Source organism: Trifolium pratense, linkage group LG7, assembly GCF_020283565.1.
Source record: "Trifolium pratense cultivar HEN17-A07 linkage group LG7, ARS_RC_1.1, whole genome shotgun sequence".
In the NCBI taxonomy this organism is placed as follows: Eukaryota; Viridiplantae; Streptophyta; class Magnoliopsida; order Fabales; family Fabaceae; genus Trifolium; species Trifolium pratense.
The window spans coordinates 9,808,764-9,880,852 of record NC_060065.1 but is presented as its reverse complement, the minus strand read 5'-3'; the positions used below and the strand labels follow the sequence as shown (position 1 = coordinate 9,880,852).

General features: G+C 34.5%; 4 protein-coding genes and 2 long non-coding RNA genes across 8 annotated transcripts in view; 4 read left to right on the top strand and 2 right to left on the bottom strand.

Moving 5' to 3' along the window:
- LOC123894864 overlaps positions 1-1,180 on the top strand; it is a 2,168-nt gene extending 988 nt beyond the window's left edge. Inside the window, exons 2-4 of the long non-coding RNA XR_006803930.1 lie at positions 212-264; positions 529-636; positions 872-1,180. This is a non-coding gene — a long non-coding RNA (uncharacterized LOC123894864). The remainder of the gene's footprint in view (positions 1-211; positions 265-528; positions 637-871) is intronic.
- A 336-nt stretch (positions 1,181-1,516) lies between these two features.
- LOC123894865 lies at positions 1,517-2,238 on the top strand. 3 transcript variants are annotated; one of them, XR_006803932.1, is made up of 3 exons: positions 1,517-1,603; positions 1,761-1,819; positions 2,013-2,238. It is a non-coding gene; the product is annotated as an uncharacterized LOC123894865 (long non-coding RNA). The 3 variants fall into 3 exon arrangements; XR_006803933.1 differs by having other exon boundaries at positions 1,517-1,614; XR_006803931.1 differs by having other exon boundaries at positions 1,523-1,614; positions 1,770-1,819.
- Positions 2,239-13,886: 11,648 nt separating this feature from the next.
- LOC123895810 (mechanosensitive ion channel protein 8-like) lies at positions 13,887-19,709 on the bottom strand. The gene is made up of 6 exons (XM_045946295.1): positions 19,392-19,709; positions 18,566-18,798; positions 14,643-15,517; positions 14,422-14,536; positions 14,234-14,320; positions 13,887-13,937 (listed from the first exon to the last, which is right to left on the bottom strand). The coding sequence occupies exons 2-6, from the start codon at positions 18,773-18,775 to the stop codon at positions 13,887-13,889; spliced, it is 1,338 nt and encodes a 445-aa protein (XP_045802251.1). The 5' UTR covers positions 18,776-18,798; positions 19,392-19,709.
- Positions 19,710-24,712: 5,003 nt separating this feature from the next.
- Positions 24,713-25,732, bottom strand: LOC123894863. The gene has a single exon (XM_045944944.1). It carries the CDS (start codon positions 25,429-25,431, stop codon positions 24,883-24,885), a length of 549 nt encoding a protein of 182 aa, XP_045800900.1. The 5' UTR covers positions 25,432-25,732; the 3' UTR covers positions 24,713-24,882.
- A 20,627-nt stretch (positions 25,733-46,359) lies between these two features.
- LOC123894862 (WEB family protein At2g40480) lies at positions 46,360-50,002 on the top strand. The gene is made up of 2 exons (XM_045944943.1): positions 46,360-47,104; positions 48,176-50,002. Exons 1-2 carry the CDS (start codon positions 46,898-46,900, stop codon positions 49,655-49,657), a joined length of 1,689 nt encoding a protein of 562 aa, XP_045800899.1. The 5' UTR covers positions 46,360-46,897; the 3' UTR covers positions 49,658-50,002.
- Positions 50,003-51,445: 1,443 nt separating this feature from the next.
- Positions 51,446-55,613, top strand: LOC123894861. The gene is made up of 11 exons (XM_045944942.1): positions 51,446-51,744; positions 51,828-51,962; positions 52,140-52,208; positions 52,401-52,505; positions 53,322-53,376; positions 53,606-53,679; positions 53,834-53,917; positions 54,009-54,149; positions 54,553-54,618; positions 54,904-55,013; positions 55,209-55,613. The coding sequence occupies exons 1-11, from the start codon at positions 51,643-51,645 to the stop codon at positions 55,375-55,377; spliced, it is 1,110 nt and encodes a 369-aa protein (XP_045800898.1). The 5' UTR covers positions 51,446-51,642; the 3' UTR covers positions 55,378-55,613.
- The last annotated feature ends 16,476 nt before the right edge of the window (positions 55,614-72,089 follow it).

Genomic DNA, 72,089 nt, shown 5'->3' with positions numbered 1-72,089 from the left:
TTCTGGATTTTGATTTTGGGTTTTCTAGATTTTGGTAGATATGAAATATAGTGATTACTAATTACTAGTATGTAGATGTGAAAAATTAGGGATTATTTGTTTCTAGGTTCTCTAAGCCAATGGTTTTTGGATCCAAAATCTTTGTCCATGTTGGGTTAGAAATTCATAAGTATGATCCCTTGGCCTTATTCTCGCTCTTGCATTGTGTCAGATCTTTTTCACAGGTTCAGATTTTTGGAGCTGGTGTTCGTTTCTTCTCTGCTGGTATGACACATCTACTCTGCGTATCTGTTCCTGCATTGTGTGTTGCAGGTCGATTATTACTGTTAGAAATCAGCAAGCTTTATCGATTTTGTTTTGTGAGCCATTGGCGTATCTTTCGGCTCTATTTAGTTTGTTCTTCTATTACATACATGAATCATGGGTGGATTTCTTTATCTAGTTTATGAATTGATTTGGTTTTCTTGTTTGGAAATGAGCTCTTTGTATTAAATAATTATACAAAAATGATATATAAGTTTTGTGCAGGCTTATTAATGTCAATTGACATTGGAGAACTTGGCATTTCCTATTAGCAAGAAAGGGGCATAGTCGCCAAAATCAAGTTAGCATTCATTAATTCTCAACTCCAAGCAGGTAAATGTACACAAATTTGTTTCGATAAATAATTATGTGCTTATATTTAAAAGCATTTGTTGTAATATGTAGACAAATTGGATCCTTACCAAGCAATTGAAAATTGTGGTGCAGGAAGTAATCTACTCTTAACAAAGTGATTCTCATTAGTGGAGCACATACCATTAGTTCTACATAATTCTTATTATATTCTGGTTGATATACTTTGTAACTTGTATTCTTTTATTTTCAATAGGTTCCAAATGCTTCCAGTATCTCTGATATAACGAATTCTGCAAGTATCCAAACACTAATGAACACTACAAGAAAATTGCCCTATACCCATAGCAATTTGGATGTAATCGGTCCAAATGCTTATGTTCCAGCTACATCCTTAGTTTAGGCCATTTGGAGGAACTGCAAACTTGGCATCAGTTCATTTATCTTATCAATCAATTATGTTATAATTTTTGTCAATGCACCGATCTAGAATATGAAATGGTTTTACTAGTCTTTTAGAGTTATTGATCTTCTCATCAATCTCACAAATTTATATAATTGGTTGTATTGTATATGTTTTAATTTTACAGGAGGCTTACTCTCCCATCCAAATCAGCTCATGGTAATGCTAAGATGAAAAGCACTGATGGATTCTTTTGAAGACATAAAATAACCATGTTCAAGTGTAGATTCAAGTCATCATTCAACAAGGTTGAAAAACTCAAAAGTGAATTCAAAAGAGGCAAGTCTTACTGTAGAACTATGGGTTCTGTTAATAAATTCATTTTATATAAAAGAGACTTGCTAACTTTACTTAAAACGTCTAAGTTAGTATTATTGCCACTTAAACTTGTTTACTCTTTAAGTCTCATTTAATTTAACTTCCTCTTTATCCATTGATTGCAGGATGTCCATGACTGAATCACACATGGAAGCTACTGGTGCTGTAATGAACATTACTTATTGTCACTTCCTTCTTGCAATACATGTATGTTCAAGGTGATAAGTTGAATATTTTACCAATGACATAACTCTTTTGTTTACAGTACCTAATTCTATATGCTATATAATATTTCAGTTCATTTGTTTGTAACATATTATACCTAAGACATCTAGTCACTCATTCTTGCTTTTTAATTTACAAGAACATGCAGGGTATTAGTCTCAGAGTAAACACTGCAAATAACAAGCATAAAATTGTTAGGTATAATTCTACTTACATGTCATTGAGGATTCTGTGATGTCTTTGAAAAATAGAATTGTATCCTTTTATTGTCAATAGGTTCCATCTATTAGGATATATTATATTTTACCCTTTGAGTTCATATTCAATATTATGGAAATATTTATCAAGTTCAGTTTGTAACTTGTATTCTTTTTTTTAAAATATGTTTCAGGGGGTTCTAGTTCCTCTAACCAAACAAATTCTCAAAGTATAGACAACACTAAAGAAGATGGAAGAGTGGAAGATTAAAGCTAATTTGATTTTGACATAGTAATTTGAAAATTTAATTGACATGATATCTTGTAACTTTTGTTTTGAGATTGTTCTGACTTTGTTGTATATTTTTAAATACATTATGATCCTCTTTAGGTTGACATTTTGACCTATTTTGCTTGTAAGATTTGTTTTTTCAATATAATTGAAATTTGTTATTTGTTTTGTTTCATAATTATAGTGGTGTATACAAAAAATATAGTCAGTCGTGTATATTTAATACTATTAAGAAAAATAGGGCAAAAATATATTTGTTGAGTAAAAATATGAAGAAAAAAAATAAAAAATAAAAATCCAAAACTTTATCAACGGACAACACCGTGGGTATAGCAAATTCAATAGGTGTCATTGGCCGTGGGTATAGGTCCATGATTTTTTCCAACCACTGAAACTGCCGTAGCTATAGGCTATTGCAACGGAAATTTCCGTGGGTACAGCGAAGTAAAGTCCACGGAACAAAACGCCCGTTGGTGTAGGTTTTTGGCCTATACCAACGGTTTTGTGATCTTTAGCTACGGGCATTTGCCGTCACTAAATGTCAAATTTCTTGTAGTGCCAGAATGTAGTTATTCCATGATTGTCTTGTCTTCCTATAATAAACTTAAACTCTCTAGTTGTTATGTGATCTTTACTACTAGTATTGGCTTTGTAATATAATTGTGTAATGTCAATTTCTTTTCACTAGTTATTCCATGATTGTCTTGTCTTCCTATAATAAATTTAAACTCTCTAGTTGTTATACTAGTTGGCTTTGTAATATAATTCTGTAAGTTTTTATTTTTATTGTTTAAAAGAAAAAGTTTTATGGTCGATTTTTGAAAATATATTTTCTTTTGCAAATTTCCTATTGAGTAATTCTTGTAGACTTTAATTTAAAAGAAATGATGTTATGTTGAATCGCTCGTTAGAAATTATTTGGCTGAGTGGAATAATTGACGACTAATTTGGTGGTACTTACTTTGAAAAAAAAAATTTATGATGATTTTTTATTAAGTAAATTCTTAGAGAATACGCATATTTCTATAAAAATAATTCTAAAATATGTTTTGACTTATGGAGATTTTTGTTTTGAAAATAAATAAAATATTTGGTCAACAAAGTGGCGGTGTTCAAAAGTTATTTTATTCATGATTTATATATACGTCATTTTGAATTTTAAACTCATGTTTTTGTTTTTTCGGTAATGGCATTTGGAATTTAGTAGGTAGAAAAGGGACAACTTTTATAGTGTATTAGGTGATATGAAATTCTGATTTAATTTGCTTTTGGAGTGAGTATCCATTTTATGATTGAACACGATGATAAATATGATTAATAAGTTTCATAAGAAGATGACTCCCTCCGTATCACAATATATGTCACATTTTCACTTTTATGCATATTAAGAAATTTGTAACTTAAACCCACTTGGGTTGGTGCATTTGTATTGGCTTGGGACCTGAGAGTGTGCTCCTCTTGAGGTCTGAGGTTCGATTCTCTCTGGCGCCAATTTGGGTGAGCTAATTTAGCTTCTTCAAAAAAAAAAAGAAATTTGTAACGTATATAAATCTTGTCAAAATTTAGCTTCGATTATCACAAGTTCACAAGTAATCCTGTGTCTCTCTCTGTTTGTTGGTTGACGTGTGAGAACTGAGAAGTTGTAAAGCTTCGGCAACAACAAAATCCCTCCAATTGTTACCCCAAATATTTCAAGCTTCCTTCCAAAGATTTTTCTGAAAATTTTGGTGAATCTTTGGAATTTTTCATTTTTCTACTCTAATTGCAAAGATGGAGTTTTCTATTAAAGGATGAGTCTTTGTGGTTAATTTCATGGTTACTGTTTGGATTTTATAAAGAAAAAATATGGTTGGTAGTTTTTTTTTGAAGAAGCTAAATTAGCCCACCCAAATTGGCGCCAGAGAGAATTGAACCTCAGATCTCAATAATAATTGTACATTGATATTGTAAAACGATATATATTGTGTTACAATTTTTTTTTCCCAAAACGACATATATTGTGGTACGGAGGGAGTAATCATCAAGAATGTTATGATGTATAAAATTTTCTATAAAAATGTTACGAATTTTGTGGTTATTTTTAGATCATATGAATTAATAAGTGTTTTCTTTATAAAATAAAAGCAATTTGATTATATAAAGAAACTATTTTTACAAGCTAGGTACATGACTAATTTTTCCAAGGAAATAATTTGATTATATAAAATAAAATGTGGTAATCATAATTGATGAAGTAGAGATTACATGGATGACAATTAACGACCATATATCTGAATTTTGTAGGATTAGTATTTTATTTAATTTTTTGGTATGATGTTGTTTCCACTATTATAAATCGTGTTGTTGTTGTTATCTATCACACTTATTTTATATATTTTTTTATAAGGGCAAACTTAGTGCATTTCATTAATGATAGTAGCTTTAATATAAGGTGGACAATAATCAAATACATAGTGACTAGCATTAAAACGAGCCACCAGAACTAAATCATGGGCTACTCGATTAACTTGTCTCCTTACATAACTGATCTTATAGTATTCAAAAGATAAAAGTAAACTACGACATGTCTCAATGTATAAATAATAGTAACAAATTCAGTACTATCATGACACTTATTGTTAAGGTAATTCACTACTTGCATACAGTCACTTCAAAACTTCCAACAAGCCAATAGCTTCAGCTTCAGAGATGTTTTGTTGTCCTTCAAATCTTTTTGCAAATGCTTTCATGAAATTTCCTTGTTCATCCCGTAGACATGCTCCAATGCAAAAAATATTCTGCTCATTGTATAGTGCTGCATCTATGTTGCATTTAAGGGATCCCACCGGTGGTTTTCTCCACGACAGTAAATCTGAATCTGTATTTGTGCGTGCAGCAGCTGTAACACAGCGATGTGCCTGCTTCCAGTCGTATAAATTCTCGCGAGTTCTACGTATAGTTGCATGCACTGTTGGGAAAGTTGTCATTCCAACATTTCTGGTTTCTTCTCCACCACAAGGACCACATTATCATAGCCACTACTGTCATGTTCTTGTTATCAACCTCCTCTAACATATTCAAGAACATGCTCACAAAACTCATAGCATTACTAGTGCTGTATTTTTCCACTGCCTGCCAACATTCAGTTCCCATCCACACTTGTGCTTGCATGCATTCTACAAAGCAATAACTGAAAGATGCTTTATAAAAATAAAGGATTATCCCAATGGTTCAAGCGTTAAATAGAAATTAATGTGTTATAAATAAGGGATCCTCTATTCTGTGGCACCGGAGATTAAGACATTTCTCCATTCAGAAAATCAAAAGACTAGTGAATGATGAAGTACTTGATACTTTGAATTTCACTAATTTTGAGACTTGTGTAAATTGCATTCAGGAAAAGCAAATAAACACACATAAGAAGGGTGCTAAGAGGAAATCTGAAATATTAGAAATCATACATTCAGATATATGTTATATGTTCAGACATGGACATATAAGGTCCGAAATACTTCATCTCCTTCATTGATGATTAATCACGATATATGTATGTCTACTTGCTTCATAATAATTACGAAGCGTTGGAAGCCTTAAAGTTTTAAGGCTGAAGTAGAAAATAATGTGAAAAGCAAATTAAGATCGTGAGAAATTATAGAGGTGAAAATTATTATTATATATATACTGAGAATGGACATAGTTAGGAGTATGCGTAGCAACTTCGGACTTTCAAAGTCATTGTGGAGCGAAACTCTTAAAACGGTAGTGTATATATTGAACCGTGTTCCAACTAAGGTTGTCCCAAAGACACCTTTTGAGTTATTTAAAGGTTGGAAACCGAGTTTGTGTCATATACGCATTTGGGGATGCCCATCTGAAGTAAGAGTTTACAACTCACAAGAAAAGAAACTAGACCTTATGATTATAAGTGAGTATTTCATTGGATATGCCGAAAAAATCTAAAGGGTATTAAGTTATATTGTCCATCTCATAGAACTAGAATTGTGGAATCGAGAAATGCAAAGTTTCTTGAAAATGATTTGATTAGTGGGAGCAATCAATTCCAAGACATTAGTTCTGATAAAACTAATATTGATGTTGAACCCTCAACTTCAAGTGATCAGTTGATTGTCATTCGTAGTACCCTTCAAGTTCAAACGGGTATTAGACAATCAATTATTGAAGTTCCACAAGCGGCGGATAATAATCTAGTAAATGAAGATGTTCAAGAATTTCATGAAATTATTGAACAAAACATTGAACCAACATTATGAAAGATTACTAGAAAAAGAGAGCCAACTATAGCTAGTGATCTTGAGGTATATTTACAAGAGTCGGACTATAATATGTGTGCTGAAAATGATTCTGAAACGTTCTCACTTGGATGTGAAAACTGCATTCTGAATGGAAATCTAGAAGAAAAGGTTTACATGAAATAAACCGAAGGAATTTCTTCTAGTGGTGATAAGCTTTTGGTATGCAAGCTTAAGAAATCCGTATATGGACTCAAACAAGCTTCCCTTTAGTGGTATTTAAACTTTTCATGATGTCATCTCTTCATTTGGATTTGTAGAGAACATTATGGATTAATGTATATACCAGAAGATCAGTGGGAGTAGAATTTGTTTCCTTATTTTGTTTATGGATGATGTTTTACTTGCTACCGATGATAAAGATTTGCTATATGAGGTGAAATAATTTCTCTCTAAGAGTTTTGATATGTAGGATATGGGTGACGCTTCTTATGTCATTGACATTAAGATTCAAAGAGTCTGAATTCGTAGAATTTCAGGTTTGTCACAAGAGGCTTACATCAATAAGGTCTTAGAGAGGTTTCAGAGGAAAGATTGTTCACCAAATATAGCACCCATCGTGGTTCTATTTGGACCAATGCTCGAAGAATGATTTTGAAAGGGAACAAATGCTTAATATGAAGGGATTTAAGAGGGGTTTTTCAAAATAATTAATCCTCTTAGCGGAACAATCCCGATGAACGGATCTTGATTAAACCATTAATCACAAATCAAAGAACACAAAACCACAAGTTTATGTGTTTACCTCTTGAAGTGCAGAACCTTTGAGATAGATACTGTTTCTGATCACGAGCAAAGCAAAGTAGCGATGCATCTACTCAGTCCACACGAACAGAACTTCTCCGATGACCGGTGCTAGCCAATTCCACCAGAGATTCAGAGAGAATAGGGTTTAGAGAGCGGCGGCTAGGTTTCACTTTGTGAATTAGGTTAAAACTTTTTTAAAACTTCATCACAAGGGTTCTATTTATAGAACCACTTGTGTGGTCATCAAGCCAAGCACTGCACCGTACCTTACGGTGGACCGCATTTCTCTATTTTTCATAAATTAAATAATAAGTCATACTTAATTATTTAATTACTAATAAGTCCTGCTTATTATTTTATAAATAAGTCTTACTTATTTATTTCTCTCATCTATCTGTCCTTTGTGTGTGACCCTATAGGTTCTCGTAACGTTGGCAATAATATTAAATCACATATTTAATATTATAAACAGTGAGCGGTATCTAGCAACACATCATTGCTACCCAAGTGACGAGAATGTCGTGTGATCTGACGAAACCTTTATGTGATAACGATCGTGTGTATAATTACCCCTTTGCCCTTATATCTATATTGAACATAAGGCATAGATCGTGTCACCCTTGTATGGTTCAATATCTTATTTCTTGATCCCAGAATATACTGAGCAACGAATAAGCTCAATATCTCATATTGACTTAGTTCGGCGTGGCCACGCATTTTATCAGTCATATTCCATCAAGAGGCCTACAGATATTGCTCCTTTTATGTAGGAGGGGCAAATTCCATCTAGGTCACTCATGTCCCTCAGCATGATTTATAGAGTACCCATCAACCGACTTTATAGTCATCCTGTTACGGACAATGTTTGAACGACAACTAAGTACTCTACTCCACATCTAGGGTCCATAGTGGTTTCAGGTCGAAGGGTGGTATACACCATTATCACTATGAGAATAACTTATGACACTTTTCATAACATACTATGTAGCATTCTCATGGCGGGTCAATCCAATATAAATATTACTCCTAATATTTATATCTATGTGAAGACTTTATATCTCATATCCATGACTCGTGAGATGAAGTCATCAATCTACTCACATAATAGTCTCTATGTTTTATTGTTATCCCACATCACAATAAAACTTGACTATGGATACTTTAAGAATAGTGTCCTTATGTTTAATGGAGTCTCACTATTAAGTCTCTTTTAAGAGCAGTTGTATTCATTCAACAACTTTATTATCTCTGTTTTTGAGAAGTCTTAAGCTTGTGTGCTTAAGTGAGAAGTCTTAAGCTTGTGTGCTTGAGCATAGTTGTGAAGTCTCTTGCTTGTGTGCTTGAGCATTTGTAATCTTGTGTGATTATAGTGAAATCCCTTGGAAGTGCAAGGGGACTGGACTACTCTCGTTTTGTGAGAGGAACCAGTATAAATTGCTTGTGTGATTTCTCTCTCCCTTATCTTGTTATATTGTGTTATCTATCCGCTGCTGTTATAGTTGAGTTAAGAACTTTGAAAAAAAGAGAGTGGCATTTATGAAGTTTAAACGGCAAGTAGAAACCCGCTATTATTACACACAGAAACCTTTCTTTTGTTTCCATGAAGTTCATATGCATTCCTCACTGAAACCTTTCATGAAGTTCAAAAGGATTCCCTCACTCAAACCTAAAATGCTACTCTCTCACTGAACCCACCGAACCATTTCTCTCACTTTCCATTCTCCTACTCACCCCTTTCCCTGTTCTGTTCCTACGCATTTCTAGCATTCCTTTTCTCTTCCATTTCTTCTATCAAATCAAACACTATCTAACGTCTCTCATATACTTTCACATATGCTCTTGGGTAAGATTTTGGAGTTAGGGTTATTGTTCTAAGAAAGGAGAAGAATACTCATCTCTTGAAAGTTGCTCATTCATACTCTTTCAGAGGTAAAACTTTATGATTCATGAAATTTACAGATGGTATCTATCTTAGATTAGTAGTCAAACTAGTATAGATAGTAAAATCTTAGATTTTCTTGAGTCCCTTTCAAACTCTAACTCTAACAAATTGGGGGTTTTGTCTAATTCTGTTTCTTGAGTTCCTTATTCTGTTTCTGCAATGCTGTTTCTATTGTTGTTTGTTGTTAAATTTCATATTTTTGTTCACCTAATAGAAGCATAAGGAACGGTGGGGTTTCTTAGTTAGTGGAAAGGATTCTGCCGTTATAGGATTTTATAACAACTCCAATTTTAAATAAATCAATTAACACTTCACTGATATATCTTTTTGCTGCTGTTTTGATGTCTGTTTCTGTTGGGGAATGTTTTCTGATATGCCTGTTTTTTATGGTGTTTTGATGTCTGTTTTTTATGCCTTGTGAAGTCTTGATCTAGTGGGTTGGGGTTACTGCATAATGCTAGCTTTTAATTTTGTTGATAATCAAATACCGTATGTGTTTATTATGACTTAATTTTTAGGTATACAATATGATTCGCATATTTGATTTATATATAATTTTTTTTTTTGCTCTTGCTCCAGCTGACACTTGCCACTTCGCCCTAATGGCTCAAGACCACATTGTCATCAAGATTCCTGACGACACAGCGCCTTCCACCAGCAAGATTGATGAAAATGACAGCGCAAAGACTTCTTCCACCACCAAGAATGACGAAATAGAGGAGATCTCGGACGAAGACAACAATGAAAACCAAACGGTGGTAGAAGAGTCTCCTAAGGTGGAAGAGCCTCCGAAGGTCGAAGAGTCTCCAAAGGTGATGCTTGCTAATAATACTGCTTTTTCCTTTTAAGTTGCTTATAAAATGAAAGTATTCAATAAGCATCTAAGTTATAATGGCCTGATTGATTATAAAATGATGGCTTCGAGATGTTGGTTTCATACTTGCTTACCAAACACTGTCTTATATCCTCCACATTCATAAAAGTATTTTCTCTTCATGGTAGAAAGTTGAAGCATGAACAAAATTAGTAGTGGTGGAGAATTCTCTCTCAATCTCTCTTTACATTATAGTCAATTTATATTTTTCTTTTCGAAGCCTCTACCAGTACTTAGTTAATAGATATAAATATTAGCCAAACATGATGATTGTTAATAGAAGCTTGAATCTTACCAACTGCAACAATATCATAAAACTAAGCAAAGATTAACCTTAATTCTCAAAGCACACAAAGAACAAAGCTGACGCACATTCGGAACTTACAATGGAAATTGAATGAGATGGCAAATTTATATTTCAATGATTTATCAAAGTATTAAAATGCTAACAGTCATAAGAAGAGTTTACTATATCAACGTCACAGAATGAGGAATGTAAAATATATTACTCACAATAATACATGTGCTCAAAGGAAACATGCTAATTTTGCTCCATCATCTTCTTAGTTGTCATCCTTTGGCAAAAAATAGCACTTACTATTGTAAGTTTGTAACACAGTAAGGTAAAGCCTGAAACATATGGCAATGTTGTGTTGCTAACAAAGCAACTGGTCACTAGCTATAATAAGAACTGAATGTCAACAGAAAGACAAAATTCTCTTTAAGTATTGATAATCAATTTATCAACCTCTGTACCTTGATCTCTTATTGCATTGCTTATTGCTTTATCGCATCAGAGCTTTGCCTGTTTATTTGTGGGTTTTATTCGAGGGTTAAGCCTAACTTGTATATATATGTTTTTGTGCTATTATCGTTGTATTTTTGTATATTATAATTACATGCTTGTATATATTATATTTGCATGTTTTATTTGCTTATTTACTTGGGCTTGATGACTTTTTGTGTGTGAGGTAAGTCCCCTACCCGGACTCGAGTGCACAATAAGGATGGGTGGTATAGTCATGTTGACTTTGATGGAGTCAGTCCTGAAAGAGTTGGCATGAGATTCCCCGCTCAGTGGAGGCCTCCTTGAGGGTAGTATTTGTTGAACGAGTGAGTCGTGAAAACATTATTACCTTCAACATGAGAGCCCGAGAAGCTGAGGACCATAGAACCCTTTAACCCATCTTGGCCTTTTAGGATGTAGTGCGGTGGCTAAATCAAGAGTAGTCTTGAAATAGTTGTTACGCGATGCTACACTCAGACGAGTTTCTCTTGAGAATATTATTGGACCACGAGTGAGTCGTGTAACCCGATAAAATCCGAAAGGTGGAATGTCGACTCTGGGAACTCTTAGAACCTTGTTCTACCGGTACAAATGAACCCTTAGTGCACACCATGTGGTTGGTTTCTACCATGACTTCATGCTCGTGACGTCGAACCCTTGAACCCTGTTTGTGATTATTGCATAACCATGCATCCATGCTTTCATGAAAATTCTTTACTTTGGTATTATGATTGCACATTTTAGTTGACTATATCAAGCTATAATACTACGATCATAATAAACTAAAATGTGCAATCATAATACACAAAAATGCAGAAAAAAACAATAATACCTAAAAAGGTCCATGTCAGTACTCATGCTCATGAGAGCAAAATTTATAAAAAAAACATAGATTCTTTTAGATTCATGAGACTTGAAATAATCTCCCCCAAGTGCTTCCATATTCCAGGTTTATGAGATCATGCGTTACATATACGAAAGAGACACACACATAAACTATTGAAGACATGAAAATGACCTAAAATTGAGTTATTAAGCATGATATATCTAATGTTCTGACTATTGACTCTCAAGAAACATTATTTTGGGACTAATTTGACATAGTTACCTGTAATACCAAACTTTTCTTTTAGATTGGATCTTTGGAAGGGTTGGTTTGAACTTTGAAAATATATAGTAGTATAGCATAGCATAATATACATTTCAAAACTATTGGAAACTCTATATAAATGCTATAGGAAACTCTTAATAAAAATGCACAAAGTTTGTAAGAGACATTATTCTTAATATTAGTTGAATTATGAATTTGTGCAGATATCCAAAGCCTACACAAATTCATATGATTTGCTTATTTGTTCATAATTCAACTAATATTTTATATCTTTTTGAGTAAAAAAAACTATTAGTTTGGAAAAAGGTGTATCATGTATGGTACTAATTTCTCATCATATTAATGTCAATATAGTGTTATACCTTATTTGGCTACGTTGTGTACCAAATAATATACCTTATGTTGCTATATTCATGAAGCCATCTTGTTGCTTTTTCGACGAAGCTATCTTTAGAATGAATGATTCAATAGCTCCATCAATTGCGAACTTGTGAATGGCAACAAAATGTCAAATACAAAAAGAGCAATTACACGAAGCCTACAAATAAAGATAACATTATAGCCTACAAATAAAGATAACATTATAGCAACATCCAGAGAAAAATATATACATATAGTTTGGTTATACTAAAAATGAACAGTACAAAGAAGAACATGCAAAAAAAATAAATAATTAAATGAATCAGTCTCAAAAATCAAAGCAAACCCTACATTTTCTGATAAGATTGAGATCGAAAAGAAAATCAAAACGAAAACATTACTACTCAAATCCCAAGCATCAGATATATATATTACTCAAATACTAACAAAAAAGTGAAAAATTGAAGTCAAACCAACTCAAAAGGGGTAAAATTTTAAAATTCAAATAACAAATATACTTGCAAAGAAATTTTTACCTCTCAGATCAACTTCTTTCCATTTTTTCCTATAGTGAAAGAAGAAAAAAAAAAAAGAGACAGAGAAATATAAATGACAGGAAAAAAACAAAATTTACGAGAGAATATAAAAGCAGAAAAGTGAAAAACATTTTCTATCTCTCACGTGACCAAAACTTTATGTTGGAAATTAATATGTATTAGCTTAATAACATGATCAAATTGGTGGCCTTCGTAGAAGAATTGGTCAGATTGTAAAATCAGGAAGGCTTTCATCTCGGAAAGATGACGACGGAGAGGATGACCGACTTATGGAAGAGGGTTATCAAGATGAGGATAAGAAGAAACCATATTTTGGCGTTTGGATTCATGAGCTTATCTTTTTTGTGATTATCGGTTTATTTGCAACAACACTGAAGGTTCCTTTTCTTAAGGGTGTAAAATTTTGGGAAGTCAATCTATGGAAATGGGTGTTGTTGATTCTATTTCTCATATGTGGTGGATTGATTTCGAGATGGATTGTCAGAGTCGCTGTTTGCATTGTTGAATATAAAGCTCCTTCAATGAAAAAGGTTCTTCACGTGTATATCATGAGCAAAATAGTGGAATACTTTTTTTGGATGGTACTTTTCTTTACAACGTGGCGATGTCTGTTCCACGAGAGAGCTAAAAGAGAGAAATGGACGGCATATATCACCAAGATTCTAATTGATTTTTTGGCGGGTGTTTTTGTGTGGTTGTTAAAAACTCTAGTGGTTAAAGTTTTAACTTCTAATGTTTATTCGACCACATATTTAGAAAGGATCAAAGAGTCGTTGTTTGATCAATTTGTGATCGAAACACTCTCAGGGCCACCTTCAGCGAAAATCCCAAAGACTGGTGGAAGGTTGAGTAATGGAATTGGAATGGACCAATTGAAAAAGATGGATTCAAATAATGTATCTGCTTGGAAGATGAAGAAGTTAATTAATTTGGTTTGTGAGGAAAAACTTACTATGATGGGTGAGCATGCTAGACACATCGAAAGTGAAGATGGTGCTAAAACAGTTGCTCAGAAAATCTATGAGAATCTTGATAGGCGCGACGACAGGTTATTATTCATTAATGTAGTGTTACTTAGAAATTAAAATGATTTATGATTCCATTGTTTATTAATCACTCTCTTTGTCATTTTTCTTCCTTTTTCCGCACTTTAGCTTTATCTACCATGAAGATGTGTTGAAACAATACAAAGTTTTAAACAGAAAAAATCTCTTTGAAGGAGCCATTGATTCTGGAAAAATCAGCAAATCTGCCTTGGAGAAATGGGTGGTAAGAATTAACAAATATATGATGCATAATTTGAAGTTGGTTGTACGATCTAAAACGTGTTAGTAAGAATTAACAACAATATTGTGCATTTTATTGTCCAGATGAATGCCTTTAGGGAGAGGAGAACACTTGCTTCAGCATTGGGTAACACCAAAACGGTAGTGAAAAAAGTGAATCGAATGCTGACATTCAGCATTCGATTCACTTTTTTCACTACCGTTTTGGTGTTACCCAATGCTGAAGCAAGTGTTCTCCTCTCCCTAAAGGCATTCATCTGGACAATAAAATGCACAATATTGTTGTTAATTCTTACTAACACGTTTTAGATCGTACAACCAACTTCAAATTATGCATCATATATTTGTTAATTCTTACCACCCATTTCTCCAAGGCAGATTTGCTGATTTTTCCAGAATCAATGGCTCCTTCAAAGAGATTTTTTCTGTTTAAAACTTTGTATTGTTTCAACACATCTTCATGGTAGATAAAGCTAAAGTGCGGAAAAAGGAAGAAAAATGACAAAGAGAGTGATTAATAAACAATGGAATCATAAATCATTTTAATTTCTAAGTAACACTACATTAATGAATAATAACCTGTCGTCGCGCCTATCAAGATTCTCATAGATTTTCTGAGCAACTGTGTTAGCACCATCTTCACTTTCGATGTGTCTAGCATGCTCACCCATCATAGTAAGTTTTTCCTCACAAACCAAATTAATTAACTTCTTCATCTTCCAAGCAGATACATTATTTGAATCCATCTTTTTCAATTGGTCCATTCCAATTCCATTACTCAACCTTCCACCAGTCTTTGGGATTTCCGCTGAAGGTGGCCCTGAGAGTGTTTCGATCACAAATTGATCAAACAACGACTCTTTGATCCTTTCTAAATATGTGGTCGAATAAACATTAGAAGTTAAAACTTTAACCACTAGAGTTTTTAACAACCACACAAAAACACCCGCCAAAAAATCAATTAGAATCTTGGTGATATATGCCGTCCATTTCTCTCTTTTAGCTCTCTCGTGGAACAGACATCGCCACGTTGTAAAGAAAAGTACCATCCAAAAAAAGTATTCCACTATTTTGCTCATGATATACACATGAAGAACCTTTTTCATTGAAGGAGCTTTATATTCAACAATGCAAACAGCGACTCTGACAATCCATCTCGAAATCAATCCACCACATATGAGAAATAGAATCAACAACACCCATTTCCATAGATTGACTTCCCAAAATTTTACACCCTTAAGAAAAGGAACCTTCAGTGTTGTTGCAAATAAACCGATAATCACAAAAAAGATAAGCTCATGAATCCAAACGCCAAAATATGGTTTCTTCTTATCCTCATCTTGATAACCCTCTTCCATAAGTCGGTCATCCTCTCCGTCGTCATCTTTCCGAGATGAAAGCCTTCCTGATTTTACAATCTGACCAATTCTTCTACGAAGGCCACCAATTTGATCCTGTTATTAAGCTAATACATATTAATTTCCAACATAAAGTTTTGGTCACGTGAGAGATAGAAAATGTTTTTCACTTTTCTGCTTTTATATTCTCTCGTAAATTTTGTTTTTTTCCTGTCATTTATATTTCTCTGTCTCTTTTTTTTTTCTTCTTTCACTATAGGAAAAAATGGAAAGAAGTTGATCTGAGAGGTAAAAATTTCTTTGCAAGTATATTTGTTATTTGAATTTTAAAATTTTACCCCTTTTGAGTTGGTTTGACTTCAATTTTTCACTTTTTTGTTAGTATTTGAGTAATATATATATCTGATGCTTGGGATTTGAGTAGTAATGTTTTCGTTTTGATTTTCTTTTCGATCTCAATCTTATCAGAAAATGTAGGGTTTGCTTTGATTTTTGAGACTGATTCATTTAATTATTTATTTTTTTTGCATGTTCTTCTTTGTACTGTTCATTTTTAGTATAACCAAACTATATGTATATATTTTTCTCTGGATGTTGCTATAATGTTATCTTTATTTGTAGGCTATAATGTTATCTTTATTTGTAGGCTTCGTGTAATTGCTCTTTTTGTATTTGACATTTTGTTGCCATTCACAAGTTCGCAATTGATGGAGCTATTGAATCATTCATTCTAAAGATAGCTTCGTCGAAAAAGCAACAAGATGGCTTCATGAATATAGCAACATAAGGTATATTATTTGGTACACAACGTAGCCAAATAAGGTATAACACTATATTGACATTAATATGATGAGAAATTAGTACCATACATGATACACCTTTTTCCAAACTAATAGTTTTTTTTACTCAAAAAGATATAAAATATTAGTTGAATTATGAACAAATAAGCAAATCATATGAATTTGTGTAGGCTTTGGATATCTGCACAAATTCATAATTCAACTAATATTAAGAATAATGTCTCTTACAAACTTTGTGCATTTTTATTAAGAGTTTCCTATAGCATTTATATAGAGTTTCCAATAGTTTTGAAATGTATATTATGCTATGCTATACTACTATATATTTTCAAAGTTCAAACCAACCCTTCCAAAGATCCAATCTAAAAGAAAAGTTTGGTATTACAGGTAACTATGTCAAATTAGTCCCAAAATAATGTTTCTTGAGAGTCAATAGTCAGAACATTAGATATATCATGCTTAATAACTCAATTTTAGGTCATTTTCATGTCTTCAATAGTTTATGTGTGTGTCTCTTTCGTATATGTAACGCATGATCTCATAAACCTGGAATATGGAAGCACTTGGGGGAGATTATTTCAAGTCTCATGAATCTAAAAGAATCTGTGTTTTTTTTATAAATTTTGCTCTCATGAGCATGAGTACTGACATGGACCTTTTTAGGTATTATTGTTTTTTTCTGCATTTTTGTGTATTATGATTGCACATTTTAGTTTATTATGATCGTAGTATTATAGCTTGATATAGTCAACTAAAATGTGCAATCATAATACCAAAGTAAAGAATTTTCATGAAAGCATGGATGCATGGTTATGCAATAATCACAAACAGGGTTCAAGGGTTTGACGTCACGAGCATGAAGTCATGGTAGAAACCAACCACATGGTGTGCACTAAGGGTTCATTTGTACCGGTAGAACAAGGTTCTAAGAGTTCCCAGAGTCGACATTCCACCTTTCGGATTTTATCGGGTTACACGACTCACTCGTGGTCCAATAATATTCTCAAGAGAAACTCGTCTGAGTGTAGCATCGCGTAACAACTATTTCAAGACTACTCTTGATTTAGCCACCGCACTACATCCTAAAAGGCCAAGATGGGTTAAAGGGTTCTATGGTCCTCAGCTTCTCGGGCTCTCATGTTGAAGGTAATAATGTTTTCACGACTCACTCGTTCAACAAATACTACCCTCAAGGAGGCCTCCACTGAGCGGGGAATCTCATGCCAACTCTTTCAGGACTGACTCCATCAAAGTCAACATGACTATACCACCCATCCTTATTGTGCACTCGAGTCCGGGTAGGGGACTTACCTCACACACAAAAAGTCATCAAGCCCAAGTAAATAAGCAAATAAAACATGCAAATATAATATATACAAGCATGTAATTATAATATACAAAAATACAACGATAATAGCACAAAAACATATATATACAAGTTAGGCTTAACCCTCGAATAAAACCCACAAATAAACAGGCAAAGCTCTGATGCGATAAAGCAATAAGCAATGCAATAAGAGATCAAGGTACGGAGGTTGATAAATTGATTATCAATACTTAAAGAGAATTTTGTCTTTCTGTTGACATTCAGTTCTTATTATAGCTAGTGACCAGTTGCTTTGTTAGCAACACAACATTGCCATATGTTTCAGGCTTTACCTTACTGTGTTACAAACTTACAATAGTAAGTGCTATTTTTTGCCAAAGGATGACAACTAAGAAGATGATGGAGCAAAATTAGCATGTTTCCTTTGAGCACATGTATTATTGTGAGTAATATATTTTACATTCCTCATTCTGTGACGTTGATATAGTAAACTCTTCTTATGACTGTTAGCATTTTAATACTTTGATAAATCATTGAAATATAAATTTGCCATCTCATTCAATTTCCATTGTAAGTTTCGAATGTGCGTCAGCTTTGTTCTTTGTGTGCTTTGAGAATTAAGGTTAATCTTTGCTTAGTTTTATGATATTGTTGCAGTTGGTAAGATTCAAGCTTCTATTAACAATCATCATGTTTGGCTAATATTTATATCTATTAACTAAGTACTGGTAGAGGCTTCGAAAAGAAAAATATAAATTGACTATAATGTAAAGAGAGATTGAGAGAGAATTCTCCACCACTACTAATTTTGTTCATGCTTCAACTTTCTACCATGAAGAGAAAATACTTTTATGAATGTGGAGGATATAAGACAGTGTTTGGTAAGCAAGTATGAAACCAACATCTCGAAGCCATCATTTTATAATCAATCAGGCCATTATAACTTAGATGCTTATTGAATACTTTCATTTTATAAGCAACTTAAAAGGAAAAAGCAGTATTATTAGCAAGCATCACCTTTGGAGACTCTTCGACCTTCGGAGGCTCTTCCACCTTAGGAGACTCTTCTACCACCGTTTGGTTTTCATTGTTGTCTTCGTCCGAGATCTCCTCTATTTCGTCATTCTTGGTGGTGGAAGAAGTCTTTGCGCTGTCATTTTCATCAATCTTGCTGGTGGAAGGCGCTGTGTCGTCAGGAATCTTGATGACAATGTGGTCTTGAGCCATTAGGGCGAAGTGGCAAGTGTCAGCTGGAGCAAGAGCAAAAAAAAAAAATTATATATAAATCAAATATGCGAATCATATTGTATACCTAAAAATTAAGTCATAATAAACACATACGGTATTTGATTATCAACAAAATTAAAAGCTAGCATTATGCAGTAACCCCAACCCACTAGATCAAGACTTCACAAGGCATAAAAAACAGACATCAAAACACCATAAAAAACAGGCATATCAGAAAACATTCCCCAACAGAAACAGACATCAAAACAGCAGCAAAAAGATATATCAGTGAAGTGTTAATTGATTTATTTAAAATTGGAGTTGTTATAAAATCCTATAACGGCAGAATCCTTTCCACTAACTAAGAAACCCCACCGTTCCTTATGCTTCTATTAGGTGAACAAAAATATGAAATTTAACAACAAACAACAATAGAAACAGCATTGCAGAAACAGAATAAGGAACTCAAGAAACAGAATTAGACAAAACCCCCAATTTGTTAGAGTTAGAATTTGAAAGGGACTCAAGAAAATCTAAGATTTTACTATCTATACTAGTTTGACTACTAATCTAAGATAGATACCATCTGTAAATTTCATGAATCATAAAGTTTTACCTCTGAAAGAGTATGAATGAGCAACTTTCAAGAGATGAGTATTCTTCTCCTTTCTTAGAACAATAACCCTAACTCCAAAATCTTACCCAAGAGCATATGTGAAAGTATATGAGAGACGTTAGATAGTGTTTGATTTGATAGAAGAAATGGAAGAGAAAAGGAATGCTAGAAATGCGTAGGAACAGAACAGGGAAAGGGGTGAGTAGGAGAATGGAAAGTGAGAGAAATGGTTCGGTGGGTTCAGTGAGAGAGTAGCATTTTAGGTTTGAGTGAGGGAATCCTTTTGAACTTCATGAAAGGTTTCAGTGAGGAATGCATATGAACTTCATGGAAACAAAAGAAAGGTTTCTGTGTGTAATAATAGCGGGTTTCTACTTGCCGTTTAAACTTCATAAATGCCACTCTTTTTTTTTTCTTTTTTTAGCAATAATGATTAATGAGTGTTTACTCTAGGCTACCTAACAAAAGAGTGTTACTACTCTTAAAAATTATTGTTGTTTGAGAAATTTTTTAAATATTTATTAATTTTATTTATTTACTTAGTTTTTGATTGAAAATTCATTTAACCATTATTATATATATAAAAAAATACTTATTTAATCCGAAATTCCAAAGATTTATAAAAATATTTTATCAAATAACTTTTAATTTAAAAATAGCTTTAAAATAAAAAATTATCAAACAACTTTAACTTTATTTCTAAAATTCTTACTTTTAACTTAGCTTCTAAAGTACTCCCTCCGGTCCTTTTTATAAGAAACACTTTACGGAAAATATTTGGTCATTTTTATAAGAAACACTACAAGAAAAAACACGATTTGCTACCATAATTGTGCTACGAAACGTGTTCCCGGTTAATTTCAAGTATATTAACAACCACTCTATTAGGATGGTTACTGAGACGTTTAAAAACGCTCTTGACCAAGTAGAGCTTCTTTGTGATGTAGAATTACCCCGGGACCAACTTCATCATGATTATCATGTTAAAGATGGAAAATTAATTCCCATTTTTTTGATGAATGATTATGGCCCATCTTCATTTTTACTATTATACTCTTTTTTTTTTTTAAGCATTTACTATTATGGCCCGTTTGGTGCGCATAGCATAGTGACATGATATGATATAAAACAGGATAAGGATAGGATAAGATAACTGCAGGATAACAGTTATACTCAGTTATCATATCTTGTGTTTGGTGCACACAGGATAACAAACATGATCACTATTATATTTTGTTTTTAATACATACTTGCTCATAATAATATGATAAGATATATAACATATTTAATTGACAAAATTATTCTTGTAAAACAATTGTTATTTTTTTAAAATTATTTTGTAATACTTTGAATTTTATAAATAAAAAATATAAATAAGTAATCAAATAACTTTATATAATTTAAAATAAAAATCATGAGAAAATAATCAAGTTTAATTTTTTATATGAATCATGATCAAATAAATAACTCCATAATATATACATGTTAGATAAGCCAAATAAATATATGATATATCTGATACGTAAATAATAAAACTACTATTGCAAAAGAATTATATTTAATTTTTTATAAAATTTAAATTAATATCCCTATTTGTCAATTTTTTAATAATCATTTTACTTTAAAATATTGTAATTTTAGTAAAATTTTGATTTTTTAGAATATATAAATTACAAAGTTATCCCTGTAAGAAAATCACATATATATTTAAAAATTAATTATTTTATTATTTATATTTTATTAATTTCATTTTATGTATTTTAAAATATATTTTATAAAATAAATCAGTAATTTTTTTTCTTCTTATCATATCCTGCTGGTAACCCAGCTCAAATTCAGGATAAGAATTATCAAGGTTGTCAGAACCGGACCGGTCATCGAACCGGTGAGCTTAGCGGTTCAAGATTCAATTGGTTGGACCGGGGTTCAACCGGGTCGGACCGTTTTTAATTAAATATTATATTATTATAATTATATTAAAAAATAATATACAATACATAATATAATATTCATATTTCACTCAATAATTTTTCATAATTATATTTAAAAATAATATACAATATATATATTTGGGTTAGTACTTAGTAATTTTTTTTTTTTACAGATTAGTAGTTAGTAATATAGAAATATCTAGGTTAGTTTTTTACGGGATTATTTTAGTTTCTTAAAATATCTAGATTAGTACTTAGTATATATATATTTGGGGGGTTTAGTAATATAGAAAAGTAATTTTAATTGGTCCAAGTCCACTATCAATTTAACTCTAATTTTGCTAAGTGAAACTGGAACTAGAATATAAGCAGCCGCTGCATATTCTAAAAAATGAAAAGGCAGCAGCTTACTTCAGTATCATTCAGTTATCTTCAACATTTGTTCTTTTCTCTTTGAAGGAAGCATGAACTTGAAGAACATTAACTATTGTGATCTCTACTTCCCTTCTTCTCTGTCTTTTTCTTTCTTCTATAAACGAAATCAATCAAACTCGAAATTATATTGATCTGTTTAAGAAAGAAGTGGTAAACGAAATAAAAGGTTTGTGAATCTATCTATAAACGAAATCAATCAAACATAGAAGATATTTTTTTCTCATTTCCTTCTCTTTCTTTTGAGATTCATGACACTATTATTTTGATCAGTTTTCTTTTACTAGAATGGATCTGTTTTCTTCTTTTGAAACAAAAAATAGTGATCGCGTGTTTTGTTCCTGTTTCTTAAAAAAAATAAAAAATCAGACAAGCGAGCCGACCAGACCGTCCGGGTTACCGGTTTTTACCGGTTCAGATCCGGTTTAAATGTTTTTCTCCCGGTTCGTTTGCTGAGCGGTTTTATGAACTAACCGGACCGGATGCAGTCCGGTTCCCGGTTAGACCGGTTCGACCGGCCGGTCCGGTCCGTTTTTGACAACCTTGAGAATTATAACTAGAGAGACAGGATAGGATAAACTTCAAGATTAACTTATCATATTCTGCTATATCACCAAACACTGGATTGCGGCAGGATATGATACAGTTATCCTATCCTGTCTCTTATCATGTGCACCAAACGGACCCTTATACTCTTAACTATTTAATAGTATCTTCTTTCAATTATTCGATTTATCTTTTCCATACCATTAATGAAGGACAATTTTATAAACTAAGTCATAATTTTTTTTCATACAACATTAATTATATTTATTAATTTGTGTAATATAATCAAAAAGACTTATAGTGGTGTATAAGTTTTTAGTCTCTAGACCTCTTATAATATTGCTGGAAAAGGAGGAATATATATATATATATATATATATATATATATATATATATATATATATATATATATATATATATATATATATATATATATATATATATATATATATATTTGCTTTCACCATCAGTTTAATCTGATTCGGGGGTCAGTTCTGACATCAAGTGGTTTCAATCCCTTCCCATCACAGTTGCGGATATCGAACCGTGGTCTAAGAGGAACATATTTTTAATCAAGTGGTGTTGGAAAAACAACTTTTCTAAGCAAAAATGGAGTAATTTAAATTTATGCAGGAGTGTAGTTTCAATAATAGATGTTCTTTAATTATGTGCTTCATAATTTTGTTATATCTACTGCTACTACTATTACAGTTTCATAGAAGAATAGAAGAATGTGTATCAATAAAAAGTAGGCAGAAAAGTTTATTATCCATTTATCCATGATTCAGAAGAAGGATTTACTAATATTTTTGTGCATAAAAAGTAAAATATATTATGGCATTCTTGTGTAATCACTAAAAAACGAATTTATATCAGATTATCCATGTTCAAATAATAATTCAGGCTTAAAAAAAATTTACCTTGACCCCATCCCCTTATTTTTATTGTTTTTCAAATAATTAAAATACCTAAGTTCTTTCCTTTTAAAATTTAGTCTCATTCATAAAAACCTTAAAAATTGAATTATTCACTTCATCTGAATAATTGAATTCGTCATCATAGATCAAGACGAAAGAATATGGCGACAAATAGCAGGCAGCCAGCTGCCAGCGTGCCTGTGTCTACACTACAGAAATGGAGAAATAAATCAAATGTTTATCAAATAAAAACCACAAAGTCACCGGGTTTGATCTAGTGGTGACGGGTTTGGGTAGTACGTTATAGGTCTTGGGTTTGATTCACAGCTCATTGTAAACCAACAAAAAAAAACATAACAGATCTGATCCAAAGTTTCATACTAACATTTTTTTTATTTGGAAAGAATAATATATAGAAAATAATTACATATAACAAAATATAGACAGACAACAAGTTGTGCTGCTTTATCTTCTATATAGTAAAATTTAATTTGTAAAAAATTACATTCATAAATCTAGACGACACAATATTACTGGGCATAAGTACCTTTCAAACTCTTTTAAAAAATGTTTACGTGGTAATTGCTAATACACGTTTCTGGTCTATTTTATATTAATCAAGGTTCTGGATTCGATTTCTAGCTTTTACATGCAACAGTCTTAAAATTCTTAAGGAGAGTTTGTCGCTCGTTTGGTTCCTACAAGGCTCGAGGGCACTGGCAGTGCCAGAAAAATTATAGAGCCTGAGAAAAATTTGACATGTAACATATAATATATAAATAGTCCAACAAAAAATCTCAATTTTACTCTAAACTAACCTTTAAAAATTTCAATTTTAAACAAAAAATCTCAGTTTTGATATAAACTAATCTCCAAAAATACAATTTTTTTTGCCAGAGCCCGGGAAACTGCTCAGACTTGCTAGGGCATTAGCTCCGCCCATGCTTAAAAGATTAGTCTATATAATTGCGCGCAGAGAATATCTGATTTCCGCAAATCGTTCGGAACTAATTATCGTGCTTTTTGGGTGTGTGAGAGATATGTCAACAAATTAATTAATATAATATTTACAATGATTATTTTTCTTAATTCTTGCAATGAGCGTCTTATATTGGACAAAAGTAATATATGTTTAGATCTATTTAAGAATTGATTATGCATTGAGGCAGGAGCAATCTATGCAACATATATGATCCATAAATATCAAGCAAACTATAATATATTGGTTTTGTGTATATACTTTCTCCAATCTTATATATATGAGCAAAAATTAATTTTTTAAATTCATTGAAAACGTGACGCATCTAGTTTATGTTACTTTTTCAATGAATCTAAAAATCATTTTTTACTTGAGACCGAAGAAAGTATATGCAAAAGAAATTCAAGTTTATAAGACTGATTTTGTTCCGACCTTGTAAAATGCAGGGTGTATCTATTGATCATATGTTGTATCTATTTTGATCATATGTTTGAAGCATACAACATATTTTAAATCTTGATCATAAGAAATATGACATCAATATTGTGCATGTTTGACACATTTAGCTATTAGTCCAACACAAGCATCATTTTAAATACATTAACAAAACAAAAAAATTCGTAGATTTCTACAAGATGTAAAAAGCATCTAAATAATTAAAAACCAAGGAATTAAGATTAAACTAATTAAAGTCCATGGCTTACAGTTGCATTCTTCATACTCCCAAAAGGATAACACCCTTTAAACCCATTTGAAAATTTGGTCTTCAAAGATATTGAAGAGTGAGGAGATCTTGATAGCCTTCCATCTCTCGTCGAAAACGACGACAACGATGAAGATGACGACGACGATGACCACAATGACGAAGACGAAGACAGCGACACATGAGATTTCCTTGAACATGCAAGCCTAGGCAAAATGGTTAAAAACATGTTGACTTTTGAGTTTCTTCTCTTACCATTAGACTTGTAATTAGTACTAGAATATGAAGGTGGAGGTGTAAGGGGCGGCAACGAAGTTTCCGACAAAGGATGTTTAGGAGTTCCTGGCTGTGCCTCCCAATTGAAAGGAACAGCAACTGATGTTTCACCATAATAGAACACTCTCCTTGAAGATGAGTTGGAATTTGAGGTTTCTTTGGACATTAGTCTAGAAAAAAACCTACCATCTTGTGTTATTCTAAAAGACATTTCAGATGAATGATGATGATTGACACTATCATTATTCAAAACCATTTTGGATTTGGAAAATGTTTTGAGTACTCTCTAGCTATAGTTTAAAAACTTAGATCTAAAAAAATGCCTCTAGATTGGAGTCAATAAACAGCTACATGTATAGTGTCTATAGAGATTATTAATTTATCATATGGTTCTGACTCTTAGGTAATATAAATAGAAAGTTCACGTTCTTCAACATAAATAAAGAATTGGATTGTTAATAGGGGAATGGTGTGTATAGTCATGAATCATGAAAGTGGGGACTATGTTCTCAATTTTTTTTTTTGTAACGGGACCAATTTAATTGTCATGAAATTTAATGCTTGAAGTTACTACTCCTTTCCCACTTAATCAAATGGGTAGCTGCACAATTATGTTTTGAAGTTTAATTATGAGCCATATAGTATTAACATTTAACCATAGATCATGATATGTACTACTCCTCGCTCCTCGCTCATCTCAAATTAGCGCGTGGAACTGTGTCATTGTTTGACAGCAGCAAACGCAAGTCCATATGAGGGTACATGCATGGTTTATTGCACCGCCGTACACACACGCCACCCCTTAACAATCACCACATGATGAAAATCATAGGATGGTCTTTTGATTATAGCGCGAATCCCTCAATAACTTTAACAATTTTTTATCTATTTTATCCTAAAACACATATATAAAACGACGTCTGCTCAGAGAAAAATATACATTCCATTCAACTACACTTCTCACAAACTTAATCAAAATCTGACTTGAGCATCATTATTTTCAGGTAAAACACGTAAGCAGGAGTCTATCTCAAATTAGTACACGATTTTATGAATATCTATTTGTGAGTCTGAATTTTGCTGAAACATTTTTTTTATACAAATTTATCATCAATTGGACTATAACCACATAGTTAAGTTACTTAATTATTTGTATGTGAATATGTGATGTAACTCTTGTTAGAAATTAAAGCATGTGTACAACCAAAAAGAAAATAAATTAAAGCATTCCCCAAATAAAAAATAAGTGGTTACAAAATAACTGTTGAGCAGAGAGGAAAGGGGAATTTGTTAATACTGTTACGGATGAACACTATAATAAATGATAACATGTCATGGTACATGACCCCATGAATTAATGAAAAGATTTGTTGGCAATTGGACAAGTGAAGGTTAAGTAGTACACGTAAATGCACAGAGAAAAACAAAATCAATGTCTTTGTCGAGGTCTAAGCAAAACAACAATGATAAGGCGGCCAAAAATTAACTAATTCCCAAATTTTGATTGAAATAACGTATTGTATTGAACATATTTTGATTAATGAAATGCTATAAACATGTTTTACTCAAAAAAAAAAAAAAATGATATATGGACAATACAATCCGCAATACTTCAATAATCATGTTTAATATTTAATAATATGGTTAATTTAATTGAATACATGATTAATTTAATTCACGATTAAAATTGTAGTTAATTTAACTACAAACATGAATTGAATAAATTGTATACTCAATTGAATTTACCATATTTGTGTGCGCGATTAACCATTTATCGTATTCTCGTGAGCTTAACTCAGTTAGTAAAGACAATATTGCATTTTATATGTAAAGGTCGGAGTTCGAATCTCAGACACCCCACATATCCACTTAAAAGTGGAATTTCCTAACCACTAAACTACCTGACAAAAATAAAATAAAACTATATATCGCATCACTCAAAGCTACGACTCTAATTCGATTATTTCCTAATAATTGTTGTACTTCACAGGTTATATAAATAACACATAAAAAAATTTGTAAGCAAAATTCATGTATACCTCTTATTTTCAAGATTCTGTCCATGTCATATGTCTACTTGTGCAGCCAGGGGAGGTAACGCAAGGAATCTTCACATTGTAGGGGTGGAATCTCAAATTTTTTTTGCAGGGATAACGTAAAACTCGCATATTTTGCAGGAAAGTATAACGCTATTTACCCAAGATTGTATTATGAATGTTAAGTGATCCATCCAAGTACCTACACACTAGTGCAGAAAGGAGATACAACTACTGGCCAAACTGACTTTCCACTACTGGCCGCGGCCAGTAGTAAATGCAGCCGACGTTGTAAGTACACACTTTCATTTTCTAATCTAATATTGATTGATTTTCCAACAAGAGTAATATAATACGTACTAAGAGAAAAAGGGAGTTAGTATAATTGAAGATATAATAGAAAAAGGCTGCACAGAAATTAAATTCATTAATAAGATAAAGAATTTTGATGCTAACAATTGACACACAATTTTTTATTTTTTTATTTTTATATATAGGGTAGCAATTTAATGTCATAGTAAATGAGGTGGGCTGTATGATCAGCTAGTTCTCTGTTTTCTTATTAAAGTGATTATTGCTATGCATGGTCTTGTTCTTAGATTTTATTACTTGAACCCACCCTACAGCATCAAGCTTTAATGTAATATATATAATGAGTGTAAATTGATCGAATCAGTATCAAACATGAGAGATATATATTGTTTAAAACGTTTAAACTAATTAGAGTTAATTCCTCTACTCATATATACACTTTTGCTGAAATTAGTTGACTATTGAATGGATAATTCTGAGAATTGAACTCGTGTTCTATTTTTTAATTAGAGTAGTGCTACATTGTTACTTTTTTTTTTTAGTTTATGGCTATAAATTTCATTTTAAAGGTGAATACGTGGAGTATTCGAGGTTTGAACTCCGATTCTGCATGCGATGTCTCTAGCTATCAACTGAGTTAAACTCACGAAGACAACTCACAAGTTACTTATATTTCACTATACCATCAAATTACCGCCAAATTAATCTCTACTTTTTCTTTCTTTCTTTCTTTCAAATAGTTACCGTTTTAAATTGATCTTTGACTACATGACACTTAAATTATGTGACGTCAATGTCCGTATGAGACTTAATATTTAATGGTGTTTGAAAACATATATCAGCAGAACTAAATTGAGATATATTTGACAGATACAATGACTAATTTAAAATATTAAAAGAGTTAATTATCTATATTTGAGAGCAAAATTATAAAGACACAAACCAATTTAATGATTTATTGAATAAATAAATATTCCTTCAGCAGCAACCACCACCTTATTGATTAATTTGATGTCTTTGTTTGTGAGATTTGTACAGGATGTGGCCCGAAGAAATGTACTAGTATATAGTACTTCCTCCGTCTTATAATGAGTGAGTCAGTTGACCACATCACGCATGTCAATGCATAAGTTTGACGATTGATATTTTTAATTGTATAATAGTAAAAATTATAAAAATATGATATTTTGAAAATATTCATCAAGATGAATCCAACAACATCTTATATTCTAATATTTGTTTTTATTTATTAGTAGTAAAATATGATCAAAGTAAGATATGTGAATAGTGTATATAGTCAAAATGGCTCATTCATTTTGGTATAGAGCGAGTATTAGGATTAACGTGTATTGATTAATAAAATCATATCATCTCTCTTCAGAGATCAAACTGGTACCAATATATAGAGCCAATGCAGCTGTCCCGCTCTGGACCAAGAATTTAAGGCAGAAATGTTCTTCTTCTTTCTTCTGTGAGTAACATATAGAAATACATTGAAGTACGGTTTGGATTGATTTTAAGGTAAAATATCATTTAATGTAAAATAAAATCTAATGCTTTTTAGGGGAAGAAGATCATAGTAATTTGAAATTTGACTATGGGATAAATAAAGACCGATTAAGAAATTGTTCTATCTAAGAATTAAACTTGGATTCTTTCAAACGATCTGTCTTTTGGTGAAGTTCATTAACCACTTGATACCAATGATTAGTTTTCTAATATCCAAAATATGCTTGTAAAAATTCTATTAAAATTAATTATACACATAGGAGTACATGGTAAAATAATAAATTTGATGCAAAATATAACATAAATTAAACCAAAAAATTAACATTACAAAATGACAATGATCCATTATGTTTTAAATATAGATTAAATTAAATTAATAATTATTTTTAAAAGGATTTAATTTAAATATACCGACGGTGTAAAATAATTGTACACCGTCAATCAATACCAACCATGTTTTCCGCCACATCACCCTACTTCACCCCACTTTCTTGATATGACATGGCAAAATAGTGGTTGTTTATTGGACGATCGTGTAAAACTATTTTACACCGTCGGTGCATATCAATTAAACTCTTTTTAAAAATTAAAAACTAACCTATAACAAGGGCCTTTTGTACCAAAAGAAAAACTAACAAATAATAGATTGATACAATCTATCGTACTAATAAAAGAATGGATAAGTATAAAAAAAGCCTAATTACATATTTGGTATATTACGTTTATTTTATATTTTAATTTGGTCTCTTACGTTTAAAACGTATCAATTTGGTCCCTTATGTTTTTACCGTTTGCATTAATTAGTCTTTTCCGTCAGTTTTATAACATGTGGCAACCAGTTTGCATATGTGGTCACTTGAATACTTAGACACACTGACACGTGTATAGTTCAAACGGTATTAGTGACAAAATTAACAAAAATGACAAAATTAAAACCTAATCGAAACGTAATGGACCAAATGGATACTTTTTAAACGTAAGGGACCAAATTGAAACATAAAATAAACGTAAGGGACCATATGTATAGTTAAGAAAAAAAAAATGTCTGCATCTTGGTTTAGTTTTGAAAAGTAATCCGAAATCTAATATGATTCAAACGATTTTTACAAAAGAACATTCAAATACATCAAATAATTAACATTCAATTTTGTGCGATTTTCAGGTTTTTAGATTGGTTTGTGATTTAATTTCGGATCAATTTAGATTTGAACACCCCTAATGGCGAAGAAGCAGAGTGCACCTGCAAACACTCTCAAGTCAGTATAAACTTGAGGTGAGTAAGAGAGTTAATAAATGGGACATCCGTTGTGAGAATATAAATTATTTAGGGTTGTGCCTGTTAGATAATAAAATAATAGGTTATGTTATTGGGTCTGTTAGTTTATAGTCCATTAGGTTTTATATATATTCTCTAGTAACTCTTTTGTAATGTCAAGCTATTGGTATTCTATTGAAACCCTAGCCGTCTCTTTCTCTTTTCTGTATCTTTGATTCTAACATGGTATCAGAGCTTGTTTCGATCCTCCTTAAACCACTTGTCGCTTCCGCCCTCGAGTTCCCACAAATTTGGGAATTTGTTTTGTTTTCTTTTTTGTATGGTTGATTCTATTTGACCGCTGGTTTTAGTTGTAACATTTCTTTATTCGTCTCGACCGAGGCTGTGTGTGGGTTCTTGGTTGTTTTTCATCTGCAAGTATTTTGGTTGCTTCTCGGTAATTTGTGGGTTTGTTGATTCTTTGTTTGGAATTGCTTGTTTTCACTTCGGTTAGTGTTAGATATATGTTATTGGTTTAGATCTAAGACTTGCTACTTAGGAATTTTGAAGTTGAAGTTAAAGTCAGTGCTTCGGTCAAACGGTAAAACTTGCATTTGTTTTTGGTAAATTGATTGGTTTGAAGAAATAATTTAGTGGCTTTTGGATGCTGAAGTTGTTGGCACGTGATGAACGTGATGAGCTATCATGGTGGAACATGGTGGTTGATTCAATTATAGGTAATTTTCATTGTTCCACGAATTGGAATAATGGATTGTGGATATTGATTTCTGTCTGTTTGATTGCACTTCTCTCTGCCTTCTTCTGATTGCATTGTTATTCTCCCTATTGCACTTCTGATTGTATTGCATTTCTCCCTATTGCACTTCTTCTGATTGCATTGCACTTCTCCCCCAATTGCACTTCTCCCCCAATTGCACTTCTCTTCTGATTGTATTGCACTTCTCCCTATTGCACTTCTGATTGCATTGCACTTCTCCCTCTATTGTATTTTTCTTCTGATTGATTGCACTTCTTCCCGGCTTCTTCCGATTGCACTCCTCTTATTGCACTTCACTTTTGATTGATTGCATTGCACTTCTCCCTATTGCACTTCTTCTGATTGCATTGCACTTCTCCCCCTATTGCACTTCTTCTGATTGTATTGCACTTCTCCCCATATTGCACTTCTTTTCTGATTGTATTGCACTTCTCCCCCTATTGCACTTCTTTTCTCCTATTGCACTTCTTTTCTGATTGTATTGCACTTCTCCCCCAATTGCACTTCTTTTCTGATTGTATTGCACTTCTCCCTATTGCACTTCCCCCTATTGATTCTTCTGTTTGGATGCACTTCTGGCTGCTCTTCTCTTTGATGGTTTCTCTGTTGACTGTGAATTGATGCTCTCCGTTGGTAGTCATCTTAATTAGTTTGATTTATTTTTGAGGTTAATTTGTAACAAGTTTGAAGCTTAGTAAGCTTCAGCTTGAGGGGTGATGTTAGAAGTTTATTTTATTTTATTTGGTAGTTTATTTTATTTTCGTATTTTGTTTGACAAACTCATAATGCTTCTTATTGATGCATAATGAGCTTGAGAGTAGGTGTTAGATAATAAAATAATAGGTTATGTTATTGGGCCTGTTAGTTTATAGTCCATTAGGTTTTATATATATTCTCTAGTAACTCTTTTGTAATGTCAAGCTATTGGTATTCTATTGAAACCCTAGCCGTCTCTTTCTCTTTTCCTATTTGTGTATCTCTGATTCTAACAGTGCCATATAATTATTCCTCTCATTTTTGTTAACAAAATGTTATGCGTCGCAAATAAACACCGTTGTAGCTGTGATTTTTTAAAATGTAGTCTAATAGATAAAATTGTAGCTTTTTTATTTTATTTGATAAAATTGTAGCTTTGATACATAAATTCCAACTTAATGTCGACATACAATACTTCATCTTCTGCTATTAATTTCTTTTTAAAACAAGAGGATAAATATATTAAATAAAAATAAAAAGATACAGAGATTAAGGAACATTAGACCTGACCTGACCCAGTTACAACCCAAACGAGAAACATCATGATCATACAAACCACATGTAAAATTTCCCTAATCAATCCTAACAATACAAACACTATCGAGGGTTTACGAAACCAAATGTTACCACCCAATCTCTGATAAGAACATGAATAAAAAACAAAGCCCCAAATAGTACGAAAACAAATAGTACAACACACACAGAGACCAGAGCCATCACAAAGAGCTACCGACCACCACCGCGAGGGATGGCTGAAATTGAATCGAGTCCACGAATTAAAAACGACGACTTGAACGGAAACCAATCTCAAACAAGTTTAAACAACCCCAATCCAAACCTGCAAAGAACAAAGATTAAACGAAGGACTAAAACCCAGTTCTACAACAAATGAGCAGAGGAGGAGGGCAAAAACATGTTTGTTCAATGCGGCCGACGTAAGGAGAGGGATTTTGGCCAACCTCAAAGAGGTGAGACAGTGGTGTGGCCGTGAGGGGCTAAGCACCACCAAAATTGAGGGCTACATCTTGGGAACAAGTTTGTATTAGGTGTAGGGCGGTGGTTATTGGTGTTAGACAATGGTTAGGCTAGAGAGGTGAGAGAAGAGTTTATTAGAGAGAGAAGAGACTTTGGTCAAAATAATTTTTCATCTTCTCTTTGTTAATTGTTTTCTCATTTTACCGGATCGCAAACCTTAAAAACCAATGAGTTAATGAGCACTAACTTTTAATCCACACTAATGGTTTGAATTCACGAACTCATACAAACCACTCACTATGATAAAATGTAAGAAAAATTTACTTTTTAAGTGCATTGCATAATTAATATATTTCATCAATAATCAAATACATTAATAATGCAATAACCTTTAAAAGTGAATAGTGAATGTTGTTTATAGTTTGTTATGTAGGGACTATATGCATTCATTTCAAGTTGGGAGGCATGATGAATTGGCACCAAAATGCCTTTGTGGTGCGAAGTGAATAGATCCTGTTAACTGATCTTAACTGTTGATCAGAACAGGTAGAAGGCCAGCTGGAAGTCCGTTGAGCAGGTGATAGGCAGCAGGTCCGAGCAGATGATCCACGGAGGGGGGGTTGTACCTGCAGGTGCTCCGATGCCTAAGTCAGTAAAGGTAGAGAGCAAAAGAGATACTAGAGAGAAGTTAGAGAGAGAGAGTAATTGCAATAATGAATAGTGTCTACCTTGCTCTCCCAAGAGGGAGAGTATTTATAGCCCCCAGCTCTGAGCCAAAGGTCCTCTTAGTGGGCTGGACTAGCCAAGGCCCATTAAGAGGGACTGCCAAGATATTACCCTTAGATAGTGGGTAGAGTGGTAATTTTACCCTATCTTGGTGGAGAGGTTGTGCCATGCTGACATGGAGGTGGTTGGGCAAGCCATGTGGACTTTGTGAGGGTCTAGGTGGACTAGCATTAGTCTAGTCCAGAACAGGAGCCCCCCAAGTCGTTGCTCCTAAGCATAGGAGTGATGACTTTAGATGTGTGCCCAAGTGCAGAAGGAAATCTCCTTGCAACCTCTCTTGAACAAATGTGGACGAGGAAGGTGCTCGTCAAAGCCTTGCTCGTAGCAAGCGCTTGCAATGTTTTGCTCAAATGTGTTGCTCGTATCTCCTGCGAGGAGATACTGCCCAAGATGGAATAGTTGCTCGTATCTCCTTCGAGGAGATATTGCACAAGATGGAATAGTTGCTCGTATCTCCTTCGAGGAGATACTTGCACAAGATGGAATGATTGCTCGTTGTCATGGCGAAGAGATAACAACGAGAAATATACCTGCTCGCGACTATGACGAAGAGATAATATCAATTGTTGCTCGTTGCTGCACCTAAGAAGTTAGCAACGAGGAGGTTTTTGTAAATATAGCCCTTTTGCTTGAGGGCTTGCTCGAGTGAAATTCGGGGAGCTTTACTCGTTGGGAATGTGAAAGGGTGCATTTACTGCTTTGATTTTTACGAGGGAGTGTAAGGACCATTGGATCAAAGCGTCTCTTCACTTTCCTGGCTTGATCTATAAAATAGAGGAGAGTGAGTTTCATTTTTACTTTTCACTCTCTCTCTTCAATTGTGAATCTCTCTGAAGTTTCAACTTACTAGTCAAATCGTTCTTCAGATCTCCTTCATATTCAAGGTAATTCTTTCAAATTTTGCTCTTTAGATCCATTTTTTGTTGTTCCTGCCCAGTTTTGGGTGTTTTTACATGAAGATTGCATGAATTTATGAACATTAAGATGAATGTGCCGGGCACCATATGAATTTAGTGCCGAGGAACTTTCCTCCCCTTTAAAACTTTAGGTTATATGACTAGCGACGGGGAGCCTATCTCCCCGTTTCAAACTTTAGATAGTTTATTTAAGTGACGGGGAGCCTATCTCCCCGTTTCAAACTTTAGATAGTTTGAATATGCCGGAGAGCTTGTCTCCCCCTTTTTTCAACTTAGAACATTTTTTGATGAAATTTTGTTTTTTGAATTTCATGCCGGGGAGCTTACCTCCCCGTCTTTAACTTAGAAGCTTTTTAAGGGAATTTCGTTATACAACCTTAGTGCCGGGGAGCTTACCTCCCCGTTTTGCCTGCCTTACCCTCCTCGGTTTGCTTTTAATTGCCATTTGAAAAGGGCTTTGGTCGGGGACAGCGTCCTCGTCCTATCTTGCGCCTTTTCACTTGAATTGCGGTGAAAGGGTGGATTTGGTCATCGAATTCACTTTGTTTTTACTGCATTTCAGGTTTTAAAATGTCAGAATCCGAGGAGGTTGTGGAGGTGCAGGGTGCAGAGAAGTATACGTTGGTCGACTGTATAACCGATCCTGCACTGGATTGGGTTGCTCCAGAACCCCGGGGAATAGCTTCGGCGCTTACTCCCAAGGATCCTAGGTTACATACCACTGTCGAGCAGCGGAGGACAAACGAGCCCCAACATTGGTCGACTCGTCTACCCGGGGAGAATGAACGGGTGTGCTCGTCTTTTGCCGGGCACGACTTTGCTATGTACGAGTTTGTTTTTAAGGAGATGGGGCTTAGACTGCCGTTCAGCCTTTTTGCGGCCAGTGTACTCAAAGCCTTGCAGGTGGCCCCGTCGCAGCTGCACCCTAACTCCTGGTCATTTATAATGGGGTTCGAGCGTCTCTGCGTGTATAAAGGTGTTCGTCCCAGCCTTCCTCTCTTCTTTAGGATCTTTAAAATTCAGCGCAAACCGACAAAGGAAGTAGGACGAGCACCTCGCCAAAATTGGGTTTCGTTGAAGCATCACGAGGATGTTAAACTCTTCAAGATGTTCGTAGATTCCGTTAAGGATTTCAAGGAGAGGTACTACGTCGTCCGGCCAGAGTCTCCATCTGCCCGGGAGAGTTTAATGGAGCTGGAGGAAGATAGGGACGAGCAAGGTGTTGCTCGTCAGGATGCCAGCGGGCAAGTTATAGTTCGTTCCGTTCCTAAGTTCCCGTTAAGCTGGTCGTACGCCCACTTCCAGAAGGAGCCTAAGGAATATACAACCGGGGACGCAGATTTGTCTCCCGAGGACATGGCTGCCTTCGAGAGTTTGAAGGCCTTTGTGGCCGGTTTTACTCCCGGGGTCTGGACGACTCGTAAGGGAGTTACAATAAGAGATGAACACGGGGAGCCTAAGGCCTCTCCTCGTTTTATTAACACTAGGACCCTCCTCAAGTGCAAAAATGCCGGGGAGGTTAAACTGTGCTTGGGTATTGCTTCCTTTCTTTTTAACTTAGAAAAATTTATGTTATTGTTGTGTGTATTCCTCGTCTTTTACTAACTTGCTCGTCATTTGTTTGCAGACGAAATGGAAACTATTGCCGAGCGCATGCTGAAGGCCAAGCATGATGAGAAGGCGAGCAGGTCTGGCCGAGGAAAAAAGAAGGTTGTTGCCAGAGCTTCCCAGGAAGTGAGACCGGGGACCCCCTCCGTGCAGGTTATTGGGACCTCGGCGGGCACCCCCTCCTCAGCTCCCCGGCCTCCTCCAGCAAAGAGGATAAGAGAAGAAGATTTCCCGGTTGAGGAGGCGGGCATGGGTGCATGCAGCAAGTTTCCAGTTCCACGGTGCTTTACCGTGGACAAATTTTTTTAGAAGTATCCTCCGGAGGTCTTTGAATCTGAAAGGGCTGCTATTCTCAACCAAGAGCCTGAGGTCCGTAAGCAGCAGCATGCTCGTGACATGGCTGCTATGGTGCGGATGGTTTCGAGCTCCCTTGTCCTTGGTGACGAGCGGGAATCCTTAGTCGAGCAGCTGAACACTGCCCAGGCCAGGCACGAGCGGGCCAAAGGTCGGATCAACCAGCTCAAAATTGTTGTGGATGACCTCAAGGAGAAGCAACAACACTGGGGTGACCAGCTGGATGAGCACCGTAAAAGGGGAGAGGAGTTGGAAGCTGCTCGGGTTGAGATTGAAAGGCTCAATGCTGCTATGGCGCCGGGCGAGAACGAGCACAAGGCTGCCGAAGGGTTGACCAGCCGAGCAGACTTGGTCAAGGTGATTGCTCAGCTGTCCCATGACTTTGTGGAGGGCACTGAGTACGCTTTTGAAAATGCCGTGCAGCAAATCAAGTGCCTTAATCCTGACGTGGAATTGGTGACCCGGGGAATGCATGTGAACGGGCAGGTCAAGGATGGGCAGATTGTTATCCCGGCCGGTCTGGCCGACTCTGATGAAGAGGAGGAAGATGCTGAGGCGGTGTTCGAGGAGGGTCATGAAGACGAGCAGGGTGACGAGCACGAGCAGGAAGATAGGTGCGAGGAGTAGATGTCCCCGGCCTTTTTATTGTAATTTCCTTTCTATTGTAATTTATTTTGTCTTTTTGAATTTTGGGGCCTTTGAGCCATGGTTTGTAATATTGGAACAAGTGGGCTTTTGTCCCCGTATGATTTTTATGACAATTCCGGGCAGGTGCCCGTTTTATTTATCTATGCTTGTTTATAACTGCTCGTCTATATCTGCTCGCATGTATGTTTACATTTTCTGCTCGCGTGTATGTTTCCTCCTTTTTTAACTTAGAAAATTTTACAAAATTTCGTTGTTTAAAATTTCAATCGGGGAGCCTCCCCGTCTTTTTAACTTAGAAAATTTTGGAGAAATTTTGTTGTTTAAAATTTCATTCGGGGAGCCTCCCCGTCTTAACTTAGAAAATTTTGGGGAAATTTTGTTGTTTAAAATTTCAACCAGGGGGGTCTGGTCCCTGCCTTTAACTGAGCCGGGGAGCTTGTCCCCATTTTTAACTTAACGAATTTTGTTGTTTAAACTTCGTGCCGGGGATCTTACCTCCCCGTTATTGAGGTGCTCGTCTGGGCATGCTGGTATGCTCATTCGAGCAAGTTGGTGTGCTAAGTTTTGCCTGTTTATTTTTATGCCTGTTTTGTATACTTATCATTTTTTTGCATGTATGAATGCTGCGCTCGTTGTTATTTTGCCGGGGAGATTTCCCCTGCTTGATACTGAGCATGTTTTATTGAGGGTAGTCTCCTCTGTTTTGACTTAAACAGTTTAGGGAACTGTATAAGCACTTAGAGTTGTTTCTAAGTTACGCGAATACAAGCACGCTAGTGTACCCTTCTTCGCAACCTGAACCTCCCATCGCGAGCTGGGTGCTAGGTCGTGGCACGGGGACGATGGGCTCGTTTCAAGAGTTATCCTCGTCTAGCAGGAGTTCCATTTCCCTTATGGTGAATTAGTTCCCCTGCTATGGTTTTAGATGAGCACGTGTGCCATGGTGCCCTCCGTTGTTTAAGGTGCTCGATTCGTTGTGTTCTGAAGTGCGAGCAACCTTTTAGTGTGGCAATAACTTAGCTGTAATATTGTTTCAATTTCTGGGCATTCCAAGGTCGAGGAAGTTTCTTTCCTCGAAGGTCCTCGAGATAGTATGCACCATTTTCTGTTTTATCAATGACGCGGTATGGTCCTTCCCAATTGGGTGTAAGTTTGCCATCCTGGGAGTCTGCGTTGCGTCTTAGGACGAGGCTGCCCACCTCGAATTCCCTTTTGATGACTTTGGTGTCATGACGGGCAGCTATTTTCTGCTTCAGGGTGGCCTCCTTTAAAGAAGCTCCTGTTCGAATTTCTTCGACGAGGTCAAGCTCCTCTCGAAGTGCTTCGTCATTTTGCTCCTCGTCAAGAGGCTGCTCAGTCCGACGAGATGGTTCCCCAATCTCTACGGGGATAACTGCCTCCGTTCCATATACCATTCGGAAGGGGGTTTCTCCAGTTGTGGAGTGTGGGGTTGTTCGATAGGCCCAGAGTACATTGTCAAGCTCTTCGACCCATTTCTTTTTGTTTTGGTCAAGTCTTCTTCGTAACCCTCTCAGGATTACTCTGTTGGCTGCTTCAGCTTGCCCGTTGGTTTGGGGGTGCTCGACCGATGTGAAGTGCTGCTTGGTGCCCAGGGCAACAAGGAATGCTTGAAAATCTTTGTCTGTAAATTGTGTTCCGTTGTCTGTGACTACCACCTGTGGTATTCCGAATCTAGCTAGCACGTTTCTTTTGAAGAAGCGCAGGATTCTGAGCGACGTTATGTCGGAGAGGGGTTCGGCTTCCACCCACTTTGTGAAGTAGTCCACTGCTACTATTAAGTAACGATTTTGATAAAGTCCTTTGGTAAAAGGACCAAGTAAGTCCATGCCCCACCAGGCGAAGGGCCAGGGGGAAGACAAAGATTTTAGTTCTCGAGGGGGAGCTAAGTGCATATCCCCATGCCTTTGGCATTTGTCACATTTTTTTACGTGGTCTTTGGCGTCCTGTTGCATAGTAGGCCAATAGTACCCTGCTCGTAGAGCTTTCCTGGCAAGTGACCTTCCTCCCAAGTGCTGGGCGTTAATGCCCTCATGGACTTCGCGCAGGATGTAATCTGCTGTGTCCTCGTCCACACATTTTAGGAGAGGAATGGAAAATCCTCTCCTGTATAACTTTCCATCAAGGATGACATAGGAGCAGGCTCTTCATCTGACTATAGTTGCTTGTTTTTGGTCGTCAGGGAGAGTTCCGTGCTCGAGGAAGTTGTATACTGGAGTCATCCAGCAGTCCTTGTCGCCAATGACATTTACGTCCACAACCCTGCTTGGTTTTTCTATGCTTGGACGAGGGAGTATCTCTTGAATGGCAGATTTGTTTCCGCCCTTCCTTTTTGTGCTTGCCAGCTTGGACAGGATATCTGCCCTTTTGTTGTGTTCGCGGGGAACATGTAATATTTCAACAGAGTTGAACTTTGTGATCTTTTCCTTTACTAGCACTAGGTATTCAGAGAGGTTATCATTTTTGGTTTGGTACTCTCCTAGCACCTGCGAGGCGACTAGTTGTGAATCTGTGTAGATTTTTATCTCCTTGGCCTGCAGGTCCTCGGCCAAACGTAGTCCAGCGAGGAATGCTTCATATTCTGCTTGGTTGTTTGAAGTTGGGAAGGATAGTGCTAGGGACACCTCGATTAGTAAGCCATTCTCATTTTCAAGAATGATACCTGCACCTGCTCCTGTGGCGCTTGATGCTCCATCCACAAAGATTGTCCATTTATCTGCTCCGTCCACTGTAGGGGAGGAGCTCGTCATCTCTGCGACGAAGTCAGCTAGGACTTGGGCTTTTAGGGATTTTCTGCTTTCGTAACGAATGTCGAATTCTGAGAGTTCGAGGGACCATTTGAGCATCCTGCCCGCCATATCTGGTCGGCCAAGCAAAGACTTGATTGGTTGGTCTGTTCGGACCACAATTGTATGGGCCAAGAAATAATGTCTTAGTCTCCTCGCAGCATAAACTAGTGCAAGGGCTATTTTTTCAATTTGTTGGTATCTTAGTTCAGGACCCTGCAAGGCTTTACTCGTAAAGTATACTGGTTTCTGCCCTTCGTTTGTCTCACGAATAAGAGCTGCACTTACAGCCTCTGAGGCGACGGAAAGGTATAGGTATAATACCTCCTCGTCACTTGGTCGTGAGAGGACAGGTGGCTCTGATAAGGCCTTTTTCAGATGTTGGAGAGCTTGCTCGCATTCATCTGTCCATTCGAAGACTGCTTCTTTCTTTAGTAGTTTGAAAAAGGGGAGTGCATGTTGTGCTGATTTGGATACAAATCTGGAAAGCGATGTTAGCATTCCATTAAGAGTTTGTATGGACTTCTTATCGCTCGGAGTGGGGAGCTCGGCAAAAGCTCTGCACTTGTCAGGGTTGGCTTCAATTCCTCGCTCGGTTAGGTAAAATCCCAGGAATTTACCTGCTCGGACTCCGAAGGTGCACTTCTTTGGGTTGAATCTCATGTTGTATTTCCTGGCCTGCTCGAACACCTTTCGAAGGTGCACGACATGGTCGAGTTCCTCGGGGGATTTTACGATCATGTCGTCCATGTATACCTCGAGCATGTCTCCTATTTGTCCTCGGAAGACTTTGTTCATCATTCGCTGGTATGTAGCTCCTGCATTTTTGAGACCGAAGGGCATTACGTTGTAGTAATAGTTGCCCGACTCGGTCATGAAAGCTGTTTTTTCCCTATCTGCTACTGCCATTGGAATTTGGTTATAACCTGAATAAGCATCCATAAAAGACAATAATTTAAAGCCAGAAGAATTATCAACAAGTCTATCAATGCAAGGTAAGGGATAAGAGTCTTTAGGGCAAGCCCTGTTAAGATCGGTATAGTCGCAACACATCCTCCACTTTCCATTAGATTTTTTGACGAGTACAACGTTGGACAGCCAGGTTGTATACCTGGCCTCCGAAATGAAATTTGCCTCTAAGAGGTCTTTTACACATTTTTCTGCAGCCTCCGATTTCTCAGGAGACTGCCTACGCCTACGTTGTACAATGGGAAGTGCAGCGGGATCAATAGTCAGCTGGTGACATGCTATGTTGGGGTCCAAGCCGGGCATCTCGGAAGCGTGCCAGGCGAACAGATCAGCATTTTCCTTCAAGCAGGCTTCAAGTTGCTTCCTAGCAAGTTCGGGGAGCCCGGTCCCAATCTTCACTGCCCTGCTCGGGTCTTCTCCGAAGGGCATCAGCTCGAACTCGCCGTCTGGAACTGGACGACGGTGCTCTTGGCTTGCCTCGTCGTCTTCCTTCTTCTCCTTGCGGAGCTTCTTCTCATCTTTGTTTTCCTGTTTGGAAAAGCGGCTGTCGAGGTCAATGGAGCTGATTTCTGGCAAGGGCAGGGAAGTTGTTGCCTTGGACTTCTTGGACTCGGGGAGCTGCCCGATATATTCATTTCCTTTGGAGGAGGCATTGAAGACTCTCCTTGCAGCTTCAATGTCTCCATGCAGTGTCGCAACTTGGCCTTTATGAGTATAGTACTTCATTTTAAGGTGGGCAGTTGAAGGGACAGCCATTAAGTCAGCAATAGCTGTTCGGCCCAGGATGCACTGGTAGAGAGAAGGGCAGTCTACTACCAGGAATTTCACTTTGATAGTTTTTGCAGTTTCTTCAGAGCCAACGGTGACTAGCAGGTCTACATAGCCCCATGGCTTAGTTGTTGCTCCATTAAATCCGGAGAGATCAGATCCAAAATAAGGAGTGAGGTAGGTTTCATCTAGTTGCAGAGTCTTGAAAAGTTGGGAATACATGATATCACAGGAGCTTCCTTGGTCGACCAGTACCCTGCGGACGTCCATATTTGCCATGTCCACTCTGATGAGCAGGGGTATCTGGGAGTTTGCAGTTCCACCGGGTAGCTCTTCCATATAAAAGGCTAAGGGCTTTGATTGCCCTTTCGGTTTATCTAAAGTTGCACTCAGGTTGGAAGAGCCATCTATCAATTCTTCAAATTTTCTCTTGATGGATCCCACAGTCTGTTTGTCAAAACCTCCACCAGAGATAACCATAGCTTGGGCAAGTGCGTCCCATTTGTTCAGTGTAGGAGCAACATAGGTGTCGTCCAAGTAGTCAGGGACAAAGAAATCTTCAGGTCTGGAGATGGCAAGGGCAACTGGCTTGTGCCCGGATGTTTCTGGTGCAGCTTCTTCAGTGTTGCTGGTCTCAGCAGCTTCTGCCCGGGGAGCATTGCCCCTCTTCACGTATTGTTTGATTTGCCCATTTCTAATCAGAATTTCAATGGCGTCTTTTAATTGGATGCAGTCGTCAGTCAGATGGCCGTAACCTTTGTGGTACTTGCAGTACCTGCTCTTGTCTTGGCCAGGCTTTGTGGGTTGTTGTCTTGGAAATTTAATTCCTGCTTTAGTGAACTCAGCTGAGTTGCACTCTTTCCAAATTTCTTCCTGGGTTTTGCTAAGGGGAGTATAGTTGCTGAACGTGCTGGGAGGTCCACGGGGTTCCCTAGGCCTTTCGCCTCTTCGTCTTCCTCCTCCTCGGCTGGACTGTTCAGCGTTTGAACGAGGAGCAGGTTGACTGTTTCCTGCTCGCCCATAACGGGCAGCATCTGCAGCTTGTTGCTCTTCATACTGGATGTAGGGTTGAGATTTGAGGAGGAGGTCGCTAAAGGTGCGCGGTTTTTCGATTCCAACGGCTTTTGCAAAGTCAGAGTTTGGCTTAAGGCCCCTTTGGAGCAGGTATTTCTTCATATCATCAGTTGTTTCTACCTGGACGGCTTCTTTATTGAACCTCTCTATGAAACTGCGGAGAGATTCATTATCAGCTTGGAAGATGGCATCCAGGACTGCCTCGGTTTTTGGTTGCTTGCGGGAAGCAGTGAAGTGCCTGCGGAATTGGTCGGACAGATCCATCCATGAGGTTATGGAGCGAGGAGCTAGGCTGTGGTACCAAGCCATAGCTCCCTTTCTCAGAGTAGTTGGGAATATTCTGCATCTAATTGCTCCGCTGACCCTTAAGAAGTTCAGGGTAGCATTGACTGATGCAATGTGTTCATCTGGGTCAGTAAGTCCATCATAAGCTGGGAGAGGAGGTGGTCGCTCACATCCCTTTGGAACGGGTGCTTGAAGTATGTCGTGAGATAAAGGGCAGCGGGGATCATCCTCGTCACTCTCTTGTGAGTTTAGGGGAGGTGAGCCCTCACGATCAGGAGTTGGGCTCCTGGAGAATTGGTCAGTGTGATGGCTGCGGCTTACTGGCTGCCCTTGTTTGGTCATCAAGCTGAGTCCCTGGGGAGAATGACGACGAGGAGGTGTTCGGTCCACAATTTTTCCTTTTTTCACATTTGGAGAAGATATACCCTCGCGGGGAGGGGAGACATGGTCTCTTTTCTTGCCAGGCTGCTCAATCCTCTCAAGGGCAGGTCGTCGTTGCCTGACAGTTTCCTGACGAGGAGGGGATTGAAAAGTAGGAGTTCTCCTTGGGGGAGAGTTGTTCCTTGAGAGTCGCTGATTCCTTTCCAAGCGATCTAGTCTCAGATTCTGCTCGTCCATTCGGCGATTCTGGCCTTGGAGAGCTTCGGTGGTTTGTTTCAGGGCAGCTATGAGTGCTGCTAGTTCAGCATTGGTAACTGAAGCAGCGGACAAGTCGGTCTCTGCTGATTTGCCCTGCTCGGACTGAGTGCGTTTACCTGCCTGTTTCTCAGTCAAGACGACCAAGTCGCCATCCTCAGAAGTCCAGGAAGTGGCCTGCCCGTCTCTGGGGTCTGACTCGGGGAGGGCCTGGAGGTCAGTGATGAGAGCAGGAGACAGACGGGGAGAAGATGGAGGAGCAGCGTCCTCAACTTCATTGTTGAAATGAGATGAACTGGCCATGATGAAAAAAGTGATTGATTGGTTTTGTTCTTTAGTTTTCTTGCTCGAAATAAAGAAGGGGAGAACTCAGATCCCCACAGTCGGCGCCACTGATCTTAACTGTTGATCAGAACAGGTAGAAGGCCAGCTGGAAGTCCGTTGAGCAGGTGATAGGCAGCAGGTCCGAGCAGATGATCCACGGAGGGGGGGGTTGTACCTGCAGGTGCTCCGATGCCTAAGTCAGTAAAGGTAGAGAGCAAAAGAGATACTAGAGAGAAGTTAGAGAGAGAGAGTAATTGCAATAATGAATAGTGTCTACCTTGCTCTCCCAAGAGGGAGAGTATTTATAGCCCCCAGCTCTGGGCCAAAGGTCCTCTTAGTGGGCTGGACTAGCCAAGGCCCATTAAGAGGGACTGCCAAGATATTACCCTTAGATAGTGGGTAGAGTGGTAATTTTACCCTATCTTGGTGGAGAGGTTGTGCCATGCTGACATGGAGGTGGTTGGGCAAGCCATGTGGACTTTATGAGGGTCTAGGTGGACTAACATTAGTCTAGTCCAGAACACTAACTTTTTTCTATTTCTTTTAAAATTTAAATATCATTTTATATCAATAACTTAATAGTTTAAATATCTACATTATTTCCTAATTTTTTTCTCTCATTGGAGAGTAACCTTTCTCACGGTGCCAAAGTATTTCTTTAGAGAAATTTTTTTTTCTACCCTAATAATTATACCTTCTACCCCTACAAACAATTTTTTTTTTCCAATTTTACCCTTTTAATCATTTTATTTCATCCTATAATTTTTTTTTAGTAGCCAAAATTTAAAACCCGAATACCTAAAAAAAATTCTACCGGAACACATTAGAAAAAGCATTCTGGAAGGTTATTGAAGGTTAGCTACCGGAATAGAATGAGAAAGAATTATGTGGCTAATACAATCTAGATTTCAATTTCGATTAATCAGTATTTCTTTTCTCAAATGCAGTCATTCAATCTACCTGAAGGTTATATTCAAAATGCTATTTCATTCACAACACTTTGCTAGACTCTCTTTGGTTTCATCAACTTTTAGATCCGCCGCTGAATCTGATTCCGTTTGGGATAAATTCGTATCGTCTGATTATCGTTCCATAATTTCTCAAAGTGATGAAGAAATTGATAATTCGTTATCAGTTCTTTCTAAGAATGATTTTTATGTTAATCTTACTCAGAAACTGATTCTTATTGATGATGGTAAAAAGGTTTGCTGAGTATGCACCTTGTTTTGCCTCAAGACAAACCCATTATTGTTACCTCTCGGCATCTTTCTGCAAATTCAATTTCATGAATTGAGATTTTGTCTGTGTAGTTGGGTGAATAAGGTAGTGGCTGTTACTTGTTGTTGTGTAGTTTTAATGGGATCAATTTGTTGCAATTCTCGTAACCTTTTAGGAAAAAAAAATATTCTCATTGTATTTTGACCACCTCAAACTTTCAGATTGAGATGGTGTTGTTGTTGTTGTTCTGGTTATGGGGTTTTTGAAGATTTTTGGGGTTAATTAAGAAATGATGAAACAAATGAAGAATTGAGCGGAGTTTTTCAAAGTCTTCCGGTTTCTTTTTTTCTTTTACAAACCGGAAAAGATTTATGTACCGGAATACAATAGTGTATAAAATCATATATTAAATAAAGGGTAAAATTGAAATATCAAATTATTTGTAGGGGTAGAGAGTTAAATGTTGGGGTAGAAAAAAAAAATTTCTTCTTTAGAAAAGTGTTTTCGATTGGGCCTAGAAGTCCAAAAGTAGAGGATTTGCTAATTGGACTGTCGAGCAAAATCCAATGAGGAACGACCCACCAATAACGATTACGAGTCAAACGGTCTCAATGCTCGACACATTGTAACAGCCGTTCACCGGAATGATGAGCATTAATTGTTCATCATGGCTTTTCCGCCGTTTTTCGACAGCCACTTGATGACCATTAATGCCATCGAGGGCATTGGCCCAGCGCTGGAAACTATATATACAACCTTCCCATGCATTCACAAGGTACGTATTCATTCTGAGAGAAAACCTATACTCCACACCAAAACTGACTTGAGCGTCGGAGTGGCTACAAGTACACAACCTCCTCCGCTTCACCGAGGGTTTCAATGGAACAACGCCGGACGCGGTCACATATCTAGTCAGGTAAGATAAAAAAGTAACAAAAGGAGTACCAAACAAATAGAGACGATAAAAGTTTTGGGCCGTAGAAATTAATTAAAATATTTTCATATTTTGAAGATTAAGTCCTTCAATTTGAGACGATATAATTTCTTAGGTTTCAAATATAAATAAAAAATCAATTTTTTAATTCATTGAATAATAAAGCTCAATTATAATTCAATAATCATAGACCAATTCATTAATTATTCAGTAAATTTAAAAAAATGATTTGTTTTTGTACTTTTTCTGCATGCTCTCAATGAACTTAGAATCGGCGTCGCTGCGTAGGAAAAGAAGGCTTTTGCTTTGCGAGTGGCAGTGGATTTGTGGGGCGCACAACAAATACGTCGTCGTTTCACTCCAAACAATCACAAAAACCTTTCCCCCGCCAAATATTCAATCATATCATAACCGCGTAAATCACGCTCCAAATCAAACACTCTCTTTCCTACGTGTCAATCCTTCATTGGCCATACTCCACAATCGTAACCACCATTCAACCACCAAAAAGCACAGAATCATACACACAAATAAAGCAAACAAAAAAGCGTTCCCTTTTCTTTTCATCTTTCCCCGTTTCATTCACTGAGTTATAACTCGTTCCCTTTTTGCTACCGAGTGGTAACTCGGCCCCGCGACACAATCATCACATCACACTCTCTCAGTATTGCATAAATTCCCCCCAATGGATCTTTCTCGAGACTCCATGCTTCAATCTTTAACCAACTTTTTTCCATTCCCTCTTTTCGATGCTTCTCTGAAATTCACGTTTCCGTATGGCTGAAACTCACGAAACCGAATCGGGGACCTGTAGACCCGATCCCGGAATCGGGTCGGGTGAAAACCCTAGTAACGGGATTAGGAAGGTGAGTTTTCGAGCTGAGATTGATACATCGCCGCCGTTTGAATCGGTTAAGGAAGCTGTGACTCGTTTCGGTGGAAGCGGACCTTGGATACCTCTTTACAGGCTTGGAGAAGCTTTTGTATGTTTTTCTCTCTTAATCTTGGTTTGGAATTATGAATGTGAACTTTGTAGTAAACATTAGCTGCATTTAATTTTATGTCAAATAGTCTAGTAAAGTAGTCACTAGATTTCAATGCACTTTAACTGCGGAGAAGTGGAGAATCTCGAGTTCAAATGCAGACCTGCAAATAATGTTTCTGATAGCTACCGACTAAGATACCTTTAGGGACATTAGCTTCATTTTTAAAAATAATGAATAATGATAATGTGATTTCACTTCTTAAAGGAATTAGGTTGCTTGTTTAATGCAAATTTGTATGTCTCTATTTTAATTTCATCTGTTATGTATTCAAGATAATTACACATGAACGATAGGTTGACGGACAACAAGCTGTGCCGCTAAACCTTTCATCCTACTAATAATCTGACTATGACATATTGACATATCACTCCATGAATTTTTTAGAGCTAATTTCTTTTGTAACCATAGATAGATACAATTTTTTTCCTGGTTTTGTTTGGATTTTGATAAGGTGGCAATTTAATGGTTTATTTCTTAGTATATTATTATTGGGTAGTAATAGAGTTCTGAAATGGAATTAATCTAATGATTCAAATATTTAGTATAACCTTGCTTTTTTGAGAATTTGGATGCCAGTTTCTAAGATTGATCTGAATGTGACAGAATTATGCATTTTTCCTGTGTTGTTATAGAATGAGTATTGGCAAAGTTGGATCTCAATATCACCTTATAGTTTTGCTATGTCATTTGTTTTTACTTAAAAATATCATATTTTTATTTGCAATGCATTTTACGAGCTGCGATTCATAATAAGAATCGATTCACAATTTGGTAAAGTTGATTTTCCGACTTCACGATTGGAATCTCGATTTGTAACCATGTTGACTTGACACGTACTCCATTCGCGTTTGTCTTGGAAATCTTTTTTTTTTTTTGTTTCTATATATATTTTCCACTTGTAATTCCCTGTATGATTGATCTATTTTAATATAGCATAGTTTTTGCACATTCTTGATGACTGTGTGTGTTAGTTTACTTGCTGATGTAGAAGAATATTGTCATTAATAGAACAACTTTGAAGATTTTGATATAAAGAAAGTGGAGGAACAAGCAGCGGAGTTGGAGAAGGATTTGATTGTCAAAGAACTCGAAACACTTGACGTGCTCGAAGAGTTGGGAGCTACCAAAAGGATTGTGGAGGACTTAAAGCAGCAGCTACAAAAAGAAGCATTGAAATTATCCGCAACTCCGGATTTAAATTCTTATGAACAGGTTGGAACTCCTGTTATTAAGGAGATGAACAAGGAAAGTAATGGGAATATAGTCAACAATCAAGAACAAATATTGCAAATTCCAAGTTCATGCTCTATGTCATCACCTGATATGCTTTTAATGGAGTTGAAACAAGCCAAAGTGAATCTTGGTAATACTATGAATGAACTTGAGGCAATACAATCATCTGTTGAATCTTTAAATAAGAAGATGAAGAAGGAGAAAGCTTTTCTGGAGAAGACACGAGAAAAGCTAGCATCAAAGTTTGCAGCTGTCTCTGCTCAAGAGAAGGTCCAAGAGGAAGCAAGATTGAACCCACCATCATCTCATGTGGAATTCACTTTTGATACTCCTGCAAATATGAGGAATTTCAATTGTGATTCTGAGCAGCACAATAGAATGGTTGAGACAAGAAGATCTGAAGTTTCAAAGCCCTTATCTGTGTATGAAGAGCACGAGTTTAATGTTAAGACCGCTGAAATGAGGTGGCTAGCAGCTAAAAAGATGGAAGAAGCTGCAAGGGCAGCAGAAGCTATTGCACTTGCTGAAATCAAGGCTCTGTCCGGTACTGAGAGATCATATGAATTCGCTCTGCCGGAACCTCGGAAAGTCACTTTTGCTTTAGCAGAAAACATTCCTCTAAACCACAAGGCTATGATGATACCTGAGGAGCCTACCTTGAAGAAGGTAACTGATTCAAAGTTTCAATTTGATGAAACAAATATTTCTAAACTGACTATTCTGAAAAAGTTGGAGGAGGCTTCAGAAGAAATTCTACACAGCAAACAAGTCTTAACTGATGCTTTAAACAGAATTGAAACTGCAAATAGAAAGCAACATGCTGCTAAGGAAGCTCTGCGGAAATGGATACCGGAGGTTGATCTAAAGGAGAAAACAATGTATAACTCTTTCAATTTTAACAAGTTTAATCAAGCTGGATTTCGTCAAGATTCTTCTCTACCAGATGTAACCAGGTCAACAACTGCAAACAATAAACCAAGGCCTGTTTCCAGGCCAACAACTTCAATGAGAGATGTACTTAGCAAAAAACAAGTTCCTGAAGGATATGCTGAAAGGAAGGAGATGGAAGAGCATACTGAAAGACGAAAGGTAGCATTGAGTCAAATGCTCAGAGCATTGAGAGAAGATCTAATCCTTTCACCAAAAGCTGAGAAAGACCATGTTAGCGACCAAAAGCCGACTGTGACACCGAAGAAGAAGTTTGGATTCATCCATATATCACTCCCTATGGCTAGGCCAAGTAAGAAAAGGACATGAAATTTCATTCTAAGTTACCGTTACTGGGTCGTTCATGATTCGTTATTGGTTCATGAGTTTGATTTCCTGTTATTTATATAGAATAAAGTTTGTGTGGTTGTATGATTTTGTTAAATATGTTGTGTTTGAGATTAAGTGGAGGTATATATTCTGAAACTAGCTTTGGTGGAGCTAGTACATTATGCTAGCTCTTCTCATTGGATGCATTGATTATTAGAGTGATGTTGAATCTATCTACAGGGTATGGAGGTCTTACCATTGGCTAATCTGATTGTAAAATTGTTAGAAGTATGATCACGTGGATGCCCTGTTACCTATATAGATAAATTTATATTTGTTGATCTACATTATGGAAACTTCAAATCTAGGTTCAGTTCAACCCATAAAAACGACATATAATTGCAAAATATTAAAAGTTCAAAAACTTCTTTGTGGATATGTGTAGGAGAAATAGCTATCCAAGTTTTATCAGCAAGGTGGTTATTAATCTGACATGTGGATGTATTTTGTATTTATTAAGTAGTTTGTATTGTAATCAATACGGCATGATGATGCTGGTTTTGTATTGGGGGGATTAGGACATATATTTTATTAGTTATAAGTATGGGCATGATGATCTGGTTGATGCTCACAATTACTCCCACACCATTTTTATTTGAGAATTACTTTGCGCGTCATTTTTATCATAATAACTTTCTTGCTTTTTAGGATATGTACACTGTCTGCATCCTAAAAAGCGAGTGTGGCAAAAACACGATCGTTGAATCACTCTCAAAATGCAGTCACCCCCTCGATGCTCTGAAGTTGTTCACATGTTCATTTTTCTTAGAATGTTAAATTTGTGTTTATATCTAATTCATTATTATTTTAATAAAAAAAAAAACATTTATTTAGAAACAGATCGAGTGAGTAATGAGAATGGATCATCTCTATTTTAAAAAACAATTGAGAGAATAATGTGAAATCTAGACCCTTTAAATTATAAAAAGAGGATATGATTGAAATTTGAAGAAAAATATAAGAGAAGTTGTATAAAGGTGATTAGTGGGAACTTTTCTTTCTTAGCTTAACCGCAGTTTTGGTCATTCTATTTTGGTTCTTACAAAATGCGCAATTTTGGTTCTTCTATTTTGTTTTACGCAATTTTGGTCCCATATTTTACAAAATGCACAATTTTGGTCCCCTATTTTGTTTTGTGCAATTTTGGTCCCCTTATTTTAAAATAGGGAGACCAAAATTGCATTTAAACATTTTTCTTTCTATTGATAAAACAAATGGTTAACTATGTCTTTAATCCCTATATTTTGGCGCACATATAAAAATAGTCCCTACATTTTCTTTATCATATTTTTAGTCCTTCACGTTTTCGCCGTTTTCAACATTAGTTTTTACCCTGAAATTTTGGTTAATTGGACAAACAAAAAATGCCACATGATGTCATGCAAATTCATTTAATAAAGTTGAGCTAGGATTTTTGTACGCTTCGAACAAAACTTTGATCTAAGCGCTTTTTGAGTTAGTTATTACTCCATCCGATCCTTAATATAAGAAACAAACAATTTTTTAGATTCATTAGAAAACTAATGTATCTAGTCTACATTGTAGGCCAAATACATTATTTTTAGAATGAATCTAAAAAATAGTTTATTTCTTATATTAAGGACGAGAAGAGTAGATTTTTAATAATCACAGCCGTTCAATATTTTATTGCAATGTGTCATGCATCAGTGAAGTTAACAGGGTAATCGGACACAGAAATAGAGCATATCCAGATTCACTACACAGGCGCACCACAACCACAATCACATTATTTATTTTTTTTCCAAACACTATATACGGTTTTGACCAAATAAATTATCCACAATCACAGTATTTAAACCTCAAAAAATCGTGAAAACAGAAAACCAAAACAACACACACATCATCATCTTCTACTAATTTGTTCTGCTTCCGTAACATTAACGTTGTTTCCGTGTCCGAATACTATGGACTCATCCACTTTCTCCAATTTCAGACCCTCTTCTCATTCAATTCCTCTCTCACAACAACCTTATCATCGTCTTCAATTCTCTCCTCATCAATTTCTGGTACTTTTCTCTCTATTTATCTTTTTCCATCAATTTCTTTCTATTGGTTTTTCATTTTTTACTTGTTATTATTTTTTTTCCAGAAATTTAAACGGTTGGGTTTGGTTAAGAATCGCTTAATTGCTCGTTCTACTTCTTCTGGCTCTGATCAATCTGATGGTGGTGGTGGTTCTCTTAATGGAATTCAGTTAACACCCAATAAGCTTTTCTTGCAGGAGGTAACTGTTCTATTATACTCATTTTTTGTTTTAAACTTTGTTAAGGTGTTTCAATTCATGTTTTTTTTTTCCCAACAAGTTTAAAGTTGTCTTTTTTATGTTCACTATCCTTTTATTGGAACAGTGAATTGAGTGTTGTGAAGTGATTGGAACAGTGAATTGTTTCTTGAATTTCAGGCTATTGGGGCTGAATATGGGGAAGGCTTTGAAACTTTTAGGGCAGATGGACCATTAAAAGTTGATGTGGTAAGGATTTTTTTTTTTCACCATAATGAAATTTTTCTAAGCATGTATAGTGTAATTTGGCAGAAAGGGTTAGTGACGTAGCTTGTTGTCTGCTTACCTTTAATTCCTGTGTAATTTATGACCATTGTCTTGAATATATATACTATATCGTGTAATTGATGACTGAAGTATGGTAATTGTTGTTGAAAATAGGACTATTTGAATGATAAGTTACAAGATGGTATTCTTCAACGCATACGTTATGCTATGAAGCCAGATGAAGCTTATGGTCTTATCTTCTCTTGGGACAACGTGGTGGTGAGTTATTTTAACTCATAATAGTACTCAAGTTTGTGGGGTGTTATTTTTTGGTTAGACTAGAAGGTGTCAAATGGCTGTCTTACTTTTCCGTGAATAATTTAAGGCATGTTAAGTTATTCAAATTGAGTTTACAACATTTATTGCTATATCACATGTAATATGTGCATTTTTGTGGTTGTTAATTATTGCAATGAAACACAAACAGGGACGCCAGACACGATACTGCACTGACACATAGATTTCGTTAATAATTTAAGAAATGAATGTGATTGAATATAACACACGTGCGTGTATCGTATCATGCTGGTGTGAGACACCAACACGTGTTAGACACCTTGTCCTTACATGTTTTCGATAAAGTGTCAGTGCTACATATATTATGTGTGGCTTTGAAGCACAAATAACATTTTTTAAAGAAGGAAAAGCACAAATACCATACAACACATATATGGGTGCACCACATATCTTAAGTCAAAACAGAGAATCGTTACTTTAAAAATCAACAGGAGTTATCTATTTATCATAAAATGTTGATGTATATTTAATTTTTGTGGTATTTGTGTCTCTATTGGTATAAAAGTTCAGAAAAAGGGGGAAGTTATACAGCACAACCATTAAGTGTCCGTGTGAAGTGTTTGGCTGATAGAGTGTGTCTAACACGACAAGGCTACTTTTTTAAAGTCAGTGTTTCCTTGCTCGTGGGAGTGAGACAACAAACTGCTAAGAGAACTTGATTGCAATGCACATAATATCATGCATCCACTCAGTTTAATTTAACTACTATTAATGGTACATGAATGTAATTTGTTTCAGGCTGATACTCGAGCTCTGAAGAGGAAGGCATGGAACCAGCTGGCCTCTGAAGAAGGTATGTTATAATTGTGTTTGTGGCATACACTTTTGGATGAGCGGAAAAAAACAGAAATAAAATTATAACAATTGAATTACCACTACATGAGAAAGTATAACAAACGACCATTCTTTTGCTTACTGTTTAATTATATTATATATGTCAATAGAATGGAAAGAAGAATTTTTATTATTATAGCGTCATTTTTTCAACTCATCTATTGTTGTTGTATAATATTTCTATGCAGGAAAGGATATTCCTGAAGATGGTGATATTGAAAAGTTAATGCTTAATGCAGGTGCTGATCATGTATTAAATAAGGTTAGTTGGCCTTTTCTTTTGACACTGTTTTGTTTGGTTACTGAATTATGATGAAATACTTAAGTTATATTAGAAGATAGTTCCATTATTAGAAATCTCGAGCCTTGTATTAAGCACGTCTTATTTTTGTTGACTAGCCTTTCTTAATTTGCAGCATTTTCTCTCTGATAAGGAAGAAAGTGAGCTGGAGAGACTGAAGTTGAGGTTTTCTCAAATATATTATGATAATCTTCTGAAAGTAAGTTGTTTATTTGATTTGTTGCCATATATTATCTAGCGTCTTAATGGAACAATCCTGATGTATATGCATATAATATAACTTTATCTAGCTTAAAAGACCAATGAAGGGCGTGAAAGACTGGTTGGAAGCTGTTTATACAGCTCGCATCCCCTGTGCTGTTGTTTCAAGTCTTGATAGAAAACATATGGTAAAAGCTTTACGACGAATGGGGCTCGATAAGTACTTTCAGGTTGGTGATACTTCAGAAGAGTTAAAAATATTAATTTTTGTTGCTTCCCATATTACGTCATTTAAACGTCATTGAAAAGCATATTGGTATTAATGACAAATTTCACTTGATCTTAATTCTTAATGGAATAATTTCTACTTCAGTTTGAGTTATGGTCAGTATATTTTGGAAGAATGCTGTTCGCATACTCTCATAAAGTAGAATGAAGTTTGTTTTCAAGACAAGATTTATTATAGGATTTTTCTTTTTAGATATTTGTTTTTCATGATTAAATCCAACTTTGCCTCTTTATTGCTAGAACTAATTTTCAAGTTTCAATGGCCCTACTTGTTCAAAAAAAAGTTTCAATGGCTTAATATGGTCATGAATTTGTCACTTTCTGATTGCTTCATTGGTTTTGCAGGCAATTGTGACAGAGGAGGATGGGATGGAGTCAATAGCTCATAGATTCCTTTCTGCTGCCGTCAAGGTACAATTCCACCGATATATAGTATTTTGATGAAATAGCTGTCTTAAAATGATTATTATTTTATTATCACTATTTATTACAATATTGTTACTAGATAATTTTTCGGTAAATCTTCCTAAAGCACCAACAATGAGGCAATTATTGAGATGTTGCGTTGTTGTCTTTATGTGGGATTACTTTAAGTTCAACTGGCAAATTTTTGGGCAAATCTTCCATAAATTCTTTCTCATTCAGTCTCACAATTTGCTGCTGATTTTTGACTTATTTGCCTAAAATGCCATGCAGCTTGATCGGAAACCTTCCAAGTGTGTGGTTTTTGAAGATGATCCCCGAGGAGTAACTGCTGCGCACAATTGCACAATGATGGCTGTAGCATTGATTGGAGCTTATCGCGCGTGAGTGATTCTCATTAATGCCATAAATAAATAACATATGATATTAATATGAAAATAAAATCCCACGGAACATACGCAAGTGCATAAAATTCTGTTTGGTATTCAGTTGAGTTAATGACATAAAATTAGTTGTATTACTTTTTGATGTAATGTTTCTTTTGCCATTTAGAAACTGATTAATATTGAAACATGCAGGTATGATTTAGAGCAAGCTGATCTTGCTGTTGCTAACTTCAGTGAACTTTCTGTAATCAACTTGAGGAGACTATTTGCCAACAAGGGCTCTACATTTATGGACCTGCAGCAGCAGATTATAGATAAAGCTCCTCCCAAAAGGAGACTTGGAATAGACACCATTTTCTAAAATGTTTACCTGCCTATTCTTTTTGTCCCCCTCTTCTAATTTTCCTTGTAATTAAGTCATTATTATGCAGCATAGATTTTTCACCATCCCTTTTTGCCTTGTTGAAAATGGGATAGGCTCTTGTTGTATGAAGATAAATATGGTTATGAACTTTGGAGTCTGAAACAAACTATGCTTGGAGGGGCCTTTGTGGTACCTGCACAGAGTGCACATAATTCCAATATAATGTTTATCAACCCTAAAGCTCTTGCTTTACAAAATCATATACCAGCCATTTACGTTCATGTTTCTGGTGTGCGCTGGACTCCTACCCTCTGGTTGGTATAAGTTGAATGTTGATGCAGTAGGTCCTAATGATGATGAGAGATGGGGGTTGTCTGTGATGGTTTGAGATGCTGAAGGGGTTGTGGTTACTGCATCTTGCTGTCAAATAGAGTTACCAGTTGATTCTGATTTGGCCGAAGCCATGATCATGAAAATGAGGCTGCAATTTGCAAAGGATATGCTATTCTTAAACTTAATTGCAATTCTTTAAACACAATCAAAGTTCTCTTGGATGATTAGACTTTATTTACTTCTTGACCAAACTCTTTATTATTGGGCACCTCCTTTAAGAATGGGAGGATTAGGAGTTAGGACCAAAAGCTACTTATTGCCTTGGATAAAAACAATGAATACAAGTGTCAAGTTAAATGTATGATTTTTAAATGGTCTACATAAATTGTTTATTTGCAAGGGATAAGTTCCCCACAAGACTTTGCGCTGCCACTATTGACAATGTGCCAATTTCACATTAATTGTGATTAGGGGTGTACACGGGCCGGATTGAGTTGGGTTTGGTCAAAAACCAACACCCAAACCACATAGGATACTCCGGATTGGGTATAGTAAAATAACCACTTGTTATGTTGCACGGGTACTCCATTTTAGACGGAGTACCGGTACCGGGTACGTACCGGGTACCGGTACGCGTATGGTACTCCCCGGTACGCACCGACGTCGTACCTAATTTTATTTTTTTGTTTTATGAAATGGGTACGCGCGTGGTACACCTGTGGTACGCGCGTGGTACACCAATAAAAAAAACACAGTTTTTTTCCTGTTTTTTCTTGTATTAGTTTTTTTTTTTAATAGGAAGATTTAAGTTTTTTATTTGTTTATAATATAAAGGTAGCAACTACTGCTAAAAAAATAATAAAGTAGTCGCCGGAAGTGCAACAAAAATGTGCGATATTCGTAGAGATGAATGAAATTTATTTAATATATAGTTGATATTCTTGAAATTACTAGTCTTTCTCGCGGTGAACCTAACTAGATGTCGCTCTTTTTAGTGACGATGGAGAGGAAACAATTGACTTTTTTGAGCTAATTGCTTTTTAGTTTCATATTTTGATGTTTCGAACAATTTAAATTACTTTTAAAGTGTGGTGTGATACTTTTTATGTTTAATTATTTGTTTTAACAATATAATTCTATTATTTAATATATATAATTATATTAAAAAAAAATTATAGGGACGTACCCGTACCTTAGTTTTTCTAAAAATGACGTACCCCGTACCGGTACCCGTACCTGATACCGGTACCGTACCTGCACCCGGGCAACATAATTGGGCCGGGTTGGGTAAATCCACTAATTTTCGGGTTGGATTGGGTTGGACAATGAGTTTACCCAAATTATTTTTCTATTTTTTATATTAAATATCTAAATGTCGAATCATCATATTTTTTCATTCATAAAAATAACCCAACCATTATATTTTCTTGAAAATAATGTAACTTTTTTCACTATAAAAAATAATCACCAATTTTTTTGTGTAAATCCACTAATTTGCCGGTTGGATAGTGTGCTACCCAAATGATTTTTTTTACTTTTTTTTAATATAAAATGACTAAACGATGAACTATCATATTTATTTATCAAAATTATTCAATCTTTTTATTTTTTAAGAAAATAGTGTGATTAATTATCATATTTGTTTATAAAAATGATTCAATATTTTTATTTTCAGAAAAAACAGTATAAAAATATTTAATAATCAAATGGAAAAATCTTTAGTATTTTCATAAAAAATATTTCAAAATACATAGCTCTAGTGGGTCAGTGGGTATCTTGGGTTGGGTCTGGTTTGACCCGAAACCCGATATTTTTTATGGGTTTTTCATTTTTGAAATCCATATTCACCCACTAGCCCGACCCACCCACTTTTTTCGGTTGGATTGGATGGGTTTGACCGGGTCGACCGGATTTGCCCGATCCATGTATGCCCCTAGTTGTGATATGTTGATCAGAGTCTTTAGGAAGATATACAAAGAAAAATTAAAACATTGATTAAATGAAGATTTTCTTAAGGAAAAAGAAAATATTATTTTGACGGATTAAAGATATACAAATTAAGTAAAAAAGAATTTTTTACTCAATGTTTTAATTTTAATTTATGAGATAGACAAAATAACAAGTGATTAGAAATTTATACACAAAGTGAAAAGATCAAAGTTTAAACTTCACTCTTTATTTTCTTCTCTTCCTATTTGTGTCCTTAAGCAATTAGTGAGGAATCAAAGAAATTTTTTGTGGTAGGTGGTTTTGAGGATAGGAAGTTGTTGGTGTGAGGGGAATCGAATTTGTTTACCTCATGACCATTGAGGGTTATGGGTAACAAATTTGAAACTCTTTAATGCGGCATTACTTTTTTTGGATGGATAATACGGCATTGCTAAGCAAATGGAAATGGAAGTTTTTAGTTGACGAAGAAGCGGTATGAGCTGATTTGTTGAGATATACATATGGTCATATTTTTATTAAAATTACGATAGCAGACATGCTAAGATAAAATGGTGAGAATCTCGTGTGATTTTTGGTAAGGATATTTCTAATCTTTTTCTCTCTTCTTATACTCTCTCTCACCTCTTTCTCTCTTCTCAATTTCTTCTCACAACCAAACATATCATAATAATGAGGGAGGAAATAGTTTTTGGAAGGAAATGAAACAAATGGTATCTTCTCTTCCGTCAGATTAATCCATTGGCTTATAAACAAAAAGGTAAAATTAAATAAATAAATATAATACAAAAGTCATTTACCTATTTTACCTATGTATTATATTCATAAAAATTAAGTAACTTTTTTTTATCAAGAACTTCTTAAAAAATTGTTTGGTCTGAGTAAAAAAGTTTGAAATAAGTTAGGTCAAACGAAACTTTAATAATGATAAGTTTAGAACGGTGGATTAATGAGACAATGAGAATGAGGCCATAAACACCTTTTATCACTAGTAATAAGTTCTAAAAAATGTCTTGTGAGCTTAGATCAGTTGACAGAAATATTGTATTATATATGCAGGGGGCCGGAATTCGAACCTTCAGTCATCACAAGTAGAATTTGTAGTCAACAGATTACTGATAAAAAAATATTCTAAAAAGATATAAAAGACTCACAACGATACTAACCAAATGTGAAAGAAAAAAATTTATTATTTTCTAGTTATACAACCAAAAATTAAATAAATAAATATACTATAAGCAAATACTGAAATTAAAGTTCCATTGGAAAATATATAGTCTAATACCTTTTTTTTGCTAAATAAACAATAATAGTATTCCTTCCTTATATAAAAAATAAAATAAAATGCAAAACTAATAGAGTTGATGAAGCATGATTAAGGGATCATATATAAAACATATTTGATAAAGTAACATAGGAATTATTAGATGTTAGCAAGGTAAGATGGATTTTTTGCTCTGGTGATTTGAGATTTTTGAGACGTATATTAGGTTGAGATAACTGGACTCTTCATAGATTTCTCTATTTCTATTTGCTCATCATAGATCATTTGTCGTGTACGACACCGCTCTGTGCAGTAACCATTGCTCCTGAAAAAGAAAACAAATAAAAAATTTCAATAGAAGGGCGTTTTAAATATTTTGGAATTAGATTCTAAGCTTAAAAATTTAGTCCTTGAATGTGTGTATTTGTCAAATATATATATATATATATATATATATATATATATATATATATATATATATATATATATATATATATATATATAAAGAAAGTATAGTTGAGCTCTAATTATTTTACATTATATTTTTAGCAATTGAACCTCTAATTATTTGAAAATATTATACTTTTATCAAATGAAGCACAAAAAATTCAAAACTTAGACATAAAATTTTAACTAAATTATTAGGTCATGTGTTGGTTATTTGTTTTCGCATCAAGTCATCAACAACATAATATTCACTCACCTTCGTAAATAAAATAAAGTAAATTGAACTCACACCGGTGTAAAATAAGAATCAAACTTTTACTTTACATTCATTAGATAATGTAAGCACTAAATTAAAAAACATCGACTAGAATTGGGTAATAAAGTTCATAATAATTAATTCAACAAAAAAAAAAAAGAGTTCATAATAATTAAATTAAAAGGTGCCTAGAAGGAATTGCGGAAAATAAAATTGCAAGATGTTGCGAATTCAAATAAGAATAAAGAGAAAGAACAAATAACAATTGCAATCAACAAATAAATCGCTCAAAGAATATAATAGTTCTAATCAAATAGAAATCAATAATTAGCTCGTACCTGTACATGTATATGGTTTTACCATGTATGTTACTTTTACATGCAAAACAAACATTTAAATCATGTGTACTCACATTCAAACTATATGTCAATTTCAATTCACCACCACCAACTCTTCGTTCAACCTTTGAGGTCATATTTGACGAACTTATTATTTCTTTTTCAGAATGATGAGGTCTCTTCCAAAACAAGAATTCTACTTGTGTTGTTTTGTCTTGCCTACTTAATTGTCTTACCATATTATATATATTTTTGACAAACATCTTGCCATATTCATAAAGAAAATATTGTAAAAAGATTATGTTAAAAAATATTCAAATATATATCTAATAATAGAAGTAATTTATTTTATAGAGAATCTGAGAAATATTTTTCAAATCTCTATTATATACATTACGAAATTTCCACGGAGTTTTCGGGCATTCTTGATAGAATTGCTTAGGTGGCATATTCAATTGAATCTTATCTAACCTATTGAAAAAAAAAAAAAAACTTCAATTAAAGATGTTTATGTGGCATTCAATTGAATCTTCTCTAACCAATCATTACAAAAAAAAAAAAAAAAAATCTTCAATAAAGTTATTTGAATTAATTAAACCAAATTTCATCATAAAATTTTAAACCAAATTTCTTTAAATCAAATTATGCGATGCCTACAATTTTAAAGATGAAACTGGTAGTTCTATCAAATGACATTGTAGTCTCGAGTAAGATTTGGTTTTGCACAGTAAATATGCGATGCATTTATTGATCTTGACTGTCCGGTCTCAAAGCAACTGTGAAAATTATTTAAAGATGATTTGGTGGAGGCGTAATATGGACCAAACAAATCTCAAATTGTTGGTCAAGATCAATTAATGCATGTAACTTCGTGCTTTTTGTGAATGCAGATCCAGTAAGATCCTGCATACAGTGAGAGTTCAACCTCTTTATTGAATTGCCCATCTCTAAAACTCAATAGTTTACTAGTAATTACTTAGAATCTTTCTGGATTTCCTGTATGATGTGCATCGTGTACCTAGCACCTAAAAAATGGAACACTATAATTTTCAATGCATTGATTTTATACATTCCCATAAAAAATTCTATAAAAAACTTTTAAGATCTTAAAAAGTGTCCGGAGGCACTCGTTAGCATTTGCTTGAAATTATATCTAAGAATCTTGCCGACAATTGCTCTTGATACACTCTTTAAAGATTTTATTTAAAAAATTATTTTTGACCAAATACATCAAGATGTTCTTTTAATTTTCCGTTTGTAACAGTTAGATCCGTTAAAAATTTTAAATAACTGTTAGGCTCTATAAGTTTTTTAAATAACAAATAGATCATTTATGTTTTTAACTTGTTGCACTATTACCCTTCTGGTTAACTTTTGTTATCTTGTTGCACTACGGCAATTAACATTGACTTCCAGCATGATGAGTATTATGATGAAAAACGAATATATATCGGAGGAGATTAACCGGAAGCATAAACGAAACTAAGAAGGGTATGCAAGTTAGACACTTGATTTGGTTGGCCACAACTTGGTGTATATGGCGCATGAGGAATAGTATTTTGTTTAGAGGAGAGATGGCGAATTATACAACATTGGTAGACTCCATTAAATTTATTTCTTGGCTTTGTTTAGTGGTAGAGCAGGTTATCTGTTCTATAATTGGTGTACTAATCCTCTTTATTGTCTTCAAAGCATATGAAAATTTTTCTATCTTTTATTTTGTAAGGGTTTGAGTACCCCTGGTACTCTCTATTAATATAATCTTTGCTTATAAAAAAAATAGAACACACTCCCCCCTAATTTTAATTTTATATTATATTATTATTGGTTTAATTTCACTTTTGATCCCCTATATTATTAAACTACGAAATGGTTTCCCTTATGTATAGGCATGGCAATGGGACGGGGCGGGGACGGATATTACCCTCCCCAAACCCAAACCAATAAAAGTTCGGGTTTCCCCAAACCCATCCCAATTTCGAGCGGGGATAAAATGTATAACCCCAAACCCATACCCAATGGGGATCGGGTATCCCCGTCGGGGTTCGGGTATCCCCGTTATGCATATTTCCACATGAATTTGAATTGTATTTTAGTATTTTTTTATCAAAAAAAAGTTAAATTTCCAAAATTATTTTGTTTCAACAATATTTTTTTAAATAAAGAAAAAAATAGAGAAAATGGTTTGTTTAATACTCAAATTAAAAATAAATATAAACATATGAATGTAATTTAAGAGATTGTTGAAGGGTTTCTAATGTAAAATAGGTCAAATATAATTTTAGTATAAGCGGGGCGGGTTCGGGGACAGGTTCAGGGGTGAGTATCAATGTACTCATTACCCGCCCCAAACCCATCTTTTGAAATCGGGGAAAACCAAACCCGAACCCAAACCCGGTCAACTCGAGTTTTCCCCGTCAAAGCGGGTAGGGTTTGGGCGGGTACCCACGGATATGGGTTTTATTGCCATGCCTACTTATGTAATTCAACTTTTTAGACTTTATATTTGTAGTAAATTTGATCCTAGCAGATTTTTTCTCAATAAATGGTTTTCGTTTTTACCAAAAAATGTAATTTATTGCCCCAATATTGAATTTAAAGTCAAAATATCTCTTTTGAGATTAGAATTCACCTTTTTGTTTATGCCAAATGTAGCAACTATATGTTTTTCTATATATTTATTTATCAAACTTTCTATAATATTAAATAAAAAAATTTAAGCACAAAAAACTTAAGAACTCATAGTTAATTTATACGTTGATACTAACAATGAATGGATCAAATTGGTAAGACTTTTGGTCCTCTTAAGTATGTGGTCAATAGTTTGATTCCTGACTCATACGTATGGAGAAAATTCGGTTGAAAGTGAAAACACACCTTATAGTCCATAATAAAATTTCTCCTTCCGTCTCATAATAATTAATGTTGTATTAGAAACTTAGAATGTCAATTTTTTTAGATAAACTTCATAAATGTGTCAATTATTATTGTGAGATGGAGGGAGTAATTTGATTAAGGTAAATTTTCATGTACCTTAGAGTTTGGTTGAATAGTGGTATTGAGTAGACAAAATTTATTTAAAATTATTTTAAAATGAATTAACACGGATAAATATTTGTCATTAATAATTATAAATTATTACAAAAATTATAAGCAAGAGTTCGCGATGAGTCGGACTGATAAAATTAGACTTCCTTAATCATATTCAATAGAATCAAGTGAGACTTCGCGGTTTTTTTATTACTAGTTTTTTTAAGTCACAATTACTCTAATTAGTCCAATATAAATTATTTTTTAAAAAAAGGCCTTGTATTAACATATTAATAAAAATATAGGCATCGTATTAATATATAAGTCAAACTATAAGTCACGTATAATTATAAAAACAGATCCCGTAAAAATTACAAAATAAAATAATCCCGATTATTAATATATGTGTATAAATGTAAGCGCAGTATAAATTAAAAAAAAATTTGCCCCGTGTTAATTCACAAGTAAAACTATATGCTACTGTATAAATTTATTAAAAAAAAAAACTAGCAAAAAAAAGTTAAATTAATCTCATGGACATGCATCGATAGGTATAACATATACTCCTTCGAATAAAATAAATATAGACATGCATAAATTACAAAAAAAGAAAAATCCCTTTATATTTATATATAGTTAAAAATATATATATTATGTTAATATATGGGTAAAAATATAAACCATGTAAAAAAAGTATGTATAGTGTGTGTTGGAATCGGATTAAACAGCCGTCCGAGGATTTTAATTATTTTTATACACAAAATTGAAAAAGAAAAAACATAGTAATTAAACTTCATTTTTTTTATCCTATTAATTAATTATTTTATTTTATTTTTAGTCAAACTTCTTGACCATTTCATTAAAACTAGCTTTTCAGTGAGACTGTTATTACGATTTGTCTATACATCCGTAGTCTGATGGTCAAAATTCTTTTTCTCATTTGTTTTTTAGTCCAATTAGGTTATATTAAACAGCCGGATTGATAAAATTCGAAATCTTCAGTCAAAATCGATAGTTTTAGTCAAACTTCTTGACCCTTTCATTAAAACTATAGCTTTCCAGTGAGACTGTTATTGCGATCTCTCTATACATCCGAAGTCCGATGGTCAAAATTCTTTTTCCCATTTTTTGTTAGAAAAATTATGTGATATTGAACGGTCGGATTGATAAAATTTGAAATCTTCAGTCAAAATCGGTAGTTTTAGTCAAATTTCTTGACGCTTTCAATAAAACTAGCTTTCCAGTGAGACTGTTATTACGATCTGTGTCTATACATCTACAGTCCGATGGTCATTTTTTTTTCTCATTTGTTTGTTAGTCCAATTATGTGATATTGAACGGTCGGATTGATAAAGTTCGAAATCTTCAGTCAAACTTCTTTACCCTTTCATTAAAACTAGCTTTCTAGTGGGACTGTTATTACGATCTGTCTATACATCCGGAGTCTGATGACCAAAATTATTTTTCTCATTTGTTTTTTAGTCCAATTAAGTGATATTGAACGGTCGGATTGATAAAATTCAAAATCTCCAATCAAAATCGGTAGTTTTAGTCAAACTTCATGACCATTTCATTAAGATTAGTTTTTCAAAATCGAAATCTCCAATCAAATTTTTTTTTTTGAACGAATGTATAAATTGTTCTGTTTCGTTACTATCTATAATTCGGTTTTGTTGTTATTTTTAAGCAAAATCTTTCTATATTTTTTTTAGTAAAATTACAATAAAAGATACAAAACTTGCAACGTGGTTAAATGTAATAGGAATAAATTAATAACTTTGCTGGTAATCGATTTTAATATATTAATAGTAGATTAAGAAAATTTATTATTTATTTAACGATAAATTAATAACTTCAGGAAGTTTTGGTCCTCAAATATTTTCTATCATGATTTTTGATTTGTGATTTTCAATCGACTCGTGTATACCATTCAAAATTTTAAATTTATTTTGTCGTAATTATGTTTAGTACATTATATGAATTTTTATTGCAAAAGTTTAAACTTTTTAACAAATTATTAATTAAATATGAATATTTTAATTTTTTGAGCTTAAAAATTAATAAATAATTTATATTATATTAAAAAAATTAATTTTTTGTGGGAAATAATATTTTAATATTATAAACTTGAATAAAACATTATTCAAAAAATACAAAGTACGTGAGAGTTGATTAAAAAAATTTACCAAAAGATGTATCAAAAAAATATTTACCAAAAGTTATTGAATTTTATTTATAGAGATTAAAAACAATATATGTTCCAAAAAAAATATTATAAGACCAAAAATTTACTTGGCATTAAAATAAATAAAAAACATCTGTTCAAAGTTGTTGAACCTTTCAACCCAAATCTTGTTTGTCTTTCTCAAACGTTGTTCTTCTATCAAACCCAGAATTTTCCAAATCATACGAATTATTTTGCTTTACTTTCCCAAATTCATCAAAACCCTTAATTTTCTTTAAAAACACTAATTCCAAATTAACTCAATATTGCAAAAAGGAATCTAAAATTTTCCCGATCTCGTCAATTTATGATCTATTTTTGATATTATAGTTTGATGCAAGAATCCAAAAACTAGCATGAAAAGACTGGTTGAACTTTTGGGAAGAAAAATTGAGCTTTATGAACCGATTCGAAAAGCCTAATTTTCATTTTTGCTATTTTTTTAAACAGTAGAAAATAATTGACCTGAAGTAAATCTTTTATATTATAAGCTTGTATACACACGTAAACCCTAAACCCTAATTTGTTTTTCTGTTTTCCCTCTATTTTATCTTGCAATTTTTATTAAAAAATAATACAATTTTATCTTGACTAGGATTCAAACCCACAACCCTTTAGTGCAAGACAATATTTTCAACCACTATGGCAAGTATACCAATTGTGATTAAAAGTATGTGCAATAATTGATAAGCACCATCAATTTTAAAAGTATACCATATCAAAATTATTGTTGACTATATTATTCATCACGAAATATTTTTATGTCTTTCCTGATCAATGATTTTTTTCTACCGGATCATAAATTTAGAGAATAATTATCATGTGAGATTTAGAAAGTTATTATCACGTGTAATTTGGAAAGTTATTATCAAACTTAATTTTGCTAAATCAATTTTTTTTGCAATACAACCAAACACAACCATAGTCATGTCACTAATCACATTCATTATTTTGATTTTAACATTGTAGATTTAATATTAACCGATGATCAATTGATACAATATGCACCAGCAGACCAATTGTGATTTAAATTATGTCCACAAAATGTTAAGCTCCATCAACTTTCATAGGAAATATTTCATACGACTATTAAGCACCATCAATTTTCAATGCACAATTTAAACAATTAAAAACCGATAATCTCTTATATTATAAGCTTGCTAACATAAGCTAACCCTAAACCAATTTTTTTCCCCTCTCATTTTCTCTTTCTTTTTATTGCAGCTTTATATTAAAAAAATACAGATTTGTCATCGAACCTGCATCCCTTACTTACAATAAAACCTTTCAACCGCTAAAACATGTGCTTCAATTATGAAAGAATTTAGGAATCCTAATATGTTAACTTTGTTTTCAATAAATTTGAACGACGAAATTAATCACAATTTTTATTTATTTATGGATGTCTACTTAAGTTTATGTTCTTGTTTATGCAGGGGAGGAGCCCCTCATGGGCTGGACAGGACCATGGCTCGCCCCAAGATTTTCATTTTTTTTTTCAGGTATACTATGTAGCGGCGGTTTTAAACCCCTGCTATATAGTATGTTTAGTTTGTTAATTCTCAGTTTGCGGGGGTTTCAAGAACCCTCAATTAGGACCACCAGAATTCTTTAACAGGTTTTCCAGTTTGCGGGGGTTTCAAACCCCCGATATTTGGACGATCCAGAATTCTCACTCATAAATTAATAATTCAAATGTCCTTCTTAATTTATTTTTTTGAAGCATCCCTTCTAATGTTTTATTGTTTAATATTTATAGAAATTTTAGAATGTGTAATTTATTTTGTGAAATTATTCAAGTATATTTTTTTTGGAGAAAAAAGTACTCAAATTTTTATTTAAAATAGAGTTTGTGTATAAAAATTCATGTTTGATCAATCTTTTGTTAAAAAAATTTAAATTTATTTATTGAAAATGGTAATGGTTCACCCATTGACTCTTTTTGAGAGATCTATATTAGACACGCTCTCAATATGATATGTCTTTTTTAGTAATTTTTTTTTTGTATATTCGATTTATATTCGTAGCGGCCCGCCCCAACGTTTTGGTCTAGCTCCGCCACTGTGTTTATGTCTTTAATTTTTTTTAACCTTTAATTATCATAATTTTTTTAACCTTTAGTTATCAGCAATTTTTTTTTAATAAGTAAACAAAACGATGGGGGTCCAAAATTATTTAAAAAATATATAAAATATAAAATAAGCACATAAAACAAATATAGAATAATTAGTCCATGAAATTCCCTATACTACTCTTTATTGAAAATGCTCTTAGAATTTTTGTATTTTATTTTTTATTGTTACATATTACACCTAATTAGACCCATGCACCGCATGGGTCAAAGTTCTAGTTAATAATATCATGTATTAAAGGGATTCAATTTTAGGAACTTTATAAAATTTCAACATAATGAAATTTACAAGTTGGTTAAACAGAAACTCAAGGTAAAGAAGGAGTTGGTTTTGACAATGAAGTAGAACTGCAGGAAGATGAAGTAGGATTTTCAGAGAAAAGAAAATTGGAGTTGTAAGAGAAATAATGTGTGGATATTATTGTGGATCATATATCAATCTAAAGGTATATATTTCTTGTCCATCATGGACCATTTGGTGTCCCCGTCCATATTAGAATTAGTCTTATTTTCTATTTGGAGATAGATTAGTTAGACACATTGTCATACCCCAATTTTTGACATAAGATTCCACCTCATATTCTCATGCATCATTAAAAAAAATAATAATAAAATACAAGATATTTTGTTGTGTTTGCCTCTTTGGTAAGATATGGTTTTTTTTTTTTTTTTGATAAGTTGGTAAGATATGGTTTTGAATCAACAAAGTCAAGAAAAGGTTCCAAAAATCAAAGACTAGGGTTTTCAAATTTTTGTAAGTATAGAAAATTTCATGTTCATGGAGCCAACTTATCAAGATCATATCTTCTTCCTCGAGTATCATAAATATGCAAACAAGGACTCTGTGGAAAGCTCTCATGGCATATTGAAATGTGGTAAAAATATTTGAAGTCAAAAGGATCTTTACGATGCTTAAAGTTGATGACCAAAGTTGATTCTCAAAGTTGTTGAAAATCTCAACACTTAGAAATTTTTTCTAAGTGTTTTTTGACCTTATCAAGTGCATGAATTTGCAAGCTTATAACTTTCAATCAAAGCATCCATTGTGAGCAAACAAGAGCTTCATTTTAATATTTCATATGATATCATCGTGAAGAGTTTGGATTCAGAAGAGTTCCTGAATGGCTTATAACAACAAGGAAACATGAGATGTCAAATTGTAAAAACTGTCAAAAACACTTATAATTTTTTCTAAGTGTCAAACCACTTAAACTTTGAATTTTGGTGGCCAGTTTTCTATATGATCCCAATATATTCAGAAAAGGTCATCAACATACAATTTGTAGAGGAGGATGCCATCTTTCCAATTACACCAAGAGCATGAATTTATCTTTCTTTACAATCAAGTTTCGAAGGGGAGAAGTGACCATGGTGAAGCTGATTTATAGGTCCATATTCATGACAAGTTTCTTGATCAAACTCAAATCCAACATTGTAATCTTGCTTTACAGGCCTATGTTGCTTCTAATCTCAGAAAAACTGGTGTTTTACACAGACTTTTGGTGCATTATCCAAGTGTTTGAATCATTGTCCAAATTACATGTCCTTTTTGGAGCACTTTTTGCATGAAGTTTCATTGACATTTTGTAAAGCTAGATTTTCTCCAACAACTCATGCATTGAGCTTCCTATTTGTTTTCTATGATCACACTCCACCTCAAAGCTCAGAAGCAACTCCCTAAACTCAGAAAAAGCCACCCTATTGTCCATGAATCAAGCCATCTTCACCTTGGAACCACAAAGCTTTTTCAACCACTTTTGAAACTTGATGGACAAACCAGCATTGGAATCCAACCAAACCCAATCTTGTTTACTTCTGAAGACAAATTGGAACCTCTATAAAAGCCCCTCAAGCCTCAGAACTAAGACATCAACAAAACATCCACAAAATCCACTCAAAAAATCCATTACTACACTTTCAAAATCTTAATTTCGAAACTTGCATTTCTTTCAAGTTTTCTCTACTTTTTCCATTGAATCATCATTCATACATCATATAAAAACTTCTGTATGCATTGATCATCAACTGTAACCACTCCATTACCATCTCCCAAATCCTATTTTTTGTCGCTTTCAACTTGAATTGGGTAGAACATTTCAGAAGGTTTAAAGGAAAAGTAACTATACCATTAAACTCCTGGGGACTCAAGGAAGCTAAAGGTATCATTTTCTCATCTCGAAACATCATTTGAAGGGGCATTAGACCTTGCTCCAATAGGTAAATTTTCGTATGAATTATCTTTGGATTATTCGTGAATACAAAATGTATTCCATGATTTGATAAGTGAAAGCCCTATACGCATGAGTTCTGATTGTGCTTAAATAATATTTAATTTGTATTTGAAATTTTAGGGTTCTTACTTTAATTTAAAAAATTAGAATGTTTGAGTAAGAATTGATAAAATTTAAGTGTATATTCATAATCCTCATTAAATTCTGAGCAAAATTGTATATTCACATGTCAAATTCGGTGAGAAAATGAAGAAACACGTTGTTTAACTATGGAAGTTGTTTGTTCGTAAGCTGAAGGTAGGGGATTAGAGCTGTAAAAAGGGCCTTAAGGGGTCGGCCCTTTAAGGGGCGGACCCACTTATTACTGATTATTAATTTTATTTAAATTTTAAACAATTTTTCTAGTGTCGTGAACTTATTCTCTTTTTCTTCAATCAGCACTGTCCACGATCGGCACCCTAAAAAAACTGTGTTTAAAATTTAAATAAAATTAATAATCAGGAATAAGTGGGTCCGCCCCTTAAAGGGCCGGCCCCTTAAGACCCTTTTTACAGCTCTATAGGGGATGATGCAGAGTGCGCGTTTTCAGCATTTAAATGGACACAGTTGGTTGGCTAGTTCGTTTTGTCATGGAGAGGTCATGGGTTCAACACGCTCCTCTGTCTTTTTCTTTAATTATTTTATTTCTTTTTTATTCTTATATATATATATCATTAAAAATATCTAAAAAAATACAAAAAAAATACTTTTCTTTATTATTTTAATTTAATTTTGTCTAAATTCAAGGGAAGAGATTATCTTGTTGACTTTGTGGCATTTTGTGATTCATGCATGTTTACTTGTTTATCTTTGTTCTTTACTTTCAAAATACAAAACCCTAAACATTAAAAAAAAACTAATCTTCAAAAAGAATCTTTTTTTTAAGAAACCTTGACTTTCGTCAAGAGATTTTCAACTCTTTTTCAATAAATGCTTTAACACACTTAAGCATATCCAAACATTTTTAAAAGACTAAAAAATTCAAAAACTCATTCAAACCTTTTGCCACTTGGCTTTTGACTTTAAAATTTTTCTCAAAGAGTTTAGACATGAGTCATCTATGGTTGAAAATTCAAAATTCCCCATAACATTTGATTGAAAAATATTGATTATTTTCCACCTAGGAGAGTTAGTGGCATACTTGTTGATTTGATATCCAAGTTGGAGCCATTTCCTATTGTGAATCAAAGATCTATCGTCATCATGTTTGTGGTGGATTAAATGAGTTTTAACTTAAGATGACAACCAGGTCCGGTTTTGGGCCCAGGCAACCAGCCCTCCAGCCCAGGGCCTCAAAAAATTTGGGGCCTCAATTTTTTTTTCAAGCCCATCAATAAAAATATTGGTTAAGTAGTTATTTGGAGAAATCATATTACGGAATGTCTATTGGTTTAGTGGTCCAAGCATGTGTCCAAAGATATCAAGTTTGTTGGGTTGTGTGTTCAATTTCCCCCGTGATACTTTTTATTTTAAGAGATCAATTCATGATAAATATAGTTAATTTTAATTTAATACTATTTATAGTTCAAATTGTATACTACATAATTTTTTTAAAATTGTTTCCTTTTAAATAGAATTACTCCGTAGCCTATAAATAATTTACTACTTTTTTTAAAAAAAAAAAAAAACAACACTTTGTTATTTCTTTGAAAATAAATAATTTCTAAATTAAGTTGCAATTTTTATTAAAAACACCATAATTTTTTTTTACAAGATTAAAAACACTATCATTTTTTAATAATATTAGCATAAAAGTATATTTTGTTGTTTATAGTACTCTATAGAGGTTCCTATAGAGTACTATAGATGATTAAGGTGCTAATACTTTCTCTTTGCATAATCAACCCTCGTACCTTGATCTCTTATTGCTAGAGCTGTAAAAAGGGCCTTAAGGGGCCGGCCCTTTAAGGGGCGGACCCACTTATTCCTGATTATTAATTTTATTTAAATTTTAAACAATTTTTCTAGTGTCGTGAACTTATTCTCGTTTTCTTCAATCAGCACTGTCCATGATCGGCACACTAAAAAAACTGTGTTTAAAATTTAAATAAAATTAATAATCAGGAATAAGTGGGTCCGCCCCTTAAAGGGCCGGCCCCTTAAGGCCCTTTTTACAGCTCTACTTATTGCATTGTTTATTGCTTTATTGCTTCTTTAGCTTTGCATGTTTATTTGTGGGTTTTATTCGATCTTTTCCCCTTCCCTTGGATAAATTAAAGTTCGGTGGTAACTTCTTATTTTGCGAGTCAAAGTCTAATCAATAGCTTTGATCTCCGAAAATCACCGCGACACACATTAAAGATCGGTGGGACCCATTAAAAGTGGGTCTCACTAATTGTGAGCCCACTAATTTTCATGGGTTTAGTTTTCCTCCATTTGTTATCCCTCCATTTATTCTCTATTTGGAGAGAGATAGACACATTAAATATTAGTGGACCCATTAAAAGTGAGTTCCACTAATTTGTTGAC

Bases quoted from the DNA above. Each gene is read 5' to 3' on its own strand.
- LOC123895810 (XM_045946295.1), bottom strand. From the start codon at position 18,775: ATGGCTCAAGACCACATTGTCATCAAGATTCCTGACGACACAGCGCCT. The intron at 14,537-14,642 runs GTTATTATTCAT...TCCGCACTTTAG, and splicing joins CTTGATAGGCGCGACGACAG to CTTTATCTACCATGAAGATG. The intron at 14,321-14,421 runs GTAAGAATTAAC...TTTATTGTCCAG, and splicing joins CTGCCTTGGAGAAATGGGTG to ATGAATGCCTTTAGGGAGAG.
- LOC123894863 (XM_045944944.1), bottom strand. From the start codon at position 25,431: ATGGTTTTGAATAATGATAGTGTCAATCATCATCATTCATCTGAAATG.
- LOC123894862 (XM_045944943.1), top strand. From the start codon at position 46,898: ATGGCTGAAACTCACGAAACCGAATCGGGGACCTGTAGACCCGATCCC. The intron at 47,105-48,175 runs GTATGTTTTTCT...TGTCATTAATAG, and splicing joins ACAGGCTTGGAGAAGCTTTT to AACAACTTTGAAGATTTTGA.
- LOC123894861 (XM_045944942.1), top strand. From the start codon at position 51,643: ATGGACTCATCCACTTTCTCCAATTTCAGACCCTCTTCTCATTCAATT. The intron at 51,745-51,827 runs GTACTTTTCTCT...TTTTTTTTCCAG, and splicing joins TCTCTCCTCATCAATTTCTG to AAATTTAAACGGTTGGGTTT. The intron at 53,918-54,008 runs GTAAGTTGTTTA...AACTTTATCTAG, and splicing joins ATTATGATAATCTTCTGAAA to CTTAAAAGACCAATGAAGGG.